The sequence below is a fragment of the Macrotis lagotis genome, chromosome 1 (genome assembly GCF_037893015.1).
Source record: "Macrotis lagotis isolate mMagLag1 chromosome 1, bilby.v1.9.chrom.fasta, whole genome shotgun sequence".
Classification (NCBI taxonomy): Eukaryota; Metazoa; Chordata; class Mammalia; order Peramelemorphia; family Peramelidae; genus Macrotis; species Macrotis lagotis.
In genome coordinates, this window is record NC_133658.1 from 920,736,555 (window position 1) to 920,808,643 (window position 72,089).

The following is a 72,089-nucleotide window of genomic DNA, read 5'->3' on the forward strand; positions in this document are numbered from 1 at the left end:
TCATTTATTCCTACACTCTCTAGTGGTTTTAGTAGGAATGGATGCTGTATTATCTCAAAAGCTTTTTCATCATCTATTGATGTGATCATATAATTTCTGATAGGTTTGTTGTTGATATAATTTAGTATACTAACAGTTTTCCTAATATTGAACCAGCCCTGCATTCCTGGAATAAATCCTACTTGAACATAATGTATTATCCTAATGATGACTTGTTTTAATCATTTTGCTAAGACTTTATTTAAGATTTTTGCATCTATATTCATTAGGGAAATATATCTATAATTTCCTTCTCTGTTTTTATCCCTTCCTGGTTTAGGTAACAGCACCAAATTACTTTCATAGAAAGAGTTAGTCAGAGTTCCATCTATCCCTATTTTTCCAAAGAGTTTATATAGAATTGGAACCAATTGTTCCTTAAATGTTTAGTAGAATTCGCTTGTGAATCCATCATATATGGGGAAAGATCAGGAGCTTTTAGAGCAGTGCCAGTCTTCTCTCTGCCATCTTGACTGGAAGTCTTTAAATATTTACATGAACAAATTAGAGAAAGAAGAAATTAATGATCTAAATATGCAAATAAAAAGAGAGAAATAACAAATTAAAAACCCCCAATTAAATAACAAATTAGAAATTCTAAAAAATTAAAGTAGAAATTAATAACATTGAAAGCAAAAAATATTAAATTAATAAGATTAGAAGCTTTTAGAATGGTGTCTCTCTTCTCTATGGAAGTCTTTAAATGCTTACATGAATAAATTAGAGAAAGAACAAATTAAAAAACCACAAATAAGAAATTAGAAACTCTAAAAATAAAAGGAGAAATTAATCAACTTGAAAGTAAAAAAAATCTATTGAATTAATCCATAAAACCAAGCGTTGGTTTATGTAAAAAATATTAAGATTGATAAACCATTGGTCAATTTGATTTTCAAAAAGAAAGAAGAAAGCCAAATTGCTAGTATTATAATGGAAAAAGAAGAACTCCCCACCAATGAGGAGGAAATTAAAGAAATAATTCAAAATTATTTTTCCCAACTCTATGCCAACAAATTTGACAATCTAAGTGAAATGGATGAATATGTACAAAAATCTTTAAGTTGCCCAGGTTAAATGAAGAGGAGATTAAATATCTAAACAACCCTATCTCAGAAGAAGAAATTCAACAAGCCATCACTGAACTCCCTCAGAAAAAATCTCCAGGGCCTGATGCATTCACAAGTGAATTTTTCCAAACATTTATGTAGCAAATAGTTCCAATTCTATATAAACTTTTGGGGAAATAGGTGAACACGGAACTCTGCCTAACTCTTTCTATGTCACCAGTATGGTGATGATACCTAAACCAGGAAGAGTTAAAACAGAGAAAGAAAATGCAAAAATCTTAAATAAAATCTTAGCAAAACGATTACCAGTTATCGCTGGGATAAATACACTATGATTAAGTAGGATTTTTCCCATGATTGCAGGGTTGGTTCAATATTAGGAAAACTGTTAGTAGACTCAATTATATCAACAACAAACCTATCAGAAATTTTATGATCATATGAATAGGTAATGAAAAAGCTTTTGACAAAATACAGCATCCATTCCTCCTAAAAACACTAGAGAGTAAAGGAATAAACGGATTCTTCTTGAATGTCTATCTGAAACCATCAACAAGAATTGTATGCAAAGGTGATAGGCTAGAGGCATTCCCAATAAGGTCCAGGGTGGAAAAAGGACGGCCATTATCAGTGCTACTATTCAATATCATATTAGAAATGTTAGTTTCAGCAATAAGAAAAGAAAAAGAAATTGAAAAAATTAGAATTGGAAAGGAAGATATAAAATATTCATTTTTTGCAGATGACATGATGGTATACCTAGAGGATCCGAAGAAAACGTACAAAAAACTCCTGTTACAATGAGCAATTTTCGCAATTTTGCAGGATATGAATCTTCAAATTTTCTCTATAAGACTAGCAAGATACAGTAAGAAGAACTGGAAACAGAAATCCCATTCAAAGTAACCTTAGACAATATAAAATACCTTCCAAGGCAGACTCAGAAACGTCTTGAAAACAATTACAAAACTATTCTCACACAAATTAAATCATATTTAAATAACTGGACAAGCATCAACTGCTCATGTATAGTCGAGTTAAAATAACAAAAATGACAATTCTACCCAAATTAAGCTACCTTTTAGTGGCCTACCAATCAAAATTCCAAAAATTTACTTTAATGAGTTAGAAAAGTAAATTCATATGGAGAAATAAAAAGTCAAGAATTTCTAGGTATTCAGTGAAAATAAGTGAAAAAGAAGGTGGCTTGGCTTTACCATATTTAAAATTATATAAAGCATCAGTCATCAAAACGGTCTGGTATGAGCTAAGAAAGAGAGTGGTGGACCAGTGAAATAGACTGGGTACAATAGCAGGAAACAATCATTGTAATCTGCTGTTTGATAAACCCAAGCAGTCCATCTATTGGGATAAAAACTCTCTCTTTGATCAAAACTGTTGGGAAATTTGAAAGTTAGTATGAAAGAACATTAGATCAGGGCAACTATTCACACCCTTTACCATGATAAGATCAAAAGGCATGCAGGATTTACATATAAAAACCAATACTATAAGCAAATAAGAAGATCAAGGACTAGTTTACCTGTCAGATCTATGGAAAGGGAAACAATTTATGACGAAGGAAGAGATGGAGAACATCACTAAAAACAAACTAGGTGATTTTGATTACATTGAATTAAAAAGTTTTTGCACAGAAAAAACCCACTGTAACCAAGACTAAAAGAAATGTACTAAACTGGGAAACAATCTTTAGAACTAATGTTTTTGAAAAAGGGCTCATTTCTAAAATATACAAAGTACTGAGTCAATTTTTTAAATGTTATTTCCCAATTGACAAATGGTCAAAGGATATGGAAAGGCAATTTACATATGAGGAGATCAAAGCAATCCAAAGCCACATGAAAAATTCCTCTTAATCATTATTTATTAGAGAAATGAATATTAAAGCCTCTCAGAGGTACCACCTCACATGTCTCAGACTGGCCAATATGACCTGAAAGGGCAATGTTCATTGTTGAAAGGGTTGTGGGAAATCTGGAACACTATTACATTGTTGATGGAGCTGTGAACTCATTCAGTCTTTCTGTAGAGCAATTTGGATCTATGTGCAAAGGGCAATAAAAATGTGCATACCCTTTGATCTAACAATACAACTACTGGGTCAATACCCTGAAGAGGTTATGAAAAAGGGTAAAAAAAATCACTTGTACAAAAATATTCATAGTAGCCTTGTTTGTAATCACAAAAACCTGGAATTCCAGTAAATGTCCTTCATTTGGGTTATGGTTTAGCAAACTGTTGTATATGTATGTCATGGAACACTATTGTTCTATTAGAAATCACAAGGGACAGGAATTCAGGAAAACCTGGAGGGAATTGCCTGAACTGATTCTCAGTGAGATGAGGAGAACCATAAAAACACTGTATGAACTAATAGCAACATGGGGGTTATGATAAAACTTTATGGACTTGCTCATTCCATCAGTGCAACAATCAGGGACAATTTGGGGCGGTCTACAATGGAGAATACCACCTGTATCCAGAGAAAGACCCTGGAGTTTGAATAAAAAAAACCAAGGACTATTACCTTTAATTTAGGGAAAAATGTATATCTTTATGTTTGATCTTTCTATCTCTTATATTTTATGTTCTTTTTTAAAGATATGATATCATCACAATCAATTTTGTTCAGTGTATAACATGGAAATAATGTACAGACTAGCAAATTGCCTTCTGTGTGGAATAGGGGGAGGGATGTAAATTAGGAGAAAAATTGTAAAACTCAAAATAAATAAAATCTTTATAATTAAAAAGGGGGATCCACATGTACAAAGAAAAGTGTAACTGGGAATGAGGCTTGCTGAGACTCTTCCTTTTGAACCCTGACATTTGAGGACAAATAAGAGAAATGAGCTTCCTGCTCAGCACAGGATCCAACAGGATCCATACTTAACAGAGACTCCCTGGAGAGTGATTGTTAAGTGGGCATTGCAGGGGCAGATTACCTGGTAGAACTAAAGACTGTCTTACAACCCTCATAGTACATCAAATTCTATAAAAGAAAAGATCAACATAGTTTGGGGAAAAGGGAAAAAGCCATCTTAACAAAGACTTGGGAAATTCATCCAAAGTAGGATAAGGTTAGGAGCCTTAGGATTTCAGAACTCTCTGCTTCATGGTTATCAAGGGCAAAGTTTAATAAAATATTTTTAAACTTAAAAATAGAAATGTGATTCACCCCATTCAGTCTCCTTCATCCTCCCATCTCTGTACTTCCCTCCCCCTTTTGAAGGAGGTAATGGTTTGTAAATTATTCAGTTGGAGTTATGAATAAGTCAAGAGTATCCATGACTTCTGATGAAGTATATTCTCTCTAATAGAGTCACAATTTTTGAAAATTATGAGAATCTTTCTCCCGGTGGGGGGGGAGGGGGATATAGCCATTTTTATCTTACTGGATAGCAATATTTTTTCTTTACTCTTTTTTTAACCTTTCCATGTTTCTCTTGTATCCCCTTTCTAATGTCCAAATTTTGTGTAAAAATTTGATCTTTTTTGGTCTTTTCATCAATAAGATGTGGAAGTCTCCTATTTCATTGAATATCCATATTATCCCCTGGCAATGAAGGCTCAGCTTTGCCGGATAGAGGTAACATTCCATGCTCCCTTGCTCTTCAGAATATCTCATTCCAGGCACTTCAGTGCCTTAATGTTGATGGAGGGAGGTCCTATGTAATCCTTAATTTGGCTTCTTGATATCTAAATTGTTTCTTTCTAGCTACTTGCAGGATTTTCTCATTTATGGTATAGTTCTGGATTCTGGCCACAATATTTCTTGTGTTTGCAATTTGTGAAACCATTCAGGAGTGGATCATTGTAATCTTTTAATAAGTATTTTGGCTTCTGGTTCTATGATATCAGGGCAGTTTTTCATCATGAATTCTATAATATTAAATCCAGCATTTGTTCTCTTCAATGTTTTCAGGTAAACCAATAATTCTTAGGTTGTGTATTATGTTCTATTCTCAAGGACAGTGGTTTTGTCCATTTGGTATTTTATATTTTATTCTATTTTTTATTTTTTTGGTTTTCTTCAAAATATTCCCATTGTCTCATGAAGTCATTAGTTTCCCCAGATTCCATTCATTTTTTAGAGAAGAATTGCTTTCATTTACCTTTTGCAAATCTTTTTCCAGTTCGTCAATTGCACTTTTGAAGGATTTTTGCATTTGCCCAAGTATAGTTTTAAGAGAATTACTTTCTTTTTGCATTTACCCATTTGAGGATTGGAGGGAATTATTTCCTTTTTGTTTTTGTCCAGTTTTATTTTCCAAAGATCCATTTTCATGTTGCTAGATAGGTTTCTCTCGCAAGGTGTTAATGTCCTCTTCAGTTTCTTTTCTTTTTCCAGTTTCCAATTAATTTTCAAACTCTTTCATGATTATTTGTAGACTTGCTGGGCTGGAGACCAATTTTTATTCTCCTCAGAATTTCTAGATCTCTCTGTATTACTTTCTAGGTAGGTTTCTATGCATCTCCCTTTCTGGTAGACCTTTCTGCATTTTCCAAGGAGCTTGTGTTGGGGGAGGGGCTGGCACACAGAGGTTTCTTTAGAAATCTTCAGGTTTTGCTCACTTGCCTTAGTAACTCAAAGGGAATCAGTCAGTAGGGGATTCTGGTGCCTTTTTCTAAAGTGTCTGTGTTTTTGATTTGAGGCCCATTATCTAGACCTATACAGGGTGAGGGGAGTCAGAAGGGTTTGAATTATCCTTGAACAATGTGGGCTATGCCATGGGGTTAGAATGTTAATCTCCCTTTCAACTGTGGGAGCTCTGCTGCCCACACCTGGGTCAGGGGAAGGGCAGTGGGGTGAGGTTGAGGGGGGCTGTTACTGTGTTTATTTTGGGAAGAGGACTCTGCTGAGTCGGGGGAGGGAACTCAGGCCTACATCAATATGATGCATAAGCTGGTTCATTTATTGATTACAGGATACATAATCTTTTACTCTACATTTATGTAACCAATTACATAAGCGTGTTAGCAAGCATTTTTTTCACATGCATATCTTGCGTATGTCTTAGGTGATTGTTTTGAGAACCAAACAGTGATTTGATAAACAAAGTGCAGAAGGTAATTATCTCAGAATGCGCTATCTATTTGAGCCTGGGAATACACCTTGTTAGCTCAGACATGCAGCTACTCCCTTATCTAAGCTCTGAAGTACATCTTACTGGTTAAAGCACATAACTATTTCTGTGTTAACCCTTCATAGCTCTTAGCCTGGAATACATATGACACAACAGGACTACTCTGATACTATGGAGCTCATGGCCAGAATTAAGCACATGTATGTCCAACAGCACTCTGCAACTTTCTGTGCTAGGGCTCCACAGACACTTGCTGCCACAGTCAACGCCTCCTCAGTTGATCTTTAGTTAGTTTAGCTTTCACCCTGCCATCACTACCTCTCTCCTCTCTGCTCCCTGCCCCTGGTTCACTCAGGAGATGAACATTTTGGTAGTTGTTCTTCTCCTAGCTTCTATTTATGGATTTTGTCTATATGGTTTCTGTTAAAAGTTTCCTTTGATGTAATTTCTGAGTGGAACCCAGGACACCTCAGCTCAGTTGCTGTCTACTCTCTGTCACCTTGGCCAGAACTGTCAAATTTTGGATAAGCAATGGACACACCCCACCAATCCTGGTGGAATTCAGTAGGATTTGAATCAGGATCAGGTGCTTTGTCAGTTGAAAGAGCCCAGATAGAATTCAAAACCTCTTCTATAGATGGAAATTCTGTTAAGGACAGCTTAAGTTCAACTTGAGATAAATGGTCAGTGAATTCTGCCTTGGTTGGTGATGATTTCTAAGAACAATATGGAAGTATTCAGACTTAGTGACCTTTAAGAGTGTTTTATGTTCATACAGTTTTTAAACCATGAAAAACTACAAATCGTATTGAAAATATTTTTGGCCTGTTTTAGCCATTTGACCTTTGCTGGTTTTTAACATGTTATGTTCTTCAGCATTCTTTGGGATCTCCTTGACTAAGGGGTTGACTTCTTTTTCACGTTTTTCTGCACCTCTCTCATTTTTCCCAATTTTTCTTCTATCTCCTTCACTTGGTTTTCAATCTTTTTTGAGTTCTGTCACAGTCTGAACCTAATTTCTGTTTTTCTTCCAGACTTTAGATGCAGGACCTTGTACTTCCTCATCTTCAGATTGTGTATTTGGATCCTTCTTGGGATCATAGACAATGTATTTCTTGATGGTGTTATTCTTTTTTCTCTGTTTTCTCATTTCCCCTGTGCCCTGAGCTTTTGAGTTTTATTGGGACACCCCCTACAAGGATCTCAGTATGTGTGAAGGTATGTCTGATCTCCTGGTTTGTGATAAGCACCCACCTCTGCCACGGGGCTGGGGGGGGGGGGGGCTGCTGTTCTATGAGGGGCCTAGACTTTGATCAGGATCTGAATGTAGTTAGAGCCTTATAGTCCTGTTCCAGGTACAGAAGAGAGACCTCAGAAGTGTCTCTCTACTACTCTATATAGGCTGATTACCCAAGGCTCAGTTGCTCGGTGGCTCCAGCTTACCTGTCTTCTTCTGTTTCCTGGGTCTGGGCTGCAGAGGCCATGCTCCCCACTGAGTGCCCTGAGGACTAGGCTTCATGCACTAACTCTGGCAGAGGTCCCCCACTGATCCCCCGGGGCGCCCCAACATGTAGTTCAAGAAAATGTCCCTGCTGCTCCCAGGTACTCTGGGGCTGCCTCCAGGAGGCTGAAGTTCATTCATTCTGATGGGCAGCCCCTCTAACCCCTTGTTGCTGAGCCTTTCCACTACTTTCCATGTTCCTTTGGCCTGGAGAATTACCTCACTGGATCCCTCTGTGGTTTCTGTCTCTCAAAATTTAGAGTCCTTATGTTATAAGTTTTGAAAGAGAGCACCTAAGAGAGCCTCTTCTCCTGTGGCATCATCTTGGCTCTTCTCAGTTATACTTTTGATAAAGAAAGTTTCTGGTTTCTCTCCTTCATCCTGGCTCCACCCTTTTACCTACCTTACTTCTTGATGCTGAAACCTTGATTTTTTAATCAGGATATTGTAATACACAAACATATTCCAATATTATGATTATCCAAATACTGCTTTTTAAAAAGAAATCTGTTTCTCATTTTCAGAAGGATATTTATCCATAGATTTTATCCTAGCAAGATTCATGAAAACACTAGAGATCAAATTTCTCTTTTTGAATTAATATCTCCCATTGATCTTGCATGCCACCAAAAGTTTTGCAGTTTTGTTCTGATATCTGAAGAAATTCTCATTCTTTCTTGAGTAAGTCTGTGAAATTCTGAGTGTTTGAATTTCTGTTGTTCCCGTGTTGTGACAATTTCCTTTCTGATCTATTTTCTTCTGGAAAGATATATTGCCATACTGTCCCCCAAATTTTTGCTTGACCTATATATTCTTTTAGGGCAATATTAGTATCAATGAATAAGCATTAAAACAAGTTGTTTTACACTCAGTTTAATGAAGATACTTCTCACAAATAAAGCAGTTAGTCAAATAGAGAAAAAGGCCAATTTGGGGGTCACAATTTCTCTGAATCAAACAAATGATAAATGGTCAATTACTTCCAAGGCCATTTTATATTTAATGAACAATAGTAATAATTTACCAATTCATATTAATAAATCAATCATTCATTAAATGCCTATATTGTCCAAGGTGTTGAGTTAAGTGCATTAAATACATAACCAAGTATGATACAGTCTTTCTGCTCTAAGACTTTAAATTCTATGAGGGCATTGAAAGTTCAAGATGTATTGTATACAGATAAGTAAATATTATGCAGCTAATTTTGTGGGAATGGGCAATGACAATAATAATAGAAGATATTATGAATTATTGAAGTTAGTACATTAATTCAGTAAGACTAAGTCTTGGAAGTGATGATACAGAGAGAAGAAAGGGCTCCCCTCTTTTCTATGATTAGGAGAAAGACTTTTAAGGTCTCAGAGAGTATCATTATATATAGGTGGTCTTGATTGGAATGCTGAGTTTCTTGGGACGTTTCATGAAATAAAACCAAGAATATATGTTTTACTAAGATTATGTAGTCTTTTAAAGGACTGAGAAGATGAAATATTCTACATATAATATGGAGTCAGTGAAACCTCTTAGAAAAAGTCTTGAAATGGTTAAGACCTATGTATAAGGTTAATGATTACAAAATGATCACAAAAATAATTGGATGTTGAACATATGTACAAATGCATATGTCTCATCATCAAAAGAAAATGCATATAGTTTCTCAATGACTATGTATTCAGAACTTCAGTTCTGCCAGGCCTAACAAAACTAAAAAGACTATTTATAAAGGCAAAAGATAAAGAGGCCCACTAGGAAAGACTTTGCCCTACTTTAAACTACTTTGCCCCTACTGTAACCACATTAATTTAAAGTGATGATATATTAAATTTGGAAGAATCATGAACTAGACCCCCAATGATGAAATCCCACAATGAATTTTCACTAACTTTTCTTTCCTTACTATAGGTCAGGTCATAAAATATTTCACAATTTAGGAGATTACTTTCATTGAGAATATTTGCCTTCATAGGAGTGAAAAAATGCAGGAACTAAGGACAGATCTTCCATTTCCAAGTACAGAAATGATAAAATTGAGTAATAAAGATATTAGATCTCTTTGTCAAAGGGACAGCTTTTAAATGTGAGATTGAGAATGAAATTTTGTTTTTGTGTCTTGATTTATATGATTTTTTTCACCTGAAAATATTTTTGTGTGAATAGGAGGTATTGACCTAGATGTAATGATGGTCCCAGCACTAATAAAAAAGTGAAGATATTATAGTCAATAAGAACAGATTGAAGCAATAATAGAGAAAGCCTGAGATTCATCACCCAACATTTATTAAGGACTCACTATGTACCTGGGTCTCTGCTTAATTTTTTTTTAAGATTTTTCAAGGCAATGAGGTTAAGTGGCTTGCCCAAGGTCACACGGCTAGGTAATTATTAAGTGTCTGAGGTCGGATTTGAATCCAGGTATTCCTGACTCCAAGGCTGGTGCTGTAACCACTGTGCAACCTAGCTGCCCCAGTCTCTGCTTAATTTTAATGAATACAAAATTAAACAAAAAAGAACAGTCACTGATATCAAGGATCTTACCACCTACTGGAAGAGATTATGTGAACATTCATGCATACTTGTATGCATGCATACATAAATACAAACTATATATGGAACATTTAACAGTAATAAAAATTAAGAGAAAGAAGGGACTAGATATGAGATATTTTTAAAATGCTTCAAGTATAAATGATTTTTTTTTTTATTTGAGACTTAAAGGAAAGAAATGAATTCATTAGTTGTACCTTAATAGAAGGAGGATTTTAGATCTGAGGAATTGTCTTGGAAAATGCCAATATCCAAGAAATGGAGGTTCTCAAATTTCCTTTGACAGGAAAGTAAGAACTGAGCTAATAATTTGGAATGGAGAAGGGTTTTATAATATTGGGTAAGTAGAAAAGAATTGGGAGATGAGCGGATTTGAATGTCAAATGGAATTTTGTATTTGATTTTAGAGTCAAAAAAAATCCCATCATTCATTGATTAGGCTGTATGTCAGGAACAAAACCAGGATTTTAGGTAATGACTCTCTAATGGCTAAATTTTAGTGAGTCTTTAATGACTAAATTGAGGATAGATATAAAATGGGAACAAATTTAGAAGTTCAACATTTTTGCTTCCCAATAATTCTCCCAGAAGTACCTGCTTCTTATCATAATACCAGGAGTCATCCCCATCACTGAGAAGAGGTTTTTTTGCTCATGAATCTACTAAGGGAAGCTTTTATGTCCTTATTTCTTAGTGTATAGATAAAGGGGTTCAACATGGGGGTGACCACAGCATATATAGCAGAAACAACTGTGCTCTTCCAGGAAGTGTTGGTAAATGAAGAGGTCATATAAACTCCAAGTATTGTGCCATAAAATAATGAAACAACACAGAGGTGAGATCCACAGGTAGAAAAGGCTTTATACTTACCCTGAGTAGATGGGATTTTTATAATTGAAGAGGCAATCTGAACATAAGAGTAAAGGATTGCCATGACAGGGATAAAACCCAGCAGTCCAGAAGTAAAATAGAGCAAGATATAATTGATGAAAGTGTCAGAACAAGAAAGCTTCATAATCTCAGGAAGATCACAAAAGAAGTGATGAATCTGCTGGTTCATACAAAAGGAGAGACGTGTTACCATTATACTGAGAAGAAAGGCATTTAGAAATGCTATTGTCCAGGACAGTATCACTAGCAAGCCACAGAAGCAAGAGCTCATCATTACTGCATAGTGTAGAGGGTGACATATAGCCACAAAATGGTCATAGGCCATTGAAGTGAGGAGGAAATGATCTATGCCGGCAAAAAGTACGAAGAAGAACATCTGGGTAAGACAGTCAGCATAGGGGATGGCCTTGTTTAATGTCCTGAAGCTCGCCAGCATCTTTGGGACTGTGGTGGTCACCACACAGGTATCCACAAAGGACAAATTGGAAAGTAAGAAGTACATGGGGGTGTGGAGATGAGAGTCAGATCCTACTGCAAACATGATGAGCAGATTTCCAACAACTGTGACCAAGTACATGCTCAAAAACAGTCCAAAGAGAATACTTTCCTGAGTTGGTTCCTCAGAAAATAACAGGAGAATGAAGTCAGTGAATTGTGTCTGGTTTTCCTGTACCATGGGGCTGACTTTTCTACTGGGAAAGAGACATAAGAGGAAGATGAGATGAAAATAAATTTATCTTTGTACATCGAAGAGAGGAAACTCTAATTTTCCTTTGACAGGAAGCATTTGTATTTCTTATCTCTGTCTCTGAATGTCTATGAAATGCCACCTCCAATTTACTTTAAGCATCAAAACCATAAATCGGAGGGATAAAAAATGACATCCTGGGTATTATAGTTATATTCTCACAGGCATCCAGTTTGACTGGAATTATTTGGGTCTTAAACTCTTTAACTGAAATTATAAAAATCATACAGAAATAGCAGGGATCTTATAGGACACCTAGAGCAAAACTTAATTGCACAAAAAGTCTAGGCAGAAAAATATAGCTAGCCAGTGAACATCTTAACTTTTTTTGGAATAGTTCCATGGAAAGTAACTTATCTTTCTTAGGTAACCCATTTCATTTTGGGTTTGGTCTCACCTTTCCTGTTGGGCTAAAATATGACTTTTCAAGTTCTGACTACTACACTCATTCTACTTTTTGAGATATTGAGAATGAACCTCTTTTCTCTGCCCCATAACATTTTTTAAATATGTGAAGTAAGTACATATTGCATAAGATCCAGTAATTCGAATTGTTTCAGCTGATTCTAATTAGGCCCTTCACCATGCTACATCTTATGTCTTGCATTCTTTATAAATATTCAATGATTTTTTCTAAATTATAGTACACAAAATTTCACATGGTGTCAGACTATGATAAAAGACAATGGCTTGTTCATCTCCATTTTAATAGCAACATTTCTGTCATTGCAGATTACATTTTCTTTAAAGTTATTTTCTCTACCATATCTCTGTTATCTTGTACAGAATTGGCAATCCACTGGAAACCTCTTTATCATTTTCAAAAAGTATTGGGCTTGTGCTTTGGGAGAAGGTATCCTGTGAGGCTTCTGTGCTTTACATGTTCAGGTATAAATTTACTCGGCATGGCTGGAAGTAAGGCTTAACATTTTGTAATTTGGGAATCTTCCTAATGTTACTCTGTGACAGCCTAAGGCTCTCTATATAAACACTTACCTCTTTCATGGTTTGATGCTCCAACATGCTCAAAAGGGTTTTAGGATCTCAAAGAAATAACACCTTCCAGTTTTCAATCCTAATATCCTGTCCCATATTTCAGAGAGTTTGGAAATTCTACACCCATTCCAACTGAAAGTATGTTTTAAATGCCATCCATATGATGCATGAAGTTGTTTCATGCAAGTTATTGGCTCTGGTTAACAAAATTGTAAATGGAATATATATGCACAATTAAATGGGACTAGTCAGGCTATGAAGGCATTTATTAAGAGAATGGAGGCTGGTCCAAAACTCTGAGGTAGAGGTAACAAATTTAAATAAATGCAGGACTATCTGGAAGTTTCTTTATATTAGAAGAAAAGTTAGAAATGAGCTGAGTGAAAGAGACAGAATTTCCTGAAGATGCATTCCTCTGAGAATTCCATAAGCACTGGAACCAATCAAATAAAAGCACCTACTGTGCTTTTCCAACCGGGCAACATAGCCAATAAGTATTAAAAGTTTTTCATGTGACACAGAATTTTCTAAGAGCTGGGAATACAAATTCTAAAGATTAGTGAGGTGAAGGTGTCAATTGAAGACAATGGTGACATAGCCTAGAAATTCAGATGTACAGATAGGACAAAATTAAAGAATGACATAGTGGATCTCTTGTCCAAAATGTGGAATTCCCTGAAGAAACTGACCAAGGGGGAAAGGAAAATGGTGGGGGAATGATGTCTGATGATGATCAATTCTCAGGCCCTTTCTTCAAGACTTTAAAATGGATAGAGTCAGAAAGAATAGTTTGGCAATGAAAGATTTTTTAATGCAAGAGAAGTCCTTTTCCAGCTGTTCCTTGAAGATCTACCATGACAATGAACTCACCACCCCCAATAGTACCTATTCCACCTTTGGAAAGCTCTAAGTGTAAGAAGATTACTGGTTTCTTTGTGTCCTAGAAACAAATCTAAATTTGTCTTTTTATGCAATGTACTCTCTAGGCTGCAAAAGATAGTGTCATTTCTCTTCTAAACACTTCAAACTTTTCAAGATAGCTACGAAAAAAGAAGTAGGGGCACAAGACATGTGTATTATAAAACAGATACATTAATTCCCAAAAGAGAGCATACTTGCAGAGTTAAAGAAAAAAAAGAGCTTCTTCCTCACTTTGAGATAGAGGGGTTAGTAAGTAGCCAGAGTAGACATGATAGAATTGAAGGGTAACAAGAGAGAAGAATGTCCTAGAGAGAATATCAAGTCCAAGCTGAAGGAGGTCTGTACTGATTCATACTTAGCTTATCCTCTAATAGGATTCTCATCTGTTTGCCACATGTGTAGGATATACTCTAGGGCTCTTCTGCTAACCCAAACTCACACCAGGAGATAATGTATATAGAGTTCTACAAGTATTTTGCCTTCAAACTTCTAGGATGTACCCATGACATGTTAGAGGATCATTTTCTAATATTCATTTTCTTTAGTAATTCATATTTTTTAAGTTTTTACAAGGCAGTGGCATTAATTGACTTGTCCAAGGTCACAAAGCTTGGTAATTATTATATGTCATAAAATGAATTTCAGTTTAGGTCTTCCTAACTCCAGGACCTGATCTTTGTGATTCCTTTGTGATTTTGAGTTAATTTCAATCAGACAGACAATTGATTCCCAAAATACTAACAGTTTGTATAATATAATGCATACCTCCTAAAAACAAAAAAAAAAAGCCATGATATACCCTCCCCACAGAGAATATGCAGGTGAAAGTAGCATCAAATCTGTACTTGTTTCAAAAGAGTATCACAGTTTGTCAAAGTCCTTTTCTTAAAGGTCTTTTTTTCTCCTTTCTTAGAACCCCTCATTAAATTCTTCCTAAACCTCATGTTATTTCTGCATTGCTTCTTATGTAGCTCTTACACGGTAATTATTAGGAAGCTTTTCCTTCATTCATGTATACATATTTTTTTACAATTTCCTTGTATTTCCTTTACACTTGTTTTCTGAGTTCAAGCAAAAATGCATTTAATCCTTTTCATTACAATCCTTCAAATACCTGAAGGCAGCTAGAACACCCTTCACACATCATGAAACTGCATATCCCATGCATATCCCCTCTTAGCTATTCATTAAAACCCTCATAGTTTTTTATAAGAGTCAGTCTCTCTTTTCCTTCCTCTCCAAAATTCAACAGTCTCCTCATTTGTGGAGCAGATAAATACAATCATTAATAGACAATTGATGAATCTCTAACTTGCAGTATGTTTGCAGTTTAAACCATTAAAATACCTGATACAGAACACCTGGTTCATCTGAATTACTGTAGAACTCAAAAAATACTGGGAACTTTTGCTTCATTAATTTTTATTTCTTTCATAAGCACCTTCAGCAAAAGTCTAAGAATGTAGAGGAATTGAGTGAGGATTAGATGATGAGAAGGGAAGAAAGATCAAAAAAGGGAAGAAAATATAACAGAATGGGGAAAATGGGACTAGAATTTCATATCATCTAGTTGAGGCTCTATGAGATACAATAAGGGAAAAGAAAAAGAGACAAAATGAATCAGGTGGATAAGAGATGACAAAAGCAATAGACCTTTCCTAAGAATAGTAGGTAGATAATACTAAGAAATGATGACTTTCAATGAAATAAGTGCCCATGAGTTATTAAGTAAATCTGAGGAATATGCTTAAGCATTGCAGTAATAGCTCATACTTCAATCAAAAACCCAGCCTTCAGTGATTTTCAGAGATCTGTATATACAGGTAATATAGATATCTCCAATTTGTATAAAAAGGGTCTTTTTAATCTGCATACTCTGCATATGGAAGTAGGGACATAACCCATCTAACATTACTAGGAATTCCATTGGTACTTCTGAGTGTTATCAATCCAGTTCCTTGGTTTATACCTGGTGCAACTAGATTGGAAATGAATAGATTTATACCTCTTCTATTATGACAAAATCAATAGTTTATCTAATTAAAATGATCTTTAGTTTACTAAAATTTCTGGAATGATGATCTCATTTGATTTTCAAAAGCACATTAGTAAGTAAATAAGGGATTTTTATTCTCTACTTTGTGATTCATAGTCCCCCCATATATAACATTGAAACTATTATAAATAATTGCAAAAATGAAACTTGAACCTGACTCAGAATATAAGGTTTATTCTATTTCTTTTGGTTTTCTTCCATACGTGGATATCAGATGAACACTGAAATTTCAAGTAAACCCTTAAGTGAATTAAGTGTTCTTGATCATTCACATAGATGTTCCTGTGATTTGAGGTTTGTTAGCTGTGGGAGATTATCCTTGAACTTCTGAGCAACAACTGACTCCTCTTTTTCCTTATGCCCCTGCTGCTCTTTTCCTCACTACTTTCCCAGCATTTCCCACCTCCAATCACTTACTGAACATCTCCAAGGACATAGGTTTAATTCACTCTATCTGAGTTTTGGACAGGCAACTGGAAGGCAGAAACTCTGGATCCAAGAAAGTGTGGAGCTTTTCAGTTTGTTGGGAGGACCAATATAACACCTTGCTGATCTGAGAAAACTAAGTTATGGTCTTTGGGAGGAAAGGAAGATATTTAAATTTTCTATTGCCTAAGAGCACTATCCCCCAATCTCTTCATTAGCCATTCAATATTAATTATAGTTCCAATAAGTGGCCCCTGTCCCTTATGGGCTAGGAAATATTGGCAGAATATTTCTTTACAGTGAGAACTGTACAACATTCCTGAGAAGTTAGCAAACACTGGGGACCTTGAGCAAGAAAGGATTTAAGATATTTTTCAGGCTAATATTAATCATCTATTTTCTTTACCACAAAGAAATCACCTTCTCTCTGGTCATCATCTTTTAGTTTTGAGATTGCAAGGAAAAGTTTGCTTCTTCTGACCCAGAGCCATTCTTTTCATAGATTAACTTTATTTTATTCTTACTCTCTTTTTTGGGTTCAAATAGAATGAATCTAATGACTTCCACATGAGATAATTTCAAGCTGATAAAGTTAGTTTTCATTTAGATATTTTTCTCCAGATCATTATCTCCACATCTTTTATTGGTCCTCATTTATTAGCATATTATGTATTGCCTTGTAAACATTGTACATAAAAAATTTACTTTTGAGATCTAGTCTAAAACCTAGCATTTTTTCTTATGAAATTTCATCCAATTACATTTGTTTCATTAATATAGCTTTTAAATGTCCTTTAAATTATATTAATATTGAAGCCTGCATGTGGTGCAGTGAATTGAGTCATTAGGACTTGATATCAAATATATCCTCAGATCTAGCTATATTATCTTGGGCAAGCCACTTAATCCCACTTCCTTCCAAAAAACAAAAAAATTCATCAATATTTTGTTAATGATAGCATTAAGTTTAAACTCAACTAATGAAACTTGTTGAATAGATTCTCTAATTGATTTAATTGAAAAATTTGTGGTGCTTTCAAATTTATAATTTTATGAACTAAAAAGAAACATAAAGTCTGTTGTACCCAAAAAGCATACATAATTACTTAAAAGAATGCAGTGGAATATCATTTTAATGGTGTTGATATGCCAATTACTAATACCCTATAAATAAATTTATTTCTATAGATGAAACATCTTTATTATTTTAGTAATTTCAAGATCTCTTTTTAAAGAGTATTGTATAAAGGAAATGGTGTTTGTTTTAATTAGGAAATTTTGCGTTTTGAATATTGCCTTCTACAATGTTCTCAATGCATGCATCAAAAAATGTTTGACAATAAATCATACATTACATAGATTTATTCAGGATTATATATATATATATATATATATATATATATATATATATATATATATTTATACATATAGAGAGATGGATAGATATGTATATATCTAAAGAAATTCTTGTTATCTTTTGGCTTATTATTATATTGTTTAATAGAGAGGCATACTTAAGTTGGATGAAAACACACAGATACGTTGTTAGGGCATGGAGTCAAATTATGCATCATCTTAAGGAAAAGGAAAAGCAAACAGGGTTACCTTCTCTGATTCCATACCATGTAACAACCAAAATAGTCCTGGTTTAAAGAAATGAGAAAGGAAACTACATCTTAGTAAAAGATATTCTAGACAATGGGGCAGATGAATCATTTTCTATATGAGGAATTAAATTTAAGGTAAAGAAGTACAGACATGATATTTAGTTAACAAGTGAATATTGTGTCCATCAGATTCTGAAGGGATTTTTATTTTTTTGTTTTTTTCTTTCTCTGAATGGGGATACATTATCAATTGCCAGTCTAATAGTCTTTCCCTAACTCTCTGAACTGCTTGAAGGAATTGTATCCATGAAGGCTGATCAACTCACAATGTTGTTAATATGTGAAATGTTCCCTTTATTCTGCTCCCTTTGTTCAACATCATATCTTGTCATTCATTCCTTACTTATCTAGAATTCAATCATTTATCTTTTCTTATAGAACTATAATATTCAAATACCATAAACATCCAACCATTCTCCAATGGATGGGCATCCACTCAAATTCGATTTCTTTTCCACTACAAGAAGAACTGCTATGAATATTTGAAAATATGTGGGTCTTTCCCCATTTCTTATGATTTCTTCTGGGTATAGACTTAGTATTAGAATTGCTGACTCACAGGGTATGATTAGTTTTAATGCTTTTTCTGTATAGCTCCATTTTGCATTCATGAATGGTTGGATCATTTCTCAACTCCACCAGCAAAATATGTAACCTGCAATCCTCTCACAATTTCTCCAACATTGATCATTTTCCCTTTTTGTCACCTTAGCCAAGCTGATAAGCGTGCAATTACATCTCAAAGGTATTTTAATTTGCATTTCTCTATTCAATAATGATTTGGTACTATTTTTCATATGATTATATAAAACTTTAATTTCTTCCTTGGAAAACTGGCTATTCATATTCTGTGAGTATTTATCAACTGGTGTTCAACTATAATCTTATAAATTTGATACAATTCTCTATATATTTTAGAAATTAGACCTTGATCAGAACCTGTGGCTTTGAAGATGTTTTGTCAGTTTTATGTTTTCTTCTAATTGTGGCACCATTAATTTTGACTGATGTAAAATCGTTTTAATTTAATAGAGTTAAAAGCATTTATTTTGAAATTTGGAGTATATTCTATTTCTTGCTTGGTCATAAATTTCTCACTTTCCATAGATTTGAAAGATAGAATATTTCTCGGTCTATTAATGTATCTATGGTGTTGAATTTTATACTTTGGCCATTTTTGACCTAAATTTGGTATGGGATGTGAGATGTGGGACTTTGGCTAGTTTTTGCTATACTCTTTTCCAGTTTTTCTAATAAGTTCTTTCAAAAATTGAGTTTTTGTTCTAGAAATTAATGTATTTGGATTTGTCAAACACTGTATTACTTTACTCATTTATCGTTACCTTTGAACCAATCCTTATCCAATTATGAACTATTCTATGTCTTAACCCATACCAGCCTGTTTTGCTGATTGCTGTTTTGTAGTATAGTTTTAGATCTGTTAGAACTAGGCCAATTTCCTACTTTTTTCCCATAAGTTCCCTTAATATAATTTGACCTTTCACAGCTCCAGATGAATTTTGGTTCTATATTTTTTCCAAATCAATAAAATCATTATTTGATCTTTAATTTCTATGGCTCTGAATAGGTAAATTAATTGGGGTAGAATTGTCATTTTCATTATATTAGCATTAGATCTGCCTTTACTTGGGTGAGAAGTGCATTGTACCTGTCCATACAGTGTTGGGGTTTGCTTTGGGCGGTAGATTCCCAAGCATTTAATGTTGCTTACCATTATTTTGTTGCTGTTGTTGTTGTTTTGTTTTATTGCAAGGCATTGCAGTGAAGTGACTTGCCCAAGGTCACAAAGCTAAGTAATTATTAAATATCTGAGACTAGATTTGTACACAGGTCCTACTGACCCCATGGCCAGTGCTCTAATCACTACACCAACTAGCTGACCCTGTTGACAGTTACTTTAAATGGAATTTCTCTTGCTTCATTTTGTTCTTGGGCTTTGTTAGTCATATGTAGAAATGCTGATAAATTCTGTGGTTTTATTTTATATACTGCTGCTTTGCTGAATTTGTTAATTGATTCAAGTAGTTTTTTAGATGATTTTCTTGGATTCTCTAAGAATACCACCATATCATTTTCAAAGGGTGAATGCTTTGCTTCTTCATGGAATATTCTGATTCTTTTATTTCTTTTTCTTCTTTTATTGCTAAAGCTTACATTTCTAATACTACATTGAATAGGAATGTTTCTCTTCATTTTTATAACTTGTTGTACAGTGTAAATTCTCCAGCCTTCTGGTTTTGATTTATAAAATGAGTATAATGACAACTTAAAATAATATCATAATGGGGTGGCTAGGTGGTGTAGGGATAAAGCACCGGCCTTGGAGTCAGGAGTACCTGGGTTCAAATCCGGTCTCAGACACTTAATAATTACCTACCTGTGTGGCGTTGGGCAAGCCACTTAACCCCATTTGCCTTGCAAAAACCTAAAAAATGAAATAAAATAAAATAAAATAAAATAAATAAAATAAAATAAAATAAATCATACCTGGAAAGCATTTTGCAACAGTTAAAGTATTTTTCACACATTCTTTCATCTTTATTTGAAGATTTTTCTATTGAAGAATATTTTGCTTGTCAGGGAGCTGTTAAATTAACCATTGTGGGTTTTTCAGCATATTTTTCCCCAACAGGTGATTTAATCCTTATTTTCATTGGTATTTAATTTCTAATATGTGAATGTCTGCATATTGTCTCAGGTATTTTTTTATTATTATATTCAGATTTTTCTTGATGTGTTTTTCTTGGGTGTTCTATAATTTTTTATTTAAAATATCAGATGACAAATAAAATTTATTATTAACAGAAAAAATGGATCCTGAATAAATGATTTGTAGATTTTAATTAAAAGTCTAGAATTATAGCCAAGTTCAAAAATCAAAGTAACTTCATCCTTCCCTATATTCTTCCCAGAAAATTATTTTTTAATGGAAATAATACATATAGGCTGCACTGATGTCACTCATTGATGTCACTAGGGGTTATTTTTAAAGTTCAGTACAATTTCTTGAATGTTTTTTACAGTTAGTAAAAAAGATTTCTGATTCTTGCTATATTTCTATGTTCCCTCCAATATTTTCCTTCTTGTGTTTTAAATTTTGAATTGTTATAAAAGTTTTCTAATGTTTAGTGCATTTTAGTTTTTTTAATTCAAATTTTACTCAAGTCTATTGCTTTTAATATTCATTTCCCCTTCTGTGTCTCCCTCTCTTCTTTACCCTCAAATCCACTGAGAAGGCAAGGGAAAAAACATCTTTCAGATATATGTAGGCATAGAAAATATGGAGATATATGTTGTATTGACATTGCTCAAATTTCTCTTGTATCCTTTTTACCTCGAAGAATCTTCCCACACAAGAGTGAAGATCTTTTAAAGGGGAAAAATATAAATTAGGAAAACCAAATATTAAGTGGAAATGAATTTGAGTATATAAGCAACACTCTAATAACTTAGATTTTATCTCCTCCAAAGATTGACAGATTTATTCACCTCTCCCTTGGGGTTCAAATGAAATACTTCTTTGTAAATTTGCATTATACTCAAATAATTGTTTTGTAATTTTTCTTTGTATTGACTGGTGGAAATTCAGCATTGGTGTTGGGAGAAGTGTTTGCCATAGTTTTCTTATTAATTCTACTCTGGCAAATTTGAAATCTCTGTTTGATAATGAAGGTTGAGTTGAGATTTAAGACTTTCACTCATACAATCAGATATATTTTGTCAATTTCTGAACAACCTGATGTGTTTGCATGTTTGGGTTTTGAATGAAGGCTTTTCTATATTTATTATAATTATATGTCTTTTGTCTAGTGTGTATCCTTTGGTTTTTTTAATTGGATTTTTAGCTTTGAATAATCATTTTCCATATTCATTGCATGTATAAACTATTTGATGCATGGTTATTTGAGTTTACCTGAAGGTTTTTCCAAGTTAATTGTATGTATAAGACTTTTATCTAAAGTGAATCCTCTGACAATTCATAAGGTTTGATATTTGATTAAAGGTTCTTACATATTTGTGTATCTATAAGGCTTCTCTTCAATGAGAATCTTCTGTCATGGGAGAAGATTTGAACTATAAATATATACTTTCCCACATTCAATACATTTGTAAACCTTTTCATCAGTTATTGATGTATTTTTTTTGTTCTTCACCAAGTCTATGACATCAGGGACAATGATGAGGAGAGAAGAACTATAGAAAAGAGTATAGAAAAACACGTATGTGTTTATATTTAGAGGTATTTAGAGTGCTTTAAGGTATTGGATAGATTTTAAAATATTTACGAGATACCTTTTTTCCTATGAATTGTTTTCTGTATGCTGTGTAGGAGGTTGTGTACTATATAAATAGAGATTTGAACGCTTTAATCAAGCAATAATACCAAATCTGTGAAAGCTGATTTAATGAGTGAGGACCCTTGATTAAATTCTTATCACTATAAATGATTGATTTTAGAGCTTTGAACAGCCAATGGCAGGGTCACTTCTGCTACCAGTGAACATTAGCTAGAGGGCCTCCACTCTTCTTTAATCTTTTCTTGGTGATCAAGCCCCTTGTAGAAGAGATGAGTATAATACATGAAAATTACAATTTACTTTTATATCACCAGTTCAAACAAGTGATCATATTATGACAACTAGACATGATGGGTGGATTATACCATGTCATCCTGCCTTTCCTAAGAAGTAACCTATCCATCTTATGAACATTTATTCAGTGGAAATTACTCCGCTATATATGACATTGCTGTTTAATGAAGGAACTGAACTGCCAATAAATGGCATCATTCTTGGTATAAATTAACCCAGAATTCATGGCATAAATTTAATAAAATAAATATAATACACAATAGAATTTTGTTAGAGAAAAATATGCTGGTTGGTTCCCTTTATTTTCTTCTGTATTTAAAGGCAGGCAGAAGCTTTAATTTTGTTGTCATTCCCCAAAAAGGCTTGAATGTTTTAGAATAATTTCTGCACATTTGTAATTGGCCACCAGAGGCACTGAATCTAATTTTAAATACTTATGAATTTCTTTGCATAAGTACCTTTCCAACACCTTCTTCAGGGCACATAAGACTTCTTTATTTCTGAGACTGTAGATGATAGGATTGAGCTTGGGAATGAGAATGGTATATGTGGTGGATAAGAACTTGTCCTGACCTGGAGTATGATTGGACCTTGGTTTCATATATGGAAAGATAGATGGACAATAGTATATGATAACCACAACCAGGTGGGAGGAACAAGTGGAGAAATTTTCTGGGTCTCCATGGATTTAATGTGAAACACATTTCAGAGAATCTCATCTATAAGACGCAAGAATGATGCAGAAAGGAAGTAGTAGGAATAAGACAGCAAATATACTTCTCCTTCATACTGTGATGTGTCAACACAGGAAAGTTTCATTAAGGCTGTAATTTCACAGAAAAAGTAGTCATTAATTCTTGCACAGAAAGGGAATTTCAATGTATAGGTTTTGTGAATTGTAGAATTTATGAATACCCAAAGTCAGCTTCCAGCAACCACATGGACACTGATTTGATGGTTCATGAGCATTGGATAATGACTGGACAGCAAATGACTACTTAGCAATCATAGGACATGAGAGAAAGAAGAGGATATTCAATACCGACAAAGATGAGAGAGGGGAAGATTTGGAAGCCACAGCCTGTAAAAGTAATGGATTTCTTGGCAGATGGATTTCCTGCCATTGTGAGAAAATTGTTGGAGATGTGCAAGATATGTGTAAAAAGAGATGGTTGAGAAGGAAGAAATTGGATTGTAGAGTCGAAAAAACTTTCATTTAATATATTTAGAAAAGTAAAGTATAAAAAATCTCCTTGTTTTCAATTTCTATTCAGTATTTTCATTCTATTCTTTCAGGAATTGCAGCAAATTTCCCTCTTCTCTCATGTTTTGCTTTCATTTTTTTTGTCAGGCAATGGGAGGGAGTGATTAAGTGACTTTTCCAAAGTCATATGTCTATATAATTAACAAGTGTCTGAAGCTGCACTTGAACCCAGCTCCTCCTGACTCCATGGCCTTTGAAATATCTACCGTGCCTCCTAGTTGGCCCCTCATATTTCTTCAAATATATGAAGACAGCTAACCCCATATTATATGTATTTTCTCTCCTATTGGTTAAGAAACATTAATTCCTTCACCCTTCACTATCATAGATACTCTGCTTGCATCCTCTCTAGATTATCTATGTCCTTTCTACATTGGGGTACACAGAACTAAAGATAAAATTTCACAAATTTATCGTTTGCTTTAGGATGATCAGCTTCCTCTTTTTGGAATGTAGTTAGTTTCCTTTAGGTTGTTTTGTGTGTCATACCCTACTGACTCAAATTGATTTTGCATTTCTTAAGAATAATAGTACTGTCTATGGGAGAAGATGTTCTGGGGAGGGCTTGTGTTTGTTTTTATTTTCTTCTTTAATTACACAAAGCTCCTTAGTGAATAGGATATATTTTCTTGTATTTGTTAAACCTGTGCTGCTCAGAATCCCCTCTGATAGCCTTGGGATGACTGCATGAAAGTCACCTATTTCATTACCTTTCCATCTTTTCACCTCAAAGAGCATGCTTAGTTTTGCTTGGCATTTGATTCTTGGTTGTAATCTAAGTTCTTTTATGCTCCAGAATATCATATTTCAGGTCCTTCAAAGTATTTTAATTAATTTATTTTCATCCATATGGACATATACATCATTAAATTACAAAATTTCCTTCCACCCTCCCTTCCCACCACCCTCCCCTCAAGGACAAGCATTCAGCTTGAAATTGTACGCATAAATATTTTGGATTGTCTTTGTATGTCTGTGTGTTTGTCTGTGTGTGTGTTTGTGTGTGTGTATGTGTGTGTGCGCGTGTGTATACATTTTGTTTCTCTTCTTCTGCTTGTGGATACCATTGTCTATAGCCAACAAAATATGTTTATCCTAATTCTCTGAATTGCTGAGAGGAGCTGCATCCATTAAGATTGCTCATCTCTCAGTTTTGTTGTTAAGAGTAAATTGTTTTCTTGGTTCTCCTCCCTTCACTTAGCATCAGATCCCATAAGTCATTTCATGCTTTCCTACAGTGCTACCTTTGCTGGTTTCTTACTGAACAATAATATTTATGTACCATAGCTTGTTTGGCCATTCCCCAATTGATGGGTACAGTTCATTGATTCTTTTAATGATGATTCTGCCAAGTCCTGGGAAATCCTGCCTACTTGTTCTTTGAACTGCTTCTTTCTGGCAGCCTGAAGGATTTTCTCCTTCATCTGATAGTTCTCAAATATGGGTATAATATTCCTTAGCATTTTCATTTTGGGATACATTTCAGGAACTAATTAGGGAATCTTTTCAATGATTATTTTACTCTTTGCTTCTAGCATTTCAGAGCAGAAATCCTAGCATTCAGATAGTGCAAAATTTTTTAAATTTTCTATCCTGGATCTGTTTTTCAGGTCAGATATCCCCCCCAAGGAGGTATTTTCATTTGCATGAGTCTCCTCTGTACCAGTCTATTCAAGGAATTATTTTCTTACCTTAGCTTTTAGATATATGTCCTTGTAAATTAGATAAATTCTATTTTATGTTTGACCAATAGCATTTTCAAAGTATTTATTCTTGCTTTCAAATTTTAAGCTTCATTTTGCTTGATGCTGAATTCCTCTTTTACTTCTTGCACTGAAGACCATGTAATACTCTCCACTGAAGAATGACATGCAATACGTTTTTTCTGCCATCTTTTTCTAAGATGAGGCCCTACCTGTTCTTATCTACAGGTTGATGTCTATAGTTCTCTCTCAATTTGCTTATTCATTATTATTTTCCTTCTCTGAGCACATTTCCAAGCTGCTTATTTTGAAGGACATATTATTCACTCCCAGATTTTCCACATTAATAACTATATAGGCTTGCTCATAGTGTTGGGCTATCCAGGTCAATCATGCCAAATGAACAGGGTTCTGAGGTACCTGTGTTTGAGTATTCCCAACTGGCCTACTTTGCTATTGTTCTGCTGACACAGGACACCTGGGCCTCGCAATGAAGATGCCTCCTACAGATCTCTCCAGGTCATTCCTCTCACCATTTTGTACATCCAGTCCTTCCACTAAAGAGTTGCATGGCTGAGCATATACCTTCTCCATTTGAGCTAGACCTGGTGGGAAAATTTTCCTATATATTCTTTTGAGAGTTTTGCCATTCTACAATTTATTTAGAGATTTGATAAAGAAATTTCTAGCTTTTTCTATATCATAGCTCCATCCTTTGCTCTACCATGCACCTTTATTCTGGTACATGGATGTTTTAATAGAATATTATTTTACATGAAAAAATATTACAATACTATTTTACAAATCCAGCTTCTTTTTATTCTGGCCATCATTTATAGGAGCATATTTTAGTAATGGATTTTATCCTACCAATTATCATGGAAACACTGGAGATCAAATTTATCTTTTTGAATTACTACCTCCCATTGATCTTGCAGGTCACCAATAGTTTTTCAGTTTTGAACTGACATCTGAAGAAATTATTTTTATTCTTTCTTGAGTAAATCTGTGAAATTCTAAGTGTTTTAATAGTTATTGTTCCAGCTTTGTGCCAATTTTCATGCTGATAAACTTTTCTAGACAGATATATAGTCACACCCTCCCCCTAATTTTTGCTTTTACTATATATACCATGAGGGATATATTAATATCAATGAATAGACAATAAAGCAAGTACTTTTTTATTCAGTCTAATGAAGACAGTTCTCAGAAATAAAGCAGTCATTCAAATGGTGAAAATGGACAATTTGGGGGCTGCAATTTCTCTGTATCAAGCAAAACACAAATGCTCAATTAACTTCATGGGCATTTTATAGCTAAAGAGCATTATTGATTATTCGATTAATATTCAAAAATGGAACATTCCTTAAATAACTACCTTCATTGTCCCAGATACTGTGTTAAGTGCTCTGAATATATAAACTAGTGTGAGAAGATTTTTCTACTCTATGACTTTAAATTCCATGGGACCAGAGTAAATTCAAGATGTATTGAACACAGATAAGTAAATATTCTGCAGTTAATTGTGTGTGATGGGGGATAAGAGCAATAATTGAGGAAATTAAGAATTTTTGAAATTAGATGAACTCAGTAAGAAAAGCCTCTTAGAACTGATGATATAAAATGAAGTATATGGGCTTCCCTCTGTTCTATGCTTAGGAAAAAGACTTCTCATATCTCTGAGAATATCAGTAGATGGTTTTGAGTGAAATGTAGAGTTTGTTGGGCAGGTTCATGAAACAAGACCAGAAATATAATTTTGACTTAGATTATGAAGTAATTTTTAAAGGGCTGAGAAGATAAAATCTCATTCTATGTATAAAATGGAGTCAGTGCAGCATCTTAGAAACAGTCCTGAAATGGTCAGACCCATGTATGAGGGTAATGATTACAATATGATAAGAAAAAAACAATTAGAATTTAAACATATGTATCTATTTATTTCTCATCATCAAAAGAAGATGCACATAGTTTTCAAAGACTATATTATCAGAATTTCCATTTTTGCAGGGCCAACACAACTAAAAAGTCGTTATTTATAAAACCAATAATAAAGAGGAATATCAGGAGAGACTTTGCCCAAATGTGTAGATTTTTTTTTAATCATAATAAGTCAAAATGATGATTTATAAAACATTAAAGAATTAATATATAGGCACCCAATGATGAAAGGGCACAGTAATTTTTATCTAATATTTCTTTCCTTAGTGCAGTCATAAAATATTTCACAGTAGTGAAGATACATTCATTTAAAATATTTGACTTCATATAGAGTGGTAAAAAATGCCACTAATAAGGACAGATCTTTCATTTCACAGTACACCAATCATGAAATTGAGGAATAAAGATAGTAAATCACTGGGTGAAAGGCACACAGGCTTTAAGTGTCATATTGAGACCTAAATTCTGTTTTTTTCTCTTAATTTCAATTGCTATTTTGATATCCAATTTTTTGTGTGACTAGAAAGCATTGAACCAGATGAAATTATTATTTAAACACTAATCAAAGATTGAAAAAGAGCTAACCAGTAAGAAAGGAAAACTGAACTTTATTAATCAACATTGATTAAGCATCTTCTACAAAACGGAAACTCTCCTAAATTTTGGATATCCGCATTGAGGGTGTAAAAAAAAAAATGCATGAGATATCAAGGTGCTTACAATCTCCTTGGAGAAATTATATGGAAGCAAATTCATATTTAGATATATATGCATACAATACATAGAAGCATGAAAACATATTTATATATTTGGAATTTACATCATTAGTAAAAAAAGTTAAGGCAATGAAGAGACTAGAAATAAGAGAATTTGTAAAATGCTTCCAGTACACATGAAATTTCTTTATATTTGAGAATTAAAAGAAACAAAAAAATAGCTGCAGCTAAATAGAGGATTCTTGGTCCGAGGGATAGTCTGAGAAAATGACAATAGCTAAGAAATGGAAGGATTGATTTACGGTGAGAGTACATTGAGGGGTCCAAAAATTTAGCCTCCTAATATCTCTCCCAGAAGTACCTGTTTCTTATTGTAAATAGTAGGAATCACCCCATCAATGAGAAGAAGTTTTTCTGCTAATGATTCTCCAAAGGCCAGCTTTTAACTCCTTATTTCTCAGTGTATAGATAAAAGGGTTCAACATGGGAGTGAACACAGCATATATAGCTGAAACAACCGTGCTCTTCCAGGAAGGGCTGGTAAGTGCAGAAGTCAAATATACCCCAAGCACTGTACCGTAAAATAAAGACACAACATACAGATGAGATCCACAGGTAGAAAACGCTTTATACTTACCCTGAGTGGATGGGATTTTTATAATGGAAGAACAAATCTGAATATAAGAGAAAAGGATCCCCATGACAGGGATAACACCCAGCAGTCCAGAAACCAAATACATCAAGATATAATTGATAGAGCTTCAGAACAAGAAAGCTTCATAATATCAGGAAGATCACAAAAGTAGTGCTGAATCTTATTGTTTGTACAAAAGAAGAGAAGTGTTACCAGCAAACTGAAAAGAATGGCAACTAGAAATGCCATTGTCCAGGACAGTATCACTAGCAAGCCACAAAACCAAGAGCTCATCATTACTGCATAGTGTAGAGGGTGACATATAGCCACAAAACAGTCATAAGCCATTGAAGCGAGGAGGAAATTATCTATGCCAAGAAAAAGTATGAAGAAAAACACCTGGGTAAGACAGTCAACCTAGGAGATAGCCTTGTTTTGTGTCCTGAAGCTCACCAACATCCTTGGGACAGTGGTGGTCACCAAACAGGTATCAACAAAGGACAAGGTGGAGATTAAGAAGTACATAGGCATGTGGAGATGAGAGTCAGAGCTAATTGCCAACATGATGAGCAGGTTTCCAATCATTGTGACCAAATACATGCTATGAACAGCACAAAGAGGGGTGCTTCCTGATTTGGTCTCTCAGAAAATAGCAGGAGGATGAATTGAGTGAATTGTGTTTGGTTTTCTGGTACCATGGGACTGGCTTTTCTGCTAGGAAAGGGAAATGAGAAGAACATTAGATGAAAATCCCTTGATCTTCTGGTATCAAATGGAGAAACTCTAATATTCATTTGACTGACAGGATTTCTACTTCTTGTTCCTGTCTCTCCCAAACATTATCTTTGTGAAATTGGAAAACCACACTTTCTACATTCCAACTCAATGCATGAATACCGATTTGGACTAATATTCCCTTAGCTTGCTTCTTTTTCTGAAAGTCCATGAAATGCTATCTCAGATTTACTTTCAGCATCAAAGACGAGAGAGCAAAAGGATTAAAAAGAGACATACCATGAACATGGAAGTAGTGTTCCTGCAAATAATAGCAGAGAGAGACAAATGTTTTGTGGTCTGACTAGAAGAATTTTGGAATTCATAAAATAATATAGAAATAGAAGGGATAGTATGGGACATAATGAGCAAACTAAATCTTACAACAAGTCTAAGCAGAAAAACATACCTTGCCAGTATGTATCTTAATTTTTCTTGATTAGTTCCATGGAAAGAAAAACCCTTAGCTTTCTTAGGCAAACTATTTCACTCTGAATTTGCTCTTAGTCTTTGTCTTTGGCTAAAATATAACTTTTGAAATTTTATCCAATGTTCTCATTCTATTTTTTGATATATTGAGAACAAATCCCTTCTGTCTCCCCAATAACATTTCTTTACTTATTTGAACAGAGTAAGTTCATACTGTGTATGTTTTCTGTTGTTTAGATCAAGTAATTTGAATGGCTTCAGCTAAATCGAAGGAATACCTTTACCATCCTACTAATTCTGACTTGAATCATTTATAAAATATCGATGGTTTTTCAAAATTGTAGTATACCAAGTTTCAAATGAGGTCATACTACGATCGAAGACAATGCAATGATCATTTAATCATTGCTACATATTCTTTCAATCTTGACTGTAAGTCTATAAAGTTATTTTCTGTGCTATATCCTTTCTAATTTGTTGTGAGTTTGCAGTACACTGGAAAACTCTTCATCATTTTCAAGTGAATATTCATCTTGTTTTTTGGGAGAAGGTGTTCTGTGAGGCTTCTGTGTTTTTTACTTTCCTTATAATGTAACCATCCATAGCATACTTGCTTCTCTGTGATAGCCCAAGGCTCTATACATGAAAGGGTACCTCTGTGAGACTGCCCCCTCATCCTCAAAAGGGTTTTATGATCCCAAGGCAATAACACCTTCCCGGTCTCAATCCTATTCTCTTGTCCCATATAGCATAGAAGTTATACATTCTAAAATCATTCCAGCTGGTGTATATTTTAAGTTACTTCCCTATGATGAATGAAGTTATTGAAAGTGAATTATTGACCCAGGTTAACAAAATTGTAGATGGAATATATTTTTAGGGTTAAATGGGACTAATCAGTCTATGAAGGTGTTTATAGAGAATATGGAGTGTGTTCTAAATTTTCAGGTGCAGGTAGCAACTTCAAATAATTATACGGTTATCTGTAGTATGCCTTTTATTAACAGAAAAGTCAGCATTGATCTGAATGAAAGAGAACATTACAATATGCATTCCTCTGAGAATTCCATAAGCACGGAACCTCAGAACTGAATGCACATACGGAACACTTCGGACATGGCTAGACAACCAGAAATAATTTATCAAATATTAACCATGTCCTACACATTGTTCTTAGAGCTAAGAATACAAATACTAAAAATAAGGGAGGGGACATCTCCATGTAAATACAAAGTTGACATAACCTTGAGCCTCAGATTGCAAAGCCAAGAAGAGATTACAGAATGACATCCTGGAGCTCATGTCCAAAATGTGCAATTCCTTGGAGTAACTCACCAAGAGGAAAAGGAGAATGGTGAGGGGAATGATGTCTGATGGCAATACGACACCAAGCCCTTTTGCATGATTTTGAAATTCTTAAAATCAGAAAGAGTGGGTTGGTGATGAAAGGTTTAACATGTGAGATATCCTTATCCAAATATCCCTTCAAGATCTCCTATGAGAAAAGACTTAACATGTCCTAATAGAACCCAGTCCACATTTGGAAAACTCTAATTGCAAGAAGTTTCCAGGTTTCTTTGTGTCCTAGGAACAAATCTAAATTTGTCTTGTTTGTAATATCCTCTCAAACTACAGAATATAGTGTATTTGTCTTGCTGGCCCTTCAAATATTTCAAGATGGCTACCAAAACAAAAGAAACAGTAGCAAAGAAAATATCTATAATTAAGCAGATACATTAAAGCCCAAAAAGAGCAGACATGGAGAGGCAAAGAGTTTCATCCTTACTTTGAAGTGTTGGTGTTAGTAGTAGCGAAAGTAGACATGATGGAATTGATAGGCCTTAGTAGAGTAGAATGCCTTAGAATGATTATCAAGTCAAAGTAGAAGGAGGTCTGTACTGATTCATAGTTGGTTCATCTTGTAGTAAGATCCTCATCTTTTCCCCACAGGTGTAGGCATATCAACACTATAAAAATGATATTCCCCTGCAATCTTTTAACTAATTATATATGCTTTTTGAGTGCAACAGATTTTATGTTACTTTTCAGTTCTTAAAATTATATATTTCTAAATAAGCACCACAAAACATTCAAATAAATAAATCAGAGAAACTATTCAGCAAGTTTCATTAGTTGAGTTTAAACTAAATGATGTCATTAACAAAATATTGATGACATTTTTTGTTTTTTGCAAGGAAGTGGGATTAAGTACCTTGCCCAAGATCATATAGCTAGGTCTGAGGATGTATTTGATATCAGGTCCTAATGACTTAACTCACTGCACCACCTGCAGGCTCCAATATTAATATAATTTTAAAGGATATTTAAAAGCTATATTAATGAAACAAATGTAATTGGAAAAAAATTAATAAGAAAAAATGCTAGCTTTTAGACTAGATCTCAAATGTTAATTTTATATGTACAATGTTTACAAGGCAATATATAATATGTTAACAAATGAGGACAAATTAATAAATGTGGAGTTAATGATCTGAAGAAAAAATACCTAAATGAAAACTAACTTTATGAGCTTTCAATTATCTCAAGTGGAAGTCATTAGATTCAGTCTATTTGAACCCAAAACAGAGAGTAAGAATAAAATAAAGTTAATCCATGCAAAGAATGACTTTGTTTCAGAAGAAGCAAACTTTTCCTTGCAATCTCAAAACTAAAAGAGCACAATGTGATGACCAGAAAGTTGGTGAATTCTTTCTGGTAAAGAAAATAGATGATTAATACTGGCATGAAAAATATCTGAAGTCCTTTCTTGATCAAGATCCCCAGTGTTTGGTAACTTCTCAGGAATGTTGTACAGTTCTCATTGTTAGGAAATATTCTGCCAAAATTTCCTAGCCCATAAGGGACAGGGGCCACTTATGGGAACTATAATTAATATTGAATGGCTAATGAAGAGATTGGGGGATAGAGCTCTTAGGCAATAGAAATTTTAAATATCTTCCTTTCCTCCCAAAGACAATATCTCAGTTTTCTCAGACCAGCAAGTTGTCAGATTGGTCCTCCCAACAACCTCAAAAGCTCCACACTTTCTGAGATCCAGAGTTTCTGCCTTCCAGTCGCCTGTCCAAAACTCAGATAGAGTGAACTAAGCCCATGTCCTTGGTGATGTTCAGTAAGTGATTGGAGCTGGGAAGTGCTGGGAAAGTAGTGAGGAAAAGAGAAGCAGGGGCATAAGGAAAAAGAGGAGTCAGTTGTTGCTTAGAAATTCAAGGATAGTCTCCCAAAGCCAACAAAGCTCAAAACACAGGAACATCCACGTGAATGATAAAGAACACTTAATTCACTGAAGGGTTTACTTGAAAATTCAGTGTTCATCTGAGGTCCATGTATCGAAGAAAAACAAAAGAAATAGAATAAACCTAATATTCTGAGTCAGGTTCAAATTTCATATTTGCAATTATTTAGAATTATTTCAATGTTATATAATTGGGGGTTACTATGAGTCACAAAGTAGAGAATAAAAATTCCTTATTCACTTATGAATGTTCTTTTGAAAATCAAATGAGTTCATCATTACAGAAATTTTAGTAGACTAAAGATCATTTTAATTAGATAAACTATTGATTTTGTCATAATAGAAGAGGTATAAATCTATTCATTTCCAATCTAGTTGCACCAATATAAACCAAGGAACTGGCCTGATAACACTCAGATGCACCAATGGGATTCCTAGTAATGTTACTGGGGTTAAGTCCCTACTTCCATATGCAGATTATGCAGATTCAAAAGACCCTTTGTATACAAATTGGAGGTATCTACATTTCAGGTATCTACAGACCTCTGAATACCACGGAAAGCTGGGTTTTTGACTGAAGTATGAGCTATTACTACAATGTTTAAGCATATCCCTTAGATTTACTTAATATCTCATAGGCACTTATTTCATTTATAGTCATCACTTCTTACTATTTTCTTCCTACTATTCTTAATCAAGGTTTATTGCTTTTCTCATCTCTTATCCACCTGATGCATTTTGTCTCTTTTCCTTTTCTCTTACTGTATCTGATAAAGCATCCACTAGATGATATGAAATTCGAATCCCATTTTCCCTATTCTATTTTATTTTCTTCCCTTTTTTTTGATCTTTCTTTCCTTCTCATCATCTAATCCTCTCCCAATACCTCTACAATTTTAGACTTTTGCTGATGGTGCTTATGAAAGACATAAAAATTAATGAGGCAAAAGTTCCCAGTATTTTTTGAGTTATACAGTAATTCAGATGAACCAGGTGTACTGTATCAGGTTATTTAGTGGTTTAAACTGCAAACATACTGCAAGTTAGAGATTCATCAATTGTCTATTAATGATTGTATTTATCTGCTCCAAGAATGTGGAGACAGTAAAATTTTGAAGAGGGAGGAAAAGAAAGTGACACTCTTCTAAAAACTGTGAGGGTTTTAAGGAATAGTTAAGATGGAATATGCATGGGATATGCAATATCATGATGTGTGAAGGGTGTTCTAAATGCCTTTAAGTATTTGAAGGGTTGTAATGAAAAAGATTAAATGGTTTTTGCTTGAACTCAGAAAACAAATGTAAAGGAAACACAAGGAAATTGTAAAATTATATGTATACATGAACGAAGGAAAAGCTTCCTAATAGTTACAGTTGTAAGTGCTATATAAGAAGCAAGGCAAAAATGACCAAAGGCTTAGGAAGAATTTAATGAGGGGGGTCTACGAAAGGAGCAAAGGACTTTGACAAACTGTGATACTCCTTTGTAACCAGTACAGATTTGATGCTACTTTCATTTGCATATTCTCTGTAGAGAGTATATATCACAGCTTTTTTTTTTATTTTTAGGAGGTATGCATTATCTTATACAAAAGGTTAGTATTATGGAAATCAATTGTCTGTCTAATTGAAATTAACTGAAAATCAAGAAGGAATCACAAAGATCAGTCTCTGGAGTTAGGAGGAACTGAGCTCAAATTTGTTTTCTGACATGTAATAATTACTAAGCTGTGTTACATTGGGCAAATCAATTAATGCCACTGCCTTGTAAAAACTTAAAAAATATGAATTACAAAAGTATATGAATATTAGAAAATGATCCCCTAACATGTCATGGGTGCATCCTAGAAGTTTGAAGGGAAAATACTTGTAGAACAGTTTTGGTTAGCAGAAGATCTCCATAGTATATCCTACACATGTGCTAAATAGATGAGAATCTTACTAGAGGATAAGCTAAGTATGAATCAGGACAAACCTCCTTCAGCTTGGACTTGATATTCTCTCTAGGGCATTCTTCTCTCCGACTGCCCTTCAATTCTATCATGTCTACTGTGGCTACTACTAACCACTCTAACTCAAAGTGAGGAAGAAACTCTTTTTTCTTTAACTCTGCAAGTATGCTTTCTTTTGGGAATTAATGTGTCTGTTTATAATATGTATGTCTTCTGCCTCTATATCTTTTTTGGTAGCTATCTTGAAATGTTTGGAATGTTTACAAGAGAAATGACACTATCTTTTGTAGCCTAGAGATTACATGGCAAAAAAAGACAAATTTATATATGTTTCGAGGACACACAGAAACCAGTAAACTTCTTACAATTAGAGCTTTCCAAAGGTGGACTGGGTACTATTAGGCGGTGCTGACTTCATTGTCTTGGTAGATCTTCAAACAGCTGGAAAAGGACATCTCTTGCATTAAAAAAACTTTCATCACCTCCCTATTCTTTCTGACTCTATAAATTTGAAAAACTTGAACAAAGGGCCTGAGGATTAATCGTCATCAGACATCATTCCCCCACCATTTTCCTTTTCCCCTTGGTCAGTTTCTTCGGGGAATTCCACATTTTGGACAAGAGCTCCACTATGTCATTCTTTACTCTTGTTCTGTCTATACATATGAGTTTCTAGGCTATGTAACCATTGGCTTCAATTGAAACCTTCCCCTCACTAAACTTTAGAATTTGTATTCCAAGCTCTTAGAAAAGTATGTGGCACATGATAAACATGTAATATTTACTGGCTATGTAGCTTTGTTGTAAAAGCTCAGTAGATGCTTTTATTTGATATGTTCAGTGCTTATGGAATTCTCAGAGGAATGCATCTTTCAGAAATTCTGTCTCTTTCACTCAGATCATTTCTAACTTTTCTTTTAATATAAAAAACTTCCAGATAGTCCTGCAATTATTTAATTTTGATACCTCCATCTCAGAGTTTTAGAGCAGCCTCCATTGCCTCTATAAACACCTTCATAGACAGACAAGTCCCATTTAATCCTGCATACATATGTCATCTACAATTATTTTAGCCAGAGACAATAATTTCCCATGAAACAACTTGATGGATCATAGGGATGGAACTTAAAAAATACTGTCATTTGGAATGGGTATAGAATATCCAAACCTCTGAAATATGGGACAGGATATTAGGATTCAAAACTGTAAGGTGTTATTTCTTTGAGAACCTAAAACCGTTTTGAGTATGTTGGAGCATCAAACTATGAAACAGTTAAGTGTTTCTATAGAGAGCCTTAGGCTATCACAGAGTAACCTTAGGGTGATAGGATTCCCATATTATAGAATGTTAACCCTTACTACCAGCTATGCAGAGTATATTTATACAAAAAAGTAAAAAGCACAGAAGCCTCACAGGACACCTTCTCTGAAAACACAAGCCCAATACCTTTTGAAAATGATGAAGATGTTTCCAGTGGATTGCCAACTCTAAAAGGCAGGAGAGATATGTCAGAGAAAGTAGGGTTAAAGAACGTGTAATTTACAATGACAGAAAAGTAGTTATTAAAAGGAGATGAAAAAGCCACTGTCTTTTATCATAGTCTGAAACCATCTGAAATTTTGTGTATGACAATTTAGAAAAATCATTGAATATTTATAAAGAATGAAAGACAGAAGTTGTGACATGCTGAAGGGCCTAATTAGAATCAGCTGAAGCAATTCGAATTACTTCATCTAAAGGAGGGAAAACTTATGCAATGTGTACTCACTTCACATAATTAAAAAAATGTTAGGGGGCAGAAAAAAGAGGTTCATTCTCAATATCTCAAAAAGTAGAATGAGAGTAGTAGACAGAACTTGAAAAGTTATATTTTAGCCCAACAGTTAAGGTGAGACCAAACCCAGAATGAAATGATTTGCCTAAGAAAGATAAGTTCCTTTCCATGGAAGTATTCCAAAAAAGTTAAGATGTTCACTGGCTAGCTATATTTTTCTGCCTAGATTTTTTTGTTCAACTAAGTTTTGCTCTAGGTGTCCTATAAGATCCCAGCTATTTCTGTGTGATTTTCTTATTGCCATTGAAGAGTTTAAGACACAAATAATTCCAGTCAAACTGGATGCCTGTGAGAATATTCCTATCATATCCATATCATTTTTTTGATCCCTCTGCTTCATAGTTTTGATGTTTCAAGTAAATCAGAGGTGGCATTTCATAGACATTCAGAGACAGAGATAAGAAGTATAAATTCTTCCTGTCACTGGAAAGTTAGAGATTCCTCTTTTCAATGTATTTAGATAAATGTATTTTCATCTCATGTTCCTCTCATTTCTCTTTCCCAGTAGAAAAGTCAGCCCCATGGTACAGGAAAACCAGACACAATTCACTGACTTCATTCTCCTGTTATTTTCTGAGGAACCAAATCAGGAAGGTATTCTCTTTGGACTGTTTTTGAGCATGTACTTGGTCACAGTTGTTGGAAATCTGCTCATCATGTTTGTGGTTGGCTCTGACTCTCATCTCCACACCCCCATGTACTTCTTACTTTTCAATTTGTCCTTTGTGGATACCTGTGTGGTGACCACCACAGTCCCAAAGATGTTGGTGAGCTTCAGGACATTAAACAAGGCCATCCCCTATGCTGATTGTCTTACCCAGATGTTCTTCTTCATACTTTTTGCTGGCATAGATAATTTCCTCCTCACTTCAATGGCCTATGACCGTTTTGTGGCTATATGTCACCCTCTACGCTATGCAGTAATGATGAGCTTTTGGTTCTGTGGCTTTCTAGTGATACTGTCATGGTCACTGGCATTTCTAAACTCCTTTCTTCTCAGTGTAATGGTAACACGTCTCTCATTTTGTACCAACCAGCAGATTCATCACTTCTTTTGTGATCTTCCTGAGATTATGAAGCTTTCTTGTTCTGACACCATCATCAATTATATTGTGCTGTATTTTGTTTCTGGACTCCTGGGTTTTATCCCTCTTGTGGCAATCCTTTACTCTTATATTCAGATTGTTTCTTCCATTATAAAAATCCCATCTACTCAGGGTAAGTATAAAGCCTTTTCTACTTGTGGATCTCACCTCTGTGTTGTTTCCTTATTTTATGGCACAATATTTGGAGTATATTTGACATCTTCATTTACCAACACTTCCTGGAAGAGCACAGTTGTTTCAGCTTTATATGCTGTCGTCACCCCCATGTTGAACCCCTTTATCTATACATTAAGAAATAAGGACATAAAAGGTTCCCTTAATAGACTCATGAGCAGAAAAACCTCTTCTCAGTGATGGGGATGACTCCTGGTATTTTGATAAGAAACAGGTACTTTTGGGAGAATTATTGAGAGGCAAAATGTTAAACCTCTCAATCTGTTCCCCTTTTAAATCTAGCCTCTATTTAGTCATTAAGGAGTCATTAAAATTTAGTCATTAAAGAGTCATTGGAAAAATGCCTCTATAATTTCATTACCTAAAATCTTCTTTTTGTTCCTGTCATCTGGTCTAATCAATGAATGATGGGACTTTTTTTGACTCCAAAATCAAGCACAAAATTCCATTTGACATTCAAATCCCTTCTTATCCTAATTCTTTTATTCGTTTCCAGTCTTCTAAAACCCTTATCTATCCCAAATAATTAGCTCAAGTGACACTACACTCTTTGGCTTCCATGAATGAGAACCTCCATTTCTTGGCTATTGTCTTTTTCTAAGACAGTTCCTCAGATCTAGAATCCTCCTTCTATGAAGCTACAACTAATGACTTCTTTTCTTTGTTCTAAGTCTCAAATATAAAAAAAGTCATTTATACATGAAACATTTGAAAAATATCTTATATCTAGTCCCCTCTTTCTCTTAATTTTTATTACTGTTAAATGTTCCATATATATGTTTGCATTTATGTATGCAAGTATACATGTATGCATGAATCTTCACACACTCTCTTCCAGTAGAAGATCCTTGATATCAGGGGCAGGATTTTTTGTTTAATTTTTGATACATTAAACTTAAGCAGAGACCCAGGTACATAGTGAGTCCTTAATAAATGTTTGGTGATGAATCTCAGGCTTTCTCTATTATTGCTTCAATCTGTTCTTATTGACTATAAAATCTTCACTTTATTATTAGTGTTGAAACCATCATTACAACTATTTCAATACCTCCTATTTACACAAAAATATTTTCGGGTGGAAAAAGTGACATAAATCAAGAGACCAGGGGCAGCTAGGTGGTATAGTGGATAAAGCACCGGCCTTGGGGTCAGGAGTACCTGGATTCAAATCTGGTATCTGAGACTTAATAATTACCTAGCTGTGTGGCCTTGGGCAAGCCACTTAACCTCATTTGCCTTCCAAAAACCTAAAAAAAAAATCAAGAGACAAAAACAGAATTTCATTCTCAATGTGACATTTAAAAACTGTGCCTTTGACAAAGCAATCTCATATCTTTATTATTCAATTTTATCATTTCTCTATTTGGAAATGGAAGATCTGTCCTTAGTTCCTGCATTTTTTCACTCTTTATGAGGACAAATATTCTCAATGAAATTATCTCCTAAATTGTGAAATATTTTATGACCTATAGTAATGAAAGAACAACTAGTGAAAATTCATTGTGGGATTTCATCATGGGGGGTCTAGTTCATGATTCTTCTGAATTAAATATGTCATCACTTTAAATTAATATGGTTAGAGTAGGGCAAAGTATTGTAACGTAGGACAAAGACTTTCCTATTGGGCCTCTTTACCTTTTCCCTTTATAAATAGTCTTTTTTAGTTTTGTTGGGCCTGGCAGAACTGAAGTTCTGATTACATAGCCATTGAGAAACTATATGCATCTTCTTTCGATGATGACACATATATATAAGTACATATGTTCAACGTCCAATTGTTTTCGTGATCTTTTTATAATTATTAACTGTATACATACGTCTTACCATTTCAAGACTTTTTCTAAGATGTTACACTGACTCCATATTATACATAGAATGATATTTTAATTTCTCAGCCCTTTAAAACACTACATATTGGTCTTATTTCATGAAACTTCCCAAGAAACGCAGCATTCCAATCAAAACCACCTATATGTAATGATACTCCTTAAAAGTCTTTCTCCCAAGCATGGAACAGAGGGGAGCCCTTTTGTATCTCTGTATCATCAATTCCAAGACCACTGTCTGACTGAGTTAATGTACTAATTTCAATACTTCATAATATCCTCAATAATTATTGTCATGGCCCATTCCCACAAAATTAACTGCATAATATTTACTTATCTGTATACAATACATCTTGAATTTTCAATGGCCTCATAGAATTTAAAGTCTTAGAGCAGAAAGACTGTCTCATACTAGCTTATCTATTCAATGTACTTAATCCCTGGGAAAATGTAGTCTTTTAATGAATGATTGACTGTTTAATATGAATTGATAAATTATTACTATTGTTTATTAAATAAAAAATGCCCTTGAAAGTAATTGAGCATTTATCATTTGCTTGATACAGAGAAATTGTACCCCCCCCCAAATTGGCCATTTTCACTATTTGACTAACTCCTTTCCTTGTGTGAAGTATCTTCATTAAACTGAGTGGAAAAAATAGGAACAACAGAAATTGAAACACATAGAAGTTCACAGACTTACTCAAGAAAGAATGAGAATAATTTCTTCAGAGTTCAGATCAAAACTGCAAAACCTTTGGTGGCTTGCAGGATCAATGGGAGATATTAATTCGAAAAGATAAACTTGGTCTCTACTGTTTTCATGAAACTTGATAGGATAAAATCCATGGATAAAATATACTTCTGAAAATGAGAACCAGGTTTCTTTTTAAAAAGCAGTATTTGGAAAATTATAGTGTTGGAATATTTTTGTGTATTACAATAGCCTGTGGTAAAAAATCAAGGTTTCAGCATCAAGATGCAAGGTCGATAAAAGGGTAGAGCCAGGATGAAAGAGAGAAACCAGAAACTTTCTTTATCAAAAGTATAACTGAGAAGAGCCAAGATGGTGACTGGAGAAGAGGTTCTCTTAGGTGCTCTCTTTCAAAACTTATAACATAAGGACTCTAAATTTTGAGAGATAGAAACCACAGAAGGATCCAGTGAGGTAATTCTCCCTGCCAAGGGAACATGAAAAGTAGTGGAAAGGCTCAGCAACAAGGGGTTAGAGGTGCTGCCCATAAAAATGAATGAACTTCAGCCTCCAGGAGGCAGCCTCAGGGTGCCTACAGCAGCAGGGGCAGTTTCCTAAACTAAGTGACAGGGAGCCCGGGGATCAGTGGAAAACCTCTGCTAGTGTAAGTGCAGGAAGCCCAGCCCTCAGGGCACTCAGTGAGTAGCATGGCCTCTGCAGCCCAGATCCAGGAAACAGAAGCAGACAGGCAAGCAGGAGCCACCAGACAACTGAGCCTTGAGTACACAGCCTACATAGGGGAGTGGAGAGACAATTCTGAAGACTGTCCTCTCTACCTGGAACAGGACTCTGGGGCTCTGACTACATTCATATCCTGAACACAGTCTAGGCCCCTCATAGAAGGGCAGCCCCACCCCACCTCAGGCCCAAGGCAGAGGGAGGAGCTTATGGTCATTCATAAACCAGGAGAGAAGACATAGCTTCACACACACACTGAGATCCTTGTGGGGGGTATCCCAAAAATACTCAAAAGCTCAGAATGATCCAAATACACAATCTGATTATGAGAAAGTACAAGGTCCTGCATCTAAATATAGCAAGAAAAACAGAAATTAGGTTCAGACTGTGACAGAGCTCAACAAAGATTTTGAAAACCAAGTGAGGGAGATAGAAAAAAAAATTGGGAAAAAATGAGAGAGATTCAGAAAAAAACATGAACAAAAGTCAGCACCTTAATAAAGGAGGTCCAAAAGAATGCTGAAGAAAATAACATGTTACAAACCAGCATAGGTCAAATGGATAAAAGAGGTAAAAACTGTATTGAGGAGAAGCATGCTTTAAAAAGCAGAATCTGCCAGATGAAATAAAAGATAAGAAAGCTCTCTGAGGAAAACAAATCCTTCAGAAGTAGAATGGAGTTAAAGGAAGCTGCTGACTTTACAAGAAGTCAAGACAAAACACTTCAAAACCAAAAGAATGAAAAATTAGAAGAAAATGGGAAACATCTCATTGGACAAAACAACTGATATTGAAAACAGATTCAGGAAATATCATTTGATAATTTTGGGGATACCTGAAAGTTAGGATGAGGAAAACAACCTTGACATCACTTTTATAGAATTCCTACAGGAAAATTGTCTAGATATCCTAGAAGCAGAGGGCAAAATAGAAATTGAGAGAATCTACCAATCTCCCTCCCCGAAAGAGATCCAAGAAAAAACAACCCCCAGAAATATTATAGCCATGTTCCAGAACTGCTAAGACAAAGTGAAAATATTATAAGAAGCCAGAAGGATACAATTAAAATATCGTGGAGCTGCAATCAGGATCACACAGGATTTAGCAGCAACTATATTAAAGGCTCGTAGGTCTTGGAATATAATATTCATTAAGACAAAAGAACTCAGAATGCAACCAAGACTCAAATACTCAGCAAAACTGAATGTCCTCTTCCAGCCAGGAAACTGTAGTCAGTGCATCAGCAGGATGTGAAGGGAAACAAGTCAGAGAGAGCTGTAGTGCAGTTCCCTGTAGTCCTAGCTCAGAAGTAAGTTATTCCAGTTGGGAGGGCTCCAACATAGGTTCCTCAGACCCCATTCCATTTGGTGTGACTGAGCTGGATGACCCAGCCCAACGCAATGAACAAGAATATAATGTTTTCAGTTTGGGAAGTCTGTGAGTGAATCCTTCCTTCAAAATAGGCAGCTTGGAAAAATTCTCAGAAAAAAGAATAATAATGAATAAGAAATGTCACAGAAAAGTCAGGACTATAGACCTTAAGAATGACATAAGAACAGGCAAAACCTCATTTTAAAAGAGGAAGGCAGAAAGAAGTGTGGCATGCGAATCTGCTAAGGAGCAGATGAATTGGTCTTCAGCACAGAATGACCACCTGGAAGAGCTTACAAATGATTTTTTAAATCTAGTACAAAACAATGGAAAAGAAATGCAAGAGGAATTCAGCATCAAGCAAAAGGAAGCATAATAATTTGATGAAAGAGAATGAATACTTTTAAAATGCCATTGAGCAAATGTAAAAAAGATAAAAGTCTTTAAAATAGAGTTGATGAGGGTGGAGCCAAAATGTCAACAGGAGACTCTTTTAGGTGCTCTCTCCACGTTACTTCAAAAATCATGAAATTATGTCACTAACTTAATTTTCGAGACAGAAACCAAAGAGGGATCCAGTGAGGCAATTCTACAGATAAAGGTAACCCAGAAAATAGTGGAAAGGCTCTGCACCACATGGTTAGAGGGACGGCCTGCCATTGTGAAGGAACTTCAGACTCCTGGAGGCAGCCCCAAGGCATCTGGGAGCCTCAACTAATGGCAGTGGGGTCAGTTTCCTGATCTACAGTCCAGGGAGCACCAGACACAACTTGGAAGATCAGGGAGGGACCTCTGTCAGAGTGAGTGCATGAAGTCCAGCCCTCAGGGCTCTCAGTGAGCAGCAGTGGCCATGATATCAATGGCCCAGATCCAGGAAATGGAAACAGGCAGAGCTGGTAAGCAGGAGCCCTCAGGCAACTGACCCTTCAGTGCTCAGCCTACTGAAGGCAGGGGAGTGGAGGGAGACTCCTGAGGTCTGTCCTTTATACCTGGAACAGATCAAAGTATAGGCCCCCCATAGTACAGCAGGGACCCCCCACATCAACCCCATAGCAGAAGGATGAGCTTGTGGCCATTCACAGACCAGGAGGGAAGACAGAGCTTCACATACCGAGATCATTGTGGTGGTGGTGGGGTCTTCCAATAATATTCAAAAGCTCAGGAATCACCTTAAAACCAGGCAAAGCCTGGGGAAATGAGTAAACAGAGGAAAAAAGAGGAGCACCATTGAGAAATACATTGTCTATGATCCCAAGAAGGATCAAAATACTCAATCTGAAGATGAGGAAATACAAAGTCCTGCCTCTACAGGCTCCAAGAAAAACGTAAAAACATAAATTGGACTCAGACTATGACAGAGCTCAAAAAAAAAGATTTTAAAAATTAAGTGAGGGAGATAGAAAAAAAATTGAGAAAAGAAATGAGAGAGATGCAGGTAAACATGAAAAAAGTCAGCAGCTTAGTCAGGGAGATCCAAAAAATAATGAAGAAAATAACAAGTTAAAAACCAGCATAAGTTAAATGGATACAACAGTTCAAAAAGTTATTGAGGAGAAGAATGCTTTAAAAACCAGAATTGGCCAGATGGAAAAAGAGATAAGAAAACTCCTGAGGAAAACAAATCCTTCAGAGAAAGAATAGAACTCAGGGAGATTGATGGATTTACAAGAAATCAGGACACAATACTTCAAAAGCAAAAGAATGAAAAATTAGAAGAAGATGTGAAACATCTCATTGAAAAAACAACTGATATGGAAAATAGATTTAGGAAAGATAATTTAAAAATTATTGGAATATTTGAAAGTCATGATCAGGAAAAGAGCCTTGACATAATTTTCAAAGAATTACTACAGGAAAATTGCCCTGATATCCTAGAAGCAGAGGGCAAAAATAGAAATTGAGAGAATCCTCCAATCTCCCCAGGATATCCAAAAAAAAACAATACTCAGGAATATTATGGCCAAGTGCCAAAACTTCCAAATCAAAGAAAAATATTAAAAGCAGCCAGAAGGACACAGTTCAAATCTAATTAGAGATGCAATCAAGATCACACAGGACTTAGCAACAACTACATTAAGGGTTCATAGGACTTGGAATATAATATTGCAGATGGCAAAAGAGCTTGGAAATCAACTACCCATAAAAACTAAACATCTGATTCCAGGGGAATAGATGGACTTTAAGTAAAGCAGGGGGATTTCAATTGTCCCTGTCAAAACAACGAGAGCTGAACAGAAAGTTTGATCATCAAATACAGGATGAAGGTGAAGCCTAGAGAGTGAAGGAGGGTAAAATATGAGGGACTTAATGATGATGAACTGCATGTATTCCTGCATAGAAAAATGATACTGATAATACTCAGATGAAATTTGTCATTTAATAGAGCAGGTAGAAGGAGTTTTTATAGATGAAACACATGAGAGACCTGAATCAAAAGATACAAAATATTGTAAAAATGGAGTCAGTGGCTAAAAGTGAAATGTAATGGAAGTAAAATAAAGGAAAAGTGGAATAGACTTAGATATTTCATATAATTATATTTTTTTATTATTGCAATGAGCTATTGCAATGATATGGAAGGGCGGAAAGTGAGGGGGAATGAGGGAAACTTTTCTCTCATCAGAGGTGGCTCGGAGAGGAAACAGCATACTCAGTAGTATATAGATGTAGACTAAATAGGAGAGAAGGGGGACATGGTGAGCGGAGAACATGAGTGATGGAGGAGGGGGTGGACCATGGGGAAAAGTGGTCAGATACAACATATTTTCTTTTATAATTCTTGAAAGGGGCTGGGAGTGGATGTCCTGTCCAGGACCATAGTGCCAGGTGGTTGGTGGGCCTAAGGGGTGGTGTATGGGATTGGGATTTCTTGGTCCTATGGGCAGTGATCAGTCTTCTTTTCCTCTAAGCTACTGTACAGCATATTTAAGAAGAGGGAAAGAGTGCAAGGAGAGAGAAAATATAGTATATGTTTTTGGGAGGTATGAATGGAGGGAGTTGTGATCAGCAATGGCAACAGTGGAAAACTATGTAAGTAGCTTTTATGATGGACTTATCATAAAGAATGTGATCTACCCACAACAGAGCTGGTATTGTTGGAACACAGAATGAAGTACATTTTTAACAATCTTTTTTTAAATTTTGACTTTTTTTCTCTTTCTATTATTAATTGGTCCTGAAGGTCTATATTTTTGGAGGGAGGGGTTATGTTAACTCTTAAACAAGAATATTTTAGTAATGTGTAAAATATCATTTGTACAAAAATAAAAAAAATAAATATAGATAAAGTTTAAAATAAGATAGAATTCATGTAATAGAAAAGGAGATTGAACGGCTAACAGAAGAAAATTATTCCTTAAAGAACAGACTAAGACAATGGAGACCAATGATTATATGTGACATCAAAATCAATCAATTTAAATTTAAAAAATAGAATAAAAGGAGAAATACCTCATTGAAAAAAAAAAACATCATCAGCTCTGAAAAATAGATCCATGATACAAAAATTAAGATTTATTGAACTTCCTGTATGCAAGAATCAAGAAATAAAAAAAAAAAAAGAACCTAGACAACATCTTTCAAAAAATTGACAAGGAAACTGTCCTGAAATTTTAGAGTCAGAGAGTAAAATAATCATTGGAAATGCCAAACAATATTAATGCCAAATTTTAGATTTATCAGATCAAGGAGGCAAATCTTCAGCCAACCAGAAAGAAGGAATTCAAAGATCAAGTTGCCACAGACAGATTACACAGAACTTGGAAGCATGAGCATTTAAGATTGAAGGACCTGTGTCCATCAATAGGGGACTGACTAAACAAGTTATGGTACATGAATAGTGTGGAATATTATTTTTTATTTTTTTTATTATTTTTATTATTATTTTTGTTGAGTCCAGTGGAGGGAACTCAGTGCCGTCACCAATATGATGCATAAGCTGGTTCGTTTATTGATCACAGGATATATACTTTTATACTCTATATTTACGTAACCAATTACATAAGCATTTTAGCAAGCATTTTTTGCACATGCATACCTTGTGTATGTCTTAGGTGATTGTTTTGAGAACAAAACAGTGTTTTGATAAACAGAATGCAGATTGTTTTGAGAACCAAACAGTGATTTGATAAACAGAGTGCAGAAGGTAATTATCTCAGAATGCGCTATCTATCTGAGCCTGGGAATACATCTTGTTAGCTCAGACCTGCAGCTACTCCCTTATCTAAGCTCTGAAGTACATCTTGCTTGTTAAAGCACATAACCATTTCTGTGTTAGCCCTTCATAGCTCTTAGCCTGGAACAGATAGAACACCACAATTTTTCTTTAAGAAATCATAAATGGTCGAATTCTAGAGAAGCATAGAATGACTTAACAGGATTCAATGCTGAGTGAAGGGAATAGAACCAAGAGAACAAAACACATTAACAACAACATTGAGAGATCATCAACCTTGATGCAAGCAGCACCATCCAGTATTTCAAAGAGCTAGGACACATATATTAGACCTTCTATTGACAATGATATCCCCCTCAAGATGAAGGAAAACAAAAGAAAACACAAACAAAAGAAAAAGAAAAAACAACGTTTCACAATATCATGATCATTACAACAGTTATCTCTTCAGTATGTCTTTATCTTAATCCTAATTCCTCATACTAAAAATGAATAATATGTAAACATGTTTATCCAAAATATGTCAGTGAGTGGAGTGGGGTGGGAAGGGATGGCTGAAGGAAATGTTTGTTACTTAAAAATATGCATGTTTGGATGAAAATACATAAATTAATTAAAATAGATTGAAGTTCCTGGAATAGGATATTTTGGAGAATAAAGTAATTTAGATTATAACCTAGAATCAATTCCCCATCAAAACTGAACTTGATTTTTCAGTTTAAAAGATGGACATTTAATGCAACTGGTAACTTTCATACATTCAAGCCCATTATCACAGGGGAGTCTGGTCAACATAACTTGGCAAAAACAAGAAGATGGATCATATTCAATAATAGTTTTGTGTAATTAAAGAAGGAACTAAAAAAGACACACCAGTCCCCTGCCCAAGATCATTTTCTCACAAAAGATAAGACTGTTATTTTTAGAAAATGAACTGGATGTTTCCACTTGACTGTAAAATCATTTTGAGTCAAGATTGTGTGACAGAGAAAATCACCTAAAGTAAACTTAAACTTCACTGAAAGAGATAACACTTCCAATAAGGAGTAAGTGATCATCTTAATGCCATAGAAAGATTTCTGAATTTTTGGTTTTCGTTTTGTGTATCACAATGTAGAGAGGACTTAGAGAATCTGGAGAGGGTGCAATAAGGTCCAGGATAGTGAAAGGCCTAATCAAATCAGGTGAAGGAAAAAGAGTTTATTGACCTATAGGAGAGAAAATACAGACAATAGCATCCCCACATATTTGATGAAATGGGAGGGGCCAGTTAGGAGGCACAGGAGTTAAAACACCATCTATGGAGTCAGGAGGACATGAGTTTATGTGCAGACTTAGACACTTAATAACTACTTAGATATAAGACTTTGTAAAGTTTGTCCCATTTCCTGGCAAACAAATCAAAACAAAATTGAGAGAAAGGGGATATTTTCTGCACACATTCAAAGAATAGAATGAAAATATTGAATAGAACTTGAAAACAACCAGATTTTTTGTAGATATTTTATGGTCTTTTCAACAATCTTCCATATGCATATGTATCTTTTTAAGTTAAAAATTGTCTTCCACCCTCCCTTCTGACTTCCCTCTCCTCAGAGGTGAACATACCTATTTTTGATAAACATGTTTACAGATTAGTCATTTTTGTTCCTATGAGGTATTAAAACTAAGTGAAAAAGTTATGTGAGAAATTGTTGTATGAAGTGAGTGATCAGCAGATTCTGAAGGGTTTTGATTCCATTTGAATGCAAATAACAGTGTCAATCACCACTCTTATACAGTTGTCCTTGTTGTCTGACCTACTGAGAGGATCTGCTTTGATCAAGGTAGATCATCACTTAATGTTGTTGTTAATATATACATTGTTCTGTTGGTTCTACTCCTGCTGTTCAGCATCAGATCCAATAAGTCATTATTCCAAGCTTCTCCACAGATTGACAATTTGTGATTTCTTATACAACAATAATATTCTTCCAGCCTTCATATACCATAACTTGTTTAGCCACTCCCCAATTGATGGACTGATGGACGGCGGCTCCATTTACAATTCTGTGCCATTCCAAAAAGAGCTGCTATGAATCTTTTGGAACATGTAAGACTTCCCTTTCTTCATCATTTCTTCTGGATTTAGGCCAAGAATTGGAATTGCTGGGTCAAAGGGAATGAAAATTTTTATTACTCCTAGAGAATAGGTTAATATAGCCCTCTAGAAGATGGTGACAATAGAGTATCATGTCTTAGGCGCTCTCTCATAAAACATCTAACATAAGGACTCTAACTAAATTTTCGAGAGAGAGAACACACAGAGGGGCCCAGTGAGGCAGTTCTCCTACTCAAGGTAACCTGGAAAAGAGCAGAAATTCTCTGCTCCCTGGAGTTGGAGAGGTGGGCTAGCAAAGGTGGGGGGCCACCAGAGCAAAAGAACTTCAGCCTCCTGGAGGCAGTACCAGGCCTCTGGGAGCAGTGGCTCACAGCAGTGGGGGAGTTTCCTGACCTACCATCAGGGAGCACTGGGCACAAATTTGGGAAACAGTGGGGAGCCTGTGCCAGAGCAAGCACATGAAGACAAGCCCTCAGGGCACACAGCAAGCAGCTTGCCAAGACAGTCCAGATCCAGGAAACAGAAGCAGGTGGAGCCAGTAAGCAGGAGCCCCCAGGGCATGAGCCTATTGAACATAGGGAGGGACTGCCAAGCTCTGCCCCTGGAACAGGACTTTGGAGTTCTCACCACACTCAGATCCTGCTCACAGTCTAGCCCCCCACACCTCAGCCCCATGGCATCAGGGCGGGGGGGTGCATATGGTCATTCACAGACCAGGAGGGAAGAGAGAGCCTCACACACTGAGATCCTTGTAGGAGCCTCCCAAAAGCTCAGGAAGCACCCCCCCAAAACAGGCTAAGACTAGGAAAATGAGCAAGCAGAGAAAAAAAGAGGAACAACACTGAGAAATATTTTGCCTCTGAGCCCAAGAAGGATCAAAACACTAAGTCTGAAGATGAGAAATCACAAGGTCCTGCATCTAAAGACTCCAAGAAAAACAGAAATTTGGGCTAAGGCTATGACAGAGCTCAAAAAGGACTTTGAAAATCAAATGAGGCAGTTAATAGAAAAACTGGGAAAAGAAATGAGAGAGATGCAGGAAAAACATGAAAATGAAGTCAGCAGCTTAGTCAAGGAAATCCAAAAAATGATGAAGAAAATAGTATGCTAAAAATCAGCTTAGGTCAAATGCATAAAACAGTTCAAAAAGTTAATGAGTAGAAGAATGCTTTAAAAAGTAGAATTGGCCAGATGGAAAAAGAGATAAGAAAGCTCTTGAGGAAAACAAATCCTTCAGACAAAGAATAGAGCTCAGGGAGATTGATGGATTTACAAGAAATCAGGACTCAATACTTCAAAAGCAAAAAAATGAAAAATTAGAAGAAAATGTGAAACATCTCATTGAAAAAACAACTGATATAGAAAACAGATTTAGGAAAGATAATTTAAAAATTATTGGAATATCTGAAAATCATGATCAGGAAAAGAGCCTTGATATCATTTTCAAAGAATTACTACAGGAAAATTGCCCTGATATCCTAGAGGCAGAGGGCAAAATAGAAATGGAGAGAATCCACCGATTCCCCCAAGAAAGAGATCCCAAAAAAACAACCCCCAGGAATATTATAGCCAAGTTCCAGAACTCCCAAGTCAAAGAGAAAATATTACAAGCAGAAGGACACAATTCAAATACCATGGAGCTGCAATCAGAACCTCACAGGACTTAGCAGCAACTACATTAAAAGTTCATAGGGCTTGGAATATAAAATACTGGAAGGAAAAAGAGCTTAGAATGCAACTGAGAATCAACTACCCAGCAAGGCTGAATGTCCTCTTCCAGGGAAAAAAAGATGGACTTTCAATGAACCAGGGAAATTTCAAATGTTCCTGTTGGAATGGCCAGAGCTGAACAGAAGATTTGATCTTCAAATACAGGAATCAGGTGCAGCATAGAGATTGGAGGAGAAGGGGAAAATATGAGGGACTTAATGATGATGAACTGCATGTATTCCTGCATAGAAAAATGACACTGATAATACTCATATGAACCTTCTCAATTAACAGAGCAGGTAGAAGGAGCTTTTATAGATGAAGCACAGGAGAAAGCTGAATTTGAAGATAAAATATGGTGTAAAATGGAGTCAACAGAAAAAAGGGAAATGTAATGGGAAAAAGAAAAAGGAGAGGGGGAATAGGCCAAGATATTTCAAATAATAAGATTTTTCCTTTAATAAAATGAGCTATTGCAATGATATGGAAGGGGGAAGGCAAGGGGGGAATGAGGGAATCTTTGCTCTCATCAGAGGTGGCTAGGAGAGGAAACAACATATATACTCAATGGGGTATAGACATCTGGAGTAAGAAGGATGGGGGGACAGGGAGAAGGGGTGGGGATGTGAATGAAGGAGGAGAGCATGGACCATGGCGGGGAGAGTGGTCAGATATAATGGAGTTTCTTTTTTACTTCTTGCAAGGGGTTGGGATTGGATGGCCTGTCTGGGACCATAGGGCCAGGTGGATGCTGGGCCTAAAGGGTGGTATGTGGTCTCAGGGCCTCTTGGCCCCAGGGCCAGGGATCTGTCTGCTGTGCCACTCAGCTACCCTATAGCAGAGTCAGTGAAAGGAGAGAGAAAATATAGTACATGGTAGTGGAGAAATACAAAAGGAGGGAGTTGCAATCAGCAATGGCAACGGTAGAAAAATATGGAAGTAACTTTTGTGATAGACTTATCATAAAAAAATGTGATCCACTCACGACAGAGTTGGTGGTGTTGGAACACAGACTGAAGCACATTTTTTATTATTATTATTTTTTGGGGGGTACAGGGCAAATGGGGCTGGGTGGCCTGCCTGGGGCTGCATAGCAGGGTGATCCTTTAGTGTCTGATGCTGGATTCTGACCCAGGTGCTCCTGGTTCAAGGGCCAGTGCTCTGTTTACAACCCAGCCACCCCTACTATTATTACTATTTTATTTTGTTTTAGGTTTTTTTTCTTTTTTTGGTTTATGCAGGGCAGTGGGGTTGGGGTGGCCTGCATATCACACAGCTGGGTGATTGTTGAGTGTACAGAGCCGGATATGAGTTTGGGTGCTCCTGGCTCCAGGGCTGGTGCTCCATCCACTGTGCTACCTGGCCACACCTATAATTATTACTATTATTTTTTAATTTTAATTTTTTTCTCTCCCCTTTACCTTATCACCCAAGTGAGTCTATTTTTGGGGGGAGGGGTTATTTTGTTTACTCTTAAACAAGAATATTTTATTAATATATAAAAAACATTGTATAAAATGAGAATAAATAAATATTAAAGAAAAAATTAATACCTCTATTTGCTGTAAAAAAAATGACAACCATATTAGAAAGACTGTGGATAATAATTCCATCGAGAGGAAGAGAATTAAAACAAAAAAAAATTAAAACCAACCCTTAAGAGTCTGATGAACACTTTATAAAAATGATTTCTTCTATATCTCTTTCACTTAATCCTAATACCTTATACTGAAAATGCTTAATATGTAAACATGTATAATGAAAATACATATGTGTAATGCTAAGATGACTGCTTGTCACTGAGAGGAGGGAATTGGGAAGGAAAGATGGAAGGAAATTTTGTAATTTATTTGTGTGAAAATGAATGAATGTATTTCCAAATATATAAATCTGTATATTCATATCCTTTGACCATTTATCAATTGAGGAATTACTTGTAATCTTATAAATTTGATGCAATTCTCTACAAAAATTATAAATGAAATTTTTATTAGAACTCCTAGTTGTGAAGATTTTTTTCCCATCTTTGTTCTTTCCTTCTAATTTTGGAAGCATTGATTTTATTAGTGCAAAAGCATTTTAAATTAATAAAGTCATAATCATTCATTTTGTTGTTTATAATGTACTCTATTCCTTGTTTGGTCAAAAGTTTGTTGCCTTTCCATAGATCTGATAGAGTATTTCATGGTATATTGATAAATCTATGGTGTCTGCCTGCATCTATTTTGATTTTATTTTGGTATGGGGTGTGAGAAGTGAGTTTATGCCTAGTTTTGCCACACTATTTACAGTTTTCTGAACAATTTTTTGTAAAACAATGAGTTCTTATCCCAGATGCTAATGTTTTTGGGTTTTTCAAACAGTAGACTGGTGTAATTACTCATTGCAGTTTCTTTTGAACCTATCAATCGAAGATTTTCATAAATATAATCATATCATTTTCAAAGAGGGAAAGGTTTGCTTCCACCTTGCCAATTGTGATTCCTGTATTTCTTTTCCTTCTCTTGTTGCTTCTGCTAGCATTTCTAAAACTATAGTGAATAATAATGGTGATAATGGGAATGCTATTTTCACCACTGATTTTTTTTGGAAATGCTCCAAGTTTACTTTCATTACATATAATATTTTTGATGGTTTTAGATAGATACCATTTATTATATTAAGAAAAACTCTATTTATTCCTAAACTTTCTAATGTTTTAATAGGAATGGGTGTGGTATATTATCAAAGATTTTTTTAGCATCTAGTGAGATATGATTTCTTTTGGTTTTGCACCAAGCAGATTTTACTAATTGTAAGGAAATTTGAACATAACCAGAGTGGAATAATATTTATTAAAAAACTATGATTGTTCTTTTCTATGTATGTCTTCAAGGAAAGGCAGGTTGTGCAATTAACAGGTATATTTCTTAGCCAGGATTTTTTTATACTTTGAGACCTAAAACTGTCCTTCTATTTTCATGGTATTTGACAGTTTCAGTTGATTAAAGAAGAACCCAAACCCTACAATTATACCATATTACTCTCACTCTGCTATTGTTATCTTCAGGAACTGCTCTTTTCTTCCAATATTACCTCTGTATTTATTCCACTGATCAGTTATCATTGAAGCTTAGAGAAAAATTGAGAAGGTTTCATAACATTTTAAATACTATATATAGTTTTTCATGTTTTAAAAACTGTCTGAACATAAAGAAATCTTAAAGGTCATTAAGTCTGAACACTTCCATATTGTTCTTATAAATCATCACCAATCAAGGCAGAATTCACTGATCATTTACCTCAAGTTGAAATTAAGCTGTTCTTAACTGAATTTCCATCTATAGAAGAGAATTCGAATTCTATTTGGGCTCTTTCAAGTGACAAAGCACCTGATCCTGATTCAATTCCTACTGAATTCCACCAGGATTGGTGGGGTGGGTCCATTGCTTACCCAAAATTTGACAGAAGGTCTGGCCAAGATGACAGAGAGTAGACAGGACCTGAGCTAAGGTGTCCCGGTTTCCCCTCAGAAATTATATGAAAGAAAACTTTTAACAGAAATCTTATAGACAAAATCCATAAATAGAAGCTAGGAAAACAATAACTACCAAAATTTCCATCTCCTGGGTGAACCAGGGGCAGAGAGCAGAGAGGCAGCGATGGCAGGGTGAAAGCTAAACTAATGGCAGATCAGCCGAGGAGGCTTTGACCCTCGCAGAAAAGGACTAGGCAGACCTAGCACAGAGCATTGCAGAGTGCTGTTGGACATAGATATGCTTAGTTCTGGCCATGAGCTCCATAGTTTCAGAGGAGTCCTCTTCCCAAAACAGACACAATAACAGCCCACCCTCAACCTCCCCCCACTCCTCTTCCCCAGACTCAGGTGTGGGCAGCAGAACTCCCACAGTTGAAAGGGAGATTAATATTCTAACCCTAGGGCATTGGCTACCTGGTTCAAGGATAATTCAAACTTGCTGCCTCCCCTCACCCTGAATAGGTCTAGGTAATGCGCCTCAAATCAAAAACACAGACCTTCTAGAGAAAGCAACCAGAATACTCTACTGACTGACTCCCTTTGAGTTACTAAGGAAAGTGAGCAAAACCACTGAAGATTTCAAAACAAACCTCTGTGTGCCAGCCCCTCCCCCAACACAAGTTCCTCAGAAAATGCAGAAAGGCCTACCATAGAAAACAACCTTACAAGGTAAAGAGTGTGACACAAAGAGATCTAGAAATTCTGAGCAGAATATAAATTGGTCTCCAGCCCAGCAAGTCTACAAATAATCAGGAAAGAGTTTGAAAACCAATTGGAAACTGGAAAAAGAAACTGAATAGGAAATTAATATCTAGCAAGAGAAACTTACAGCAACAAGAAAATAAATCCTTGGAAAATACAATTGGACGAATGCGGAAAGAAAATAATTCTCTTAAAACTACACTTGAGCAAATGGAAAACTTCAAAAGTGCAATTGACCAATTGGAAAAGGAGTTTCCAAAGTTAAACGAAGGAAATTCTTCTCTAAATAATAGAATGGAATCTTTTAAACAAAACCAAAAAATAAAAATAGAATAAAATATAACATACCAAATGGACAAAACCACTGTCCTTGAAAATAGAACAAAAAGACACAACCTAACAATGATTGGGCTTCCTGAAAACATTGAAGAGGAAGAATGCTGCACTTAATATTACAGAATTCATGATGTAAAGTGCCCTGATATCATAGTACTAGAAGGCAAAAAAATTATTAAAAAAATACAACGATCCCCTCCTGAAAGTTTTCACAAATTGCAAACACAAGAAATATTGTGGCCAGATTCCAGAACTATCAAATAAATGAGAAAAGCCTGCAAGTAGCCAGAAAGAAACAATTTAGATGCCAAGTAACGATTACATAGGACCTCCCTCCATAAACATTAAGGGATTGAAGGGCCTGGGATGAGATATTTTGAAGAGCAAGGGAGTGTGGAATGCTGCCTCTATTTGGCAAAGCTGAGTCTTCTTTGCCAGGGGAAAAGATGAATATTTAATGAAATAGGAGACTTCTATCTCTTACTAATGAAAAGACCAAAAAGACCAAATGTTTACACAAAATTGGGACATCAGAAAGGGGATACAAGAGACACATGAAAAGCTTTAAAAAAAACAGTAAAGAAAAAAATACTGCTATCCAGTAAGATAAAACTAGCTATATCCCCCCCCCCCCAGGAGAAAGATTCTCATAATTCTCAAAAATTGTGACTCTATTAGAGAGAATATACTTAACCAGAAGTCATGGACACTCTTGACTTATTCATAAATCCTATAGATTAGTTTAAAAAACATTGCCTCCTTACAAAGGGGGAGGGAAGTACAGAGATGGGAGGATGAGTGAGACTGAATGGGGTGAATCACATTTCTTTTTTTATGTTTGAATATATTTTATGAAACTTTGGCTTGATAGCCATGATCCAGAGAGTTCTGTCATCCTGAAGCTCCTAACCTCATCCTCCTTTGGAAGAATTCCCCAAGTCTCTGTTAAGATGGCTTTTTCCCTTTTCCCCAAACTAGGATGATATCTTCTACACAATGTGATTCATTCTGTGGGTTATAAGACAGTCTTTAGCTCTGCCAGGTCATTGACCCCTGAAATGTTGACTTAACAATCACTCTTCAGGGAGTCATTGTTAAGTATGTCTATCTCCAATAGGACCCCATATGGTGCAGGAAGCCCATTTCTCTTATTTGTTCTCAAATGTCAGGGTTCGAAAGGAAGAGTCTCAGAAACCCTCATTCCCACTTACACTTTTCTTTGTGTGGATCCCCCCTTTTTTAATTATAAAGATTTTATTCATTTTGAGTTTTACAATTTTTCCCCTAATTTACATCCCTACCCCCAGTCCACACAGAAGGCAATTTGCCAGTCTTTACATTGTTTTCATGGCATACATTGATCCAAATTAAATGTGATGACAGAGATATTGTATGCTTAAAGAAGAACATAAAATATTAGAGACAGCATTATCAGACAATAAGATATCAGGTATTTTTTTTTTTAAATTAAAGGTAACAGTCCTTGGTTTTTGTTTAAACTTCACAGTTCTTTCTCTGGATATTATATGGTATTCTACATGGCAAACAGCCTCAAATTGTCCCTGATTGTTGCATTGATGGAATGCATGAGTATATCAAAGTTTAGCATGGCCCCCATGTTGCTGTTATGGTGTACCAGGTTTTTCTGGTTCTACTCATTTCACTCCGAATCAGTTCATGCAAATCCCTCCAGACTTCCATGAATTCCCATCCCTCCAGGTTTCTAACAGAACAATGCTGTTCCATGGAACACATATACCACAGTTTGCTAAGCCATTCCCAAATTGAAGAACATTTACTTGATTTACATTTCTTTCAGATCACAAACCGGGCTATTATGGATATTTTTTTGCTTTTTCATCATCTCTTCAGGGTATAGTAGCATTAGTGGTATTGCTGGATCAAAGGGTATGTACATTTTTGTTGCCCTTTGGGCATAGTTCCAAATTGCTCTCCAGAAGTTTGAATGAGTTCACAGCTCCACCAATGATGTAATAGTGTTCCAGATTTCCCACAACCCTTTGAAAAATGAACATTGTCCTTTCAGGTCATATTGGCCAGTCTGAGAGGTGTGCGATGTTACCTCACAGAAGCTTTAATTTTCATTTCCCTAATAAGTAATGATTTAGAGTAATTTTTCATGTGACTTTGGATTGCTTTGATCTCCTCATCTATAAATTGCCTTTGCATATCCTTTGACCATTTGTCAATTGGGAAATGGCTTTTTTTTAAAAAAAAAATTGACTCAGTCCTTTGTATATTTTAGAAATGAGTCCTTTGTCTGAAACATTAGTTGTAAAGATTGTTTCCCAGTTTAGTACATTTCTTTTGGTCTTGGTTACAGTGGTTTTGTCTGTGCAAAAGCTTTTTAATTTAATGTAATCAAAAGTATCTAGTTTGTTTTTAGTGATGTTCTCCATCTCTTCCTTAATCATAATTTGCTTCTCTTTCCATAGATCTGACAAACTAGTCCTTGATCTTCTAGTTTCCTTAAAATATTGTTTTTTATGTCTAAATCCAGTATCCATTTGGATCTTATCTTGGTATAGGGTGTGACTAGTTGGCCTGATCTAAGTGCTTTCATACTAACTTTCAAATTTCCCAGAAGTTATGAACAAAGAAAGTTTTATCCCAATAGCTGGATTTTTTGGGTTCATTAAAGAGCAGATTACTTAAATCATTTCCTGCTATTTCACCTAGACTATTCCACTGGTCCACTACTCTCTTTCCTTAGCTAATACTAGACAATTTTGATGACTCATGCTTTATAATATAATTTTAGATCAGGTAGAACTAAGCCCAGTTCTTTTGCACTTATTTTCATTGAATTCCTGGAAATTTTCGACTTTTTATTTCTGTATATGAATTTACTTTCACGTTTTTCTAACTCATTAAAGTAATTTTTTGGAATTTTGGTAGGGCACTAAAAAGTTAGTTTAATTTGGTTAGAATTGTCATTTTATTATATTAGCTTGACTATACATGAGTAGTTGATGTTTGCCCAGTTATTTAAATCTAATTTAATTTGTGTGAGAAGTGTTTTGTAATTATTTTCAAAAGGTTTCTGGATCTGTCTTGGCAAATAGAATCACAGGTATTTTATATTAACTAAGGTTACTTTGAATGGGATTTCTCTTTCTAGCTCTTCCTGCTGTATCTTGCTAGTCTTATATAGAAAAGTTGAAGATTTATATCCTGCCACTTTGCTAAAATTTCTAATAGTTTCCAGTAGTTTTTTGGATAATTCCTTGGGATTCTCTAGGTATACCATCATGTCATCTGCAAGGAATGGATGTTTTATTTCTTCCTTCCCAATTATAATTCTTTAAATTTATTTTTCTTTGCTTATTGCTGAAACTAACATTTCTAATAAGATATTGAATAGTAGTGGTGATAATGGGCATCCTTGATTCACCCCTGTTCTTCTTGGGAATGCCCCTAGCTTATCACTGTTGCATACAATGCTTGTAGATAATTTCATATAGACACTGCTTATTATTCTGAAGCACAATCCATTTATTCCTACACTCTCTAGTGTTTTTAGTAGAAATGGGTGATGTATTTCATTAAAGAATTTTCAGCAACTGTTGATAAGATCATATGATTTCTGATAGGTTTGTTATATGTTGGAGTCCGGCGGAGGGAACTCAGGCTGTCACTAATATGATGCATAAGCTGTTTCATTTATTGATCACAGGATACATATTTTATACTCTACATTTACGTAACCAATTACATAAGTGTTTTAGCAAACATTTTTTTCACATGCATACCTTGTGTATGGCTTAGGTGATTGTTTTGAGAACCAAACAGTGTTTTGATAAACAGAGTGAAGATTGCTTTGAGAACCAAACAGTGATTTGATAAACAGAGTGCATAAGGTAATTATCTCAGAATGTGCTATCTATCTAAGCCTTGGAATACACCTCCTTAGCTCAGACATGCAGCTACTCCCTTATCTAAGCTCTGAAGTAAATCTTGCTCGTTAAAGCACATAACTATTTCTGTGTTAATCCTTCAAAGCTCTTAGCCTGGAATATATATGACACAACATCTCCCCCTTTTCGTTTAAAAGCCTGGGAGAGCATGTTTTCTAGAGATCTCTGACAATACAAAAGGATGCATGGTCCAAACAAGAATATAACAAGTATAAAGCAAATTACAATTATAGGTTTAACAATTGCCAAAAGCCAAGCAGGTAATCCTAAAGATTTTAACCAATCCTTAAAGAAATTTTCATGTACAGTTATTTTATCAAGATTTTCATGTAACGTTTTGATTTTAGCATAGACTGAAGCACTATTATCTGAAATATTAAAGCAACACATGCCTTCAAATTCCTCACAACCATGATTATGTAATAAAAACAAGAAATCTATTGCAGCTCTGTTTTGTAGTGTAGCCTTGCGAATGCTCTGTACTTCCGTAATTATATCCATTAAAGTCATGATTGTAATGTTAGCCTGAGCTTTTGCCCAACATGCAAGTTTTTTGATGATATCATAATTAATAGATGCCATTACCCCGGTGTGAAAAAGGATGTGGCTACTGTTTCTGATACTGATAGACAATTAACATTTTTATTACATTTGGAAGCCAGTGGAATGCTCCTTGTTTTCCTAGGGCTTCTGGAGAAATTAAGGTATGGTGTGGACACTAGTGCTAATCAGCCTAGGTAACAAGCTCCTCCTATAGGATGCCATGGGATAGAACTGTATGCTTTGTCTTCACATATCAAGAATATTCCAGGGGGTAATTACTTCGCTCCCTCCATTTGTACCTCAAGGAGCCCCCATTCTGTTTTTGATAAATTCCAATAATGAGAATGCCTTGATACATTAGTGAATTGTTTCCACATAGGGGAATCCCAAGGCACATTTTCTTTAAAATACTCTAAACCTCCAAATATAAAAACTCCTGTAGCATTATAAAGTTGTGGGGAGCTCACAAGACTACAATGTAGGAGATGAGTGATATTCTCTTTTATTCCAGGGGGAACACTCCACAAGAGATTTATTTCCTGTGGTTCCTGTGTATTTGGTTTATTTAAAGCGTTTAATATAGCTCTTAATCTACAACTATTTTTCAGGGATGGCCAGGTATAATTTTGCTGCTTATCACACATACATGCACAAGAACTATACTGCTGAAAACTCCTACATATTCCCCTTAACTGTCCAAAGTACCCTTTCAGTCTCTGTTTGATATTCTCTGGGTCCAGGGGGATCCCTATGAAGCATGTCTTGCAGGGATCACCAGCTGATTTCAGGGAGATACACATTTCATGCTGTAGATACTTAGGAATCAGATGAGTCACAAGAGCCCTAGCGGGCAGGATGAAAGCATCAGCAGAAGAAGTATCATTTTTCAGGTGAGGTTTCACCCACTTTGTAGGAACCCACTGTGGTTTCCATGAACCTGAAACAACACACCCATACCCTTGTCCCCAGGTTAATAACCAATAGGAATTGTCCCATTGGGCAGTCTTGGGATCAAAAACAGAGACAGAAATGTCAACACCGGCAAAGTGTGCGATGTTCTTTGAAAAGTGAAAGTAAAGAGGCTTGTTATCTGAGATAGAGTGCTTAGAGTTAAGCCAGTTCAAAACATAAATCACTTTGCTCACTATTTTTTGCGGTGATCCCCTAACCTCCCCCCTTTTCTTTTAAAAACAAGGCTAAGTAGTTCTTAACACCCTTATGAACCCTATCAGTGGTGGTTGTGCCAGGCAGACCAAGGAGAATGAGACGCGGACATGAAGCGGGGTGGCAGGGGGTTAAATCCTCCTCCCTCCTCTGCCAGCCCAGGGATGATTCACGGCAGCTGCCGAGTCAAGTCCTCATTAAGCAGGAGAGTCTGTACTGCAGTCAGGGAAGGAGGCAACAATCATTCTCATCTGTGTCAGGGGCAGGTTGAAGGTTTTCGCCAAAGCCTTGGCTGAGATGAGCAGGATGCAGCAGGGGGAGGGAGCAGAAGCACAGCAGCCTGACTAACCGAGCTCCGCCCAGACGGGGCTCTGTGCTCAAGCCGGAGTGCCCAAATGCTGGAGGGCGGAGGGGGGGAACAGGATCGGCTTTCCTCCCCTCAGTCTACCCAGTCGGAGTGCAGGGAGCCTGGGGCCCCTGATCTGAAAAGCCCGAGAGAGACAAAGGCAGCAGCAAAAAGGCTCTGGGGCAGCCAGCCCGCCCATCCTCTTCCCAGCCAGGCTGCGGTGGGGATTAATTAACCCTTTTTCTGCTAGAGGAGGCACATCAGAACTTCCTCCAATAGCGATCCTTTCAGCATCAGTCACAGCAGGGCAAGCCCACAAACTTTCAATGTCGTCATAGACACTTCTGCACAGTGTGCCATACGGTTCTTTCAGTCTCTGGGCTTCCTTGTTCTTAGTTTGGACTGCTTCCCATAAGCTTTTTCCCAGCTTATCCCATTTTTCCAAGGAGAAGAGTTCTTCAGTCTTAGTAATTATGCCCTTATCTCTTCCGCAGTGTAATACCCAGGAAATTTCTGATCTTTTAACAGGCAGGTCATATTTTTTCGATATGTCCTCTAAGGTATTGAGCGCAATGTGCTCCGTGGCTGATGCAGCCATTCCCATCCAGAATTCCCTGACTCACAGGTCAGTCGTGGCCACTTAAATCCGCTTTTATTCTAGTGCCAAGCGAGGAAGTGTCCAGCACTTCCCTACCAACTCATACCAGGATGTCTTCTCCCCATTCCACTCACTTCCATCAGGTCGGGGTCACCAGATGTTGAGTATGGTGGAGGGAACTCAGGCCGACATCAATATGATGCATAAGCTGGTTCGTTTATTGATCACAGGATACATACTTTTATACTCTACATTTACGTAACCAATTACATAAGTGTTTTAGCAAGCATTTTTTTCACATGCATACCTTGTGTATGCCTTAGGTGATTGTTTTGAGAACCAAACAGTGTTTTGATAAACAGAGTGAAGATTGTTTTGAGAACCAAACAGTGATTTGATAAACAGAGTGCAGAAGGTAATTATCTCAGAATGTGCTATCTATCTAAGCCTGGGAATACACCTCCTTAGCTCAGACATGCAGCTACTCCCTTATCTAAGCTCTGAAGTACATCTTGCTCGTTAAAGCACATAACTATTTCTGTGTTAACCCTTCAAAGCTCTTAGCCTGGAATATATATGACACAACAGTTATTGATATAATCAATTATACTAACAGTTTTCCTAGTATTGAACCAACCCTGTATTCCTGGGATAAATCCTACTTGATCAAAATGTATTATCCTAGTGATAACATGTTGTAATTGTTTTGCTAAGATTTTATTTAACATTTTTGCATCTTTATTCATCAGGGAGAGAAGGTTATAATTTTCTTTTTCTGTTTTAACTCTTCCTGGTTTAGGTATCAGCACCATATTGTTGTCATAGAAAGAGTTAGGTAGAATTCCATCTTCACCTATTTTTCCAAAATGTTTAAATAGAAATGGAACCAATTGCTCCTTAAATGGTTGGAAAATTTCACTTGTGAATGTATCAGACCCTGGAGAGTTTTTCTAAGGGAGTTCAATGATAGCTTGTTAAATTTATTTTTCTGAGATAAGGTTGTTTTGGTATTTAATCTTCTCTTAATTTAATATGGGCAACTTACATTTTTGCACATATTCATCCATTTCACTTAGACTCTCAAATTTATTGGCATAGAGTTGGGCAAAATAAATTTGAATTATTACTTTAACTTCCTCCTCATTGGTGGGGAGTTCATCTTTTTCAGTTATGATACTAGCAATTTGGTTTTCTTCTTTCTTTTTTTAAATTAAATTGACCAAAGGTTTATCGATCTTATTGTTTTTTCATAAAACCAACTCTTGGTTTTATTTATTAATTCAATAGGGTTTTTTGCCTTCAATTTTTATTAATTTCTCCTTTAATTTTTAGAATCTCTAATTTCTTATTTAATTGGGGGATTTTAATTTGTTCTTTCTCTAATTTATTCTTGTAAGTATTTAAAGACTTCTAGCCAAGATGGCAGAGGGAAGACAGGCACCATTCTAAAAGCTCCTGATCTTCCCCCATATATGATATGAAACTAATGTCTTGACAGAAATCCAATCAACAGAAACCAGAAAGAAAAGCCAGGAGAAAGAATATCTACCTCAGAATTTGTCTTCATCCATTTTGGGTGAGTCTAGACAGGGAGGGCCTGGGAGCCTGGATCAGCCCTGGATTAGACTGATTAGCAGCAGGACTGTAGGCCAGGACCCTGAGGGCCTGAGAAGTGTGGGAAAGCAAAGGTATTTGACTTCCAAACTTAAGGTCTACAGAGTTGTTATCCTCAGCTCATTGTCATATGCCTATGAAACCTGAACCATGTCAGGAAACTGAATAACTGCTATTGAAATTGTCTTATGAAGAGTTTGAGGATCACCTGTCAGTAGAAGGTACCAGATGCTGGGGTCCTTTCTTGACCTAAACAGTCTAGTACTCCAACATTAATGCAGAGAGGACAATTACTATGGACTGGACATATTATTAGAATTCCAGATTTATGCTTGCCAAAAATTCTATTTCTGGAGAACTCACACAGTGCAAGTGAATCATAAAAGCTGATACTGAGACACTCTGATGTTCTCACTGAAGAACTTTAGGAGTGAATACCCAGCTTGGGAAACACTGGCACAAGATGGCCCAGTACAGTTTATCTTCATCAGTAAGGGGAATATGCTCTTTGAAGGAGGCAAAATTGAAGAACCTGAACAGAAACGTGACATCTATAATTTTAGAGTACCCATTCCAGCTGTCTCCATGGACTATTTGTGCCCAATCAGTGTTAGAGTATTCGGAGCTCATATTGGACTGATCAGCCACAGTAGGGCACACTGTAATTTGTATCAAAAATAGTTATTGTCCTGGGTTTTGTATTAATTCAGTCTTTTTGGTTTTCTAAAACTTGTTTTTTCGACTTTGTTCTCCTATTGGCTTATTTTATGTCTAAATCTTGTATCCATTTTCATCATATTATAGTATAGAATGTGAAATGTTGATCTATTATTCCCTGTTTCTACCAAGCTATTTTATAGTTTTCCCAGCAAGTTCTTTTCAGTAAATGAGATTTTATCCCTGAAGCTGAATTCTTTGGATTTATCAAACAGTAGTTTAGAATAGTCATTTATACTATTTCTATTGCACCTAATCTATTAAACTGATCCACCACTCTATTATGTAGCCAGTAACAAATAGTTTTGATGACTGAAGTTTTATAATATAATTTTAGATATTGTATGGAGAAGACACCTGCCTTTGCAGTTTTTATTAATTCCTTTGGTAATCTTCACTGTTTGGTCCTCCATATGAATTTAGTTATTCCTTCTTTTTGCTCCATAAAGCAGTTTTGGTAGTTTTATTGTAATAACACTTGATCAGTAATATGATTTATGTAGAAATTTTATTCATATTATATTAATTTGGACTACCACTGAACAATTGACATTTCCCCAATTATTTCAGTTTAATTTTATTTGTCTGGTATCATTTCATAACTCTTTTCATATACTCATTGGATATCCTTTTGCAAGCAGACTATCAAGTATTTTATGCTGTTCACAGTTACTTTAACTGAAATTTCCCTTTCCATCTCTTTTGCTATGCCTTCTTGATAATATATAGCAATGTGGATAAAGTATCTGGGTTTAAATTTTATCCTGAAACTTTGCTAAAGTTGTTAAATTTTTCCTGGAGATTTTTAGATGATGTTCTAAGCTATTCTGTGTATACTCTCCTCTCATCTGCAAAGAGTAAGGGTTTTTCTTATTTATCTATTATAATTCTTCAATTTATTATCTTCTTTTATTTATAATATAATATTTCATACTAATATAATATATATTTATGCTATAACATTACTAATTCAATATTGAATAGCGTGGTTTTTAATGGGCATCCTTGCTTAACCGCATTGATTATGCTTCTAACATATCCAAGTAAGACATCATAATTGTTGATGATTTTAGATTGATACTGCTTATTGGTTTTAGAAATGCTACATGCATCCCAATAGTCGTTGTTTTTAAATGGAATGAATACTATATTTTAACAAAAGCTTTTTTAGCATCTTTTGAAAAAAAATCATGTGGTTTCTTGTAGGTTCGTTATTGATATGGATTATTATGCTGATAGTTTTCCTAATATTGAACTAAGCCTACATTCCTGGTACAAATCCTACTTGGTCATAATATAGTGAAAACCTGCTGTAAAATTTTATTTATTTTTGTTCAACATTCATTTGGGAAATTGGTTTACATATTTTTCTGTTTTGACTCTTACTGTTTTGGATATCATGAACATATTGGTGTAATAAAAGGAATTCTGAAGAATTCATTATTCACCTATTTCTTCACATAGTTTATAACAAAATAAAATGAATTATTCCTTGAATGTTTAACTAACTTCACTTTTGAATACAACTGACTAGAGTTTTTTTTTTCTGTTTTGTTTTTTGTTAGGGAGCTCATTAATGGCTTCTTTAATTTGTTCATCTGAGATGGAATTAAGTATTCAAGTTACCCTTCTTTAAACTTGACAATTGCTTATTTTCTGTAACTATTCAACCATTTCCCTTAGATTGTCAAATTTATTGCCATAAAATTGGACAAAATACCTCTGAATTATTTCTTTACCTATCTACTCATTGATGATGAATTTATCTATTAAATCTCTTAAAACTAGTAATTTAGTTTTATGCTTTCTTTTCTCCTACTATATTAATCAAATCTTTATGTAATTTTTCTTTCATAAAATCAACAAAGTTTTATTTATTGGTATAATAGTTTTCTTTCTGCTTTGATAATTTCCCTTAAATTTTCAGAATTTCTGATTTTATTTAATTGGGGATTTGTCTTTTTTAGCTTTATTAATAGCATGCCTAATTCATTGATCTCCTCTTCATCTATTTTATACATGTAAAATTTCCTGGAATGACTGTTTTGGATGTATTTCACAAGTTTTGGTATTTTGTCTCATTATTTCCATTGTCTTGGAGGAAGAACTTTTAGTTATTTCTAAGATTTGTTGTTTGTTGCTGTTATTGCTAAACTAAGGTTATTTAATTTCCAATTAATTTTAGGTCTATCTCTCCCTTACCCTTTGCTTCATGTGATTTTCTTTTTATTTTACCATGACCAGAAACGGATTTAATCCATAAGGTTTTTATGGCCTAATACATGCTCAACATTTGTATTGTTGTCATGTATCATCAAGAAGAATTTAATTTTCTCTACAAGTCTTTCATGTCTAAATTTTCTAAAACTCTATTCACCTCTTCAATTTTCTTCCTATTGATTTTGATTGAAACAATCCAGTTCTGAAAGAGGATAAGATCTCCCTACAGCATAGTTTTACATTCTGTGTCTTCCTGTAACTCATTTAGTTTCTCTTCAAAGTAAATGGATGTTATATAAAGTAATGCATCAATATTCAGTATTAAAATTACTTCACTGTCTATCATACCATTTAGGAGACTGAGGATTCCTTTCTTATCCCTTTTAATGACATTTCTTTTGGTGATTGCTTCGTCTGACATATGAATTGCTACCCTGCTGTTTTCACTTCAACTTTAATCTCTGTTGTTTCCAATGTGTTTCATGTATACAGCTTGCTAAAGGATTCAGTTTTTAAATCCATTTTACCATTCATTTACATTTTATGGAAGAGTTATTTCCCTCCACCTTCACATTAAAATAACTTTTTTATTATCCTTTATTTGATCTCTCATCTGTCCTTTTTGTCTCCTACTTTCATCCTATCCCTTTTCAACAGAGTTTTGCTTCTCAATATTACTCCCTCACCCTGTCCCCAATTCTATCGCCATCCTCTCTTCTCTTATTCTTTGTACTTTTTGCCCTCTTCCATTAATCCCTTTTATCAACAGTTCTTTCCCTTCCACTTCCTTTCCCCTTATAATATGTGAAGAGTAAGATAAATTTCTAAATCCAACTGAGTGTGTATGTTATTCACTCTTTGAGCCAAATCTAATTAGAGTAAGAATCATAGACTTTTCACCCTTCCCTTCTTTGCTTCTACTGCAATAGGTACTTAGTATCTCTTAAAGCAATTACATTTACCTCATTCTGACTCATCGTTGCTCCCATCTCAGGATAATCCTCACGTTTTAAAAAAAAATTCTAAATTTTTAAAAACTATGATCAATATGTGGGCGGCTAGGCGGCACAGTGGATAAAGCACAAGCCCTGGAGTCAGGAGTACCTGGGTTCAAATCCGGTCTCAGACACTTAGTAATGACTTAGTTGTGTGGCCTTGGGCAAGTCTCTTAACCAAATTGCCTTGAAAATTCTAAAACTAAAAACTAAAAAATAAAAAAATATGATAAAATCAACTCCATTTCATACCCATATGCTAAGTATGCTGCCTCTAAGAGAGTTATTCTTCTCAAGAGTTATGAGAATTTTGCTGTATAGGAAAATCTTATTGGCTAGCAGTCTTTATCTTTCTCCTGTTTACTTGAATCTCTGGTGTGAAGATCAAATTGTCTGTTCATTTCTGGCCTCTCCATCAAGAAAATCATCTTTTTTTAAATGCCCATATTTTCTCCTGAAAGAGTATACTGCATTTCAATAACTAGTTGCCTCTTATCAGTAATATAAACACTCTTGTTGCCCAGAAAATCATAATCCAGGCTCTTCAATGTTTTAAAGTTCATGTATTCAGATCTTGTAACTCCTACGCATATGGACTGCTTCTTTCTAGCTGATTAGAGGATTTTCTCCCTTGATTTAATCATTTAGAATTTGGCTAGATTTTCCCTTTGTGATTCACATTTGGGAACCCTTTCAGAAGTGAATTTTTTCAATAACTGTTTTGCCTTTCTTGAGAGGAAAATAAATACTTCTTTGAGTCTTGGTAGGTATGTCTTTTGCAAAGTTTTGTTGTCTTTGAATTTTTCAAGAAAGAACTATTATGAAGAACCATCATTCCTCAGTGGGCCATGAAAAAGAATCTTAATTGAGTACTTTATATTTAGAAATAGACCTGCCTTTATTACCTAGTAAGAGGTTGGAGATCCTAGACTATGTGGACTCAGAATGTAGCTAAAGAAATATTCTAGTGAAGTGACTAATCTTCATGTTATTCCTAATAAAAAAAAAAATCTGTGATATATAGGGAATGGGGAAAAGACTTACTGTATGCTAGTGAATTCACACTGGAGTTAAACCAGTAATTGTAAGAAATCTTTCAAACACAAATCAAACCTCACAATACATCTGAGAATTTATACTGGAGTAAAACCTTGTAAATGTAAGGCATATGGAAAATCACTCAACCCTAACTCATATTTGACCTTTCATTGAATGCCTAAAACATTTTAATTTACTAGTAATGTTACCTTGGACAAATCATTTTACCTTGAGTGTTTTCATACACTGGGTCAACACCAGTCATCTTTATTCAAATCTGGACACTGGACTCAGATGGATCTGGAGGAGAAATTGAGAGTGGTGACTTTGCACGGCCTCTCCTCACTCAATTCCAATTCACATGCCTGCTTTTCTTCCCTAATACCATGGCCTTTGTCAAGAACAACAACAAAAAAAAAATCAACAACTGAAGAAATGTTTTCAAATTTAATGAATGTCAGAAAGCATACATTCATAGTTCTGAACTTTTCTGATGGCAGAGCATTCACACTGCAGAGAACCCTTATACACATACTATATATGAAAGAATCTTAATGAAATCACAAACGTTTTATAATGCCAGAGAATTCAGATTGGGAAAATAAGTCTTATATATGAAATGAATATGGAACAAATGTTCATTAAATACTCAAATATGTAGGCATTACAGAATTCCCAAAGACAAAATATCTTTTGAGTTTAAGCTTGTAATGAATATGGAAAAAAAATTAATGAAATGTGAAAACCAATAAAAAGCCACAGATTCACACTGGAGGGAAGATTTATAAATGTAATGAATATAGAAAAGACTTCATTCAAAAATCAATGATGTATGTACACCAAATGTCTTATCTATCTTACATTTATATTTACCCCCTCTATAATCTCTTCAGTATTATGTAGGAAGTCTTTTTGTGATAGAAGGGATGCAAGCAAATTCCTAATTAAATTCCTTACAAATGACAATACAATGAATGAAAATATAATTTGAGAAAACCAAATATTACATAGAAAAGAATTTGAATATATAAGCAAGATTCCAATAATTTGGATTTCTGTCTCCTCCAAAGATAGAAAATTTCTTCATTTCTCCTCATTTGATAAATAATTAAAGCAATTTGCTAAATAATTACAGCAATTGATAAGGTGATTAGGAAATGTAGAAAAGAAACAGTAGTAAATGACTAATGCAATCTACTGTTTGGCATAAGTAAAGGTAAAAATGTTTAGGATAACTGGAAAATGGTATAGCAATAATGAAGCACAGACCCACATCTCATACCCCAAAGCAAAATAATGTCAAAATAGCTAAAGGTTTAGATGTAAAATAAAACACCACAGATAAATTAATAGACCAAGAAATACTCTATCAATTCGATATATGGTGAGGGGAGAAATTTGTAGCCAAGTAAGAAATAGAACATACTATAAATTGCAAAATGAATGATTTCGGCTATATTTACTGAAAAAAAATTTACACTAAAAAATCGAATGTGTCAAAATTAGAAGGAAATCAGAAAGTTGCTGAATAATCTTCAAAGCTACAGTTTCTCTTAAAGGTCTTATTTCTAAAATATAAAGAGAATTATATCAAATTTATAAGTTTATAAGTGGTATACCAATTGATAAATGGTAGAAGATCATGAATCAACAATTTTCTAATGAAGAAATTAAGGCTCTATATAATCAAATGAAAACATTCTCCAGATCATTATTGATTACAGAAATGCAAATTAAAACATCTTTGTGGTATTACTTCACACATCAGAATGACTAAGTTGACAAAAAGGAAAAATTATTAATTATTAATAATTATTCATTAATAATGATTGATGTTGGAGAAATAGTGAGAGAATTGGAACTTTATCATCTTGCTGGTGGAGTTGTGAAATGATCCGACCATTCATGAGAGCAATACGGAAGTATTCAAAAAGAGTATTAAAACTAGTCATACCCTTTGAATCAGCAATTCCAATACTAAATCTATACCCAGAAGAAATCATAAAAAAAATGGAAAAAGGCCCACATACTTTCCAATATTTATCACACTTTTTCTTGTAATGGCAAAGAATTGGAAAGTGAGGGGATGCCCATCAAATGGAGAATGGCTGAACATCATGGAATTTGAATATTATTTAATACTAAGGTGTTATCAGATACCATAAATAATTGGACTCTAGAGAAGTATGGAATAAATTACAAAATCTGATGCTGAAGAGAACATTCCGCATATTAACAACAACACTGTGAGTTGATCAAGCTTCTTGGATGCAACTCCTGCCAGCAGGTCATAAAGCCAGGGCAAGCCTATTTGACTGGTTATGGACAATCCATCACCATTCAGAGAAAGAAAAACAAAACAAAACAAAAGAAACAAATAAACCTTTCAAAATCTGAAGAACAAAACATTCACTTGTGACAAAAGATTTCGTATATACTACTTTTCCTTAATTTAAGTTCTTTATACTGAAAATGAGAAATGTCAATGTACAAGATTCACCTGTCATATTTTCCAATAAGAGAATGGATTGGGAAGGGAGAGTGGAAGGAACTTATATAACTTAATAATATACGTATGCATGTGGATGAATCTTGAAGATCTTTCATAATATTTCTTTAAAAAATAAAATCAATTAAATAATAAAAATGAAGAGAACATTTTGAGATTAATAAACCCAACTGACAAAAATGTAATTATTTTTAAAAAATCTGATCTAGGCAGATATGCAATTGAATATAAAGTGGAATTAATACTTGTGTTACATATATTGTCCTTTCATAAAGAAAAAGACATCAAAAAGTCATTTAAGTTCTTTTAAATTTGCGTGCTAAAAAACTGTAAATATATGTTTATTTTAGATCTTTCTTCATGGTCTATGTTATCGTTTACTAGAATGTAGTTTGCTTCCTCCTTTCTTTAAACTAGGACTATTTTGGCTTTTACATTATCTGGAATCAGAAAAGCTACCCCACTTTTTTTTACTTCTTCTGAAACATAATAGATTTTGCATAATTCCCTATTAAATTAATTAAAGTAATATTTTGAAATTATTTTGCCCAACTCTATGACAATAAATTTTATAATCTAAGTGAAATGGATCAATATTTAGAAAAATATAAATTTCCCAGGTTAAATGAGGAAGAGATTAAATACCTAAACAACCCTATCTCAGAAAAAGAAATTCAACAAGCCATCATTGACCTCCTTAAGAAAAAATCTCCAGGGCCTGATGGATTCACAAGTGAATTCTATCAAACACTTAAGGAACAATTGTTTCCAATTCTAAATGACGTCTTTGGAAAAATAGGGAAAGATGGAATTCTGCCTAACTCTTTCTATGAAACCAATAAGGTGCTGTTACCTAAACCAGGAAGAGTTAAAACAGA

General features: G+C 35.0%; 2 protein-coding genes across 2 annotated transcripts; one reads left to right on the plus strand and one right to left on the minus strand.

Moving 5' to 3' along the window:
- Positions 1-10,890: 10,890 nt before the first annotated feature.
- Positions 10,891-11,829, minus strand: LOC141492652 (olfactory receptor 7D4-like). Its single transcript, XM_074193212.1, has one exon. The coding sequence runs from the start codon at positions 11,827-11,829 to the stop codon at positions 10,891-10,893; it is 939 nt and encodes a 312-aa protein (XP_074049313.1).
- A 25,772-nt stretch (positions 11,830-37,601) lies between these two features.
- Positions 37,602-38,540, plus strand: LOC141492660 (olfactory receptor 7D4-like). Its single transcript, XM_074193222.1, has one exon. The coding sequence runs from the start codon at positions 37,602-37,604 to the stop codon at positions 38,538-38,540; it is 939 nt and encodes a 312-aa protein (XP_074049323.1).
- The last annotated feature ends 33,549 nt before the right edge of the window (positions 38,541-72,089 follow it).

Coding starts and splice junctions, on each gene's coding strand:
- LOC141492660 (XM_074193222.1), top strand. CDS start 37,602: ATGGTACAGGAAAACCAGACACAATTCACTGACTTCATTCTCCTGTTA.
- LOC141492652 (XM_074193212.1), bottom strand. CDS start 11,829: ATGGTACAGGAAAACCAGACACAATTCACTGACTTCATTCTCCTGTTA.